This window comes from Leptonychotes weddellii, chromosome 4 (assembly GCF_054177405.1).
Source record: "Leptonychotes weddellii isolate Sample4059 chromosome 4, ASM5417740v2, whole genome shotgun sequence".
Lineage (NCBI taxonomy): Eukaryota > Metazoa > Chordata > Mammalia > Carnivora > Phocidae > Leptonychotes > Leptonychotes weddellii.
The window spans coordinates 84595401-84663763 of NC_138372.1; the positions used below are offsets into that span (position 1 = coordinate 84595401).

Genomic DNA, 68363 nt, shown 5'->3' on the forward strand with positions numbered 1-68363 from the left:
TTATGTTATTTTTTTAACATAACTAATACTGCATTTTGTGATGCTGTGTGTCATGATTTGGACTATGATACATCAAAATGGGGTGATATCTGTATAACTAACAACACCTTGGGGAAATGAAGGAGATGGAACTTTGAATTATGGCTTCTTCCCCTGGAGAATGTCATAAAACATAAATGTAGTTTTGGATGTGCTATTTTTATTTGGCATGGTCTGTGGGAGATCCTCAAAGGTGTTTCAAGTGCCAAAAAGTCCAGACAGGAAAAAGGGGGGGGGATGAGTTCTTTTAAAAGAAACTGGGCCTCTGAAGCCACCTTTGGCCTAGAGCACTAACTCTGTCTTTGTGCCCCCCAGTGCAATTTCAGTGACAGTGAATGATTTATGATCCATCATTCCTGGCTAGGCATACATTTCTTAGGGGTGTAGACTGAACCGAGCCCCGGCTACATTTAATCCCAGGGATTAGCCTAAAGCCTGAAACACAGTCATTGCTTCAAATGTGTTTCTGGAATGAATGAAATAAAGATAATGATAATGAATCAACTCAGATCTCCTCCTGTGAAGCTTTTCCTGACACCATCACTGTTCCCTTCAACCCAACCTGGACTCTGGGAGTCCACTGAGTCCTTTGATTTAACCGCTGACTTCCCCACTTCTCCTTTTATGCATCCCTCTTCCCCGTAACAGTGTGAACTCTTGAGACACATGAACTGTCTTAATCAATCTTATGGCCCTAGCACTAGTAAACACTCAATAAATGTTTGTGGAGTGAATGAGTGAAGGAATGAATGGTCTGTAGACAGACTGTTAGAAAAGGTCTGAATGTTGCTAAGGGCTAGCTGGTGTCTCTAGTCTTCATGTCCAGAAAGGGGATTATCTTTCCAGAGGAGAAAATATGGTCAAGCGGGAAGAATATAGGCTTTGGACAGAGAACATCTGAGTTCTGATTCCAGCTCTGCCACTTCCTTTGGACAAGTCCACTTCTCTTTTCTGAGCTTTAGGGTCTTGTACTGTAGAGTAGATATAATGAGGATTGGAGATGAGGTTTGCCAAGCCCCCCCCCACCCCACCCAGGGCATGGCATGTTCTAGGCCCTCTCTAACAGCCGTGCTGTTGCTGCTGTTATAATTATTATTTACCACTATGGTTATTTAGAGGTGTGGAGGAAGTATGGAGGAAGCTGTTACCTGTACATTTTGGGGACAGGATGGAGTGTGGGGAGACCTTCGATAATTGCAATGGTGATAATGACCAGCAGATACTGAGCACCGAGTCTGTCAGGCATTCCACACACACCCTTTCGTTAAATCCTCACCACAACCCTTAACGTTGGTGGTATCACCCCACTTGTCGAAACGAGGAAGCTGAACCTCAAAGCACTTCTCTGAGATTCAAGGTCATAGAGGTAGTAGATGGTTGAGCTGGGTTCAACCCAAATCCATTTTGAAAGCTTTGCGTTAGGTTTGAACTCCTACTCTATCTTGAGTAACCCAGGAGCTAAGAATATTCTGGGAATGAAACCTAGGTTAGAGACCTGCCAAGAACCTAGATATTGAGTTAACTTATGTAGAATTACAAGAACATACACCCCCAACTTTTTTCATGAACCCATGCTTATCCCTCCTGCTGTCATTAATGATGTCTTAGTATTTAAACAACTGGGCTTGCCTAGACCAAATGGACTGTACCAGGTGTGGGGAAGTAGACTTGGGTGAACAAAAATCTTCACCTGCACCTATTCCTTCAGCAGGGGCAAAGTACCAGTGGTTTTAGGACAGCTGTCTTTTAGGAAACTGCCCTGGGCCTGGCTCATCCCCTAATGGGAAATGTCATTGGTTTGCATTTCCCCAGCACGCATCAGATGTTGGCCTTAGCATACCATACATTCTCCAAGCATGGGGGACAGGAAGACTCACCCCAGGCATGACTGTCACAAAGCTTCCTCTGGCTGTAGCCTCTTTAACCCCTTCTCTAGTGCACGAGCTCATCCTGGTGAGACTTCCCTTGGGCATCATAGAGTTTAGAACTGGATTCTGAATTCCCAGGCACTGGAGCCATCATTGTGTTGGCCTTCTCTCCATCAGCCAGATGGTCTTAAATGTGCTCTGACTCCCCCCCCCAGCACCCCCAATAAGTTGCACCTTGTAGGTCCTCAATAAATATGCCCTGAAAGGAGAGGTTAGCTGAGCAAGAGGAGTTGAGCAATACCACCTCTTGGCATCGGTTTTATGTGGCATTAGTATTCAGGAACGGTTGAGGGGATGCAGAGCAAGATTGATTTGTTTAAAACCTCTTCGTTTGTATATATGTCTCTCCCACAGAGAGGCCCGCTGAAAATAAACATAGCCTGCCCTGTGTGTCTCCACCACAGGAGGGGTATACGGCATGGATTAGAACTGTCTTCTCTGGGGGAGCTTTTCCAAAGGACACTATCTATTTACTCAGCAAATATTTACCAAGCAAGAGGGAGGAGGAAGGGCATTCCAGGGAGAGAGAACAGTTTGAACAAAGTTAAAGAGAGGGGAAACCGGGGATATGCTTGGGGTCCAGTGAGTAGTGAAATTCAGGAAGGAACATTTGAAAGGTAGGAAGGAACAGATCAAGAGCTTTGAATATTTGGCACGGGAATTTGGGCTTATTTCAACAGGTAGGAGGGAGTCAAAGATTCTGAGCAAGATGGATGTAATCAAAACTGCTCATTAGGAAAATTAATTTGACAGTAGTGCCTAAAATGGACTGAGATGAAGAATAATTATACAGAGCAGCCAGCAATGACTGGGTACTTACTCTGCACCCAGCACCATGCCAAGTCGTTCATACACATTGTCTCATTCAATAAAATTAATAGATACTGCATTTAAGACTCAGTGCCTTGCTCCTCGTCTTTTCTAATCTTCACAATGAACCTGTGAGTTGAATATTATTCTTACCTCAATTTTACAGATGATGCCTGAGGTGCAAACAGGTTAAATACATTATACCCAAGGTCAGAAGTGTTAAGTGGCAGGGGCGCCCGGGGGGGCGCAGTCGGTTGAGCGCCCAACTCTTGGTTTTAGCTCGGATCGTGATCTCAGGCTCATGAGATGGAGCCCCACCTCCAGCCCTGCGCTCAGCGCGGAGTCTGCTTGGGATTCTCTTTCCTTCTGCTTCTGTCCCTCCCCTCCCCCCAATGCTCGCTCACTCTCTCTGAAATAAATAAATAAAGCTTTTTTTAAAAAAGTATTAAAAGCAGAGCCAGGGTTTAAACTCAGATCGGTCTGACTCTAAAGCGAACTCTTAAGGGAAGACATGTTAGGAAGTAATTGCAAAATCCTGACCAGTTTGATGAACTGGAAGAGGGGCAGGAGGGAAGGAAAAGAGAAAAGGGATGCACAACTGAACTGTGGATACATGACAGACATGATGTAGCAACTGGGGGACTATTGGAGAGACAGAGTGGTCAGAGATGGCCCAAGGTTTAGAGGATGGGTGACCAACAGAAAGGAGGCACTCTAATGAAAATGAAGAACATAGGCAGTAAAGCAAGTTAAAGGAATTCCAACCATGTTGAGTTTGATGTGTTGATGGCATTATCATGTAGACATATCTTGCAAGCATTTGGAAAACCCACCTTATTCCTTTTTTTTTTTTTTTAAGATTTTATTTATTTATTTGAGCGAGAGAGCACATGAGAGGGGGGAGGGTCAGAGGGAGAAGCAGACTCCCTGCTGGACTCCAGGATCATGACCTGAGCCAAAGGCAGTCGCTTAACCAACTGAGCCACCCAGGTGCCCTGGAAAACCCACCTTATTCCTTACACCTTGTTCCTCATTTATAATGTCTCATTCTTAAGTGTCTCATTCTTTTCTTTTTTTTTAAAAGATTTTTTTATTTATTTGACAGAGAGAGCACAAGCAGAAGGAGAGAGAGGGAGAAGCAGGCTCCCCGCTGAGCAAGGAGCCTGATGTGGGACTCGATTCCAGGACCCTGGGATCATGACCCGGGCCGAAGGCAGCCGCTTAACCGACTGAGCCACCCAGGCGTCCCTAGATGTTATTTTTTATTTTATTGTGATAAAATATGCCTAATATAAAATTTACCTTTTAACCATTTTAAGAGTCTTATTTTTTTAAACTAATATGAAATTGACTTCTGGTTACTGCTCCAGCATGGAAGGAGCTTGGAAGTCATCAGTCCATCCACCCAACAAGTAAAAAGCTGAACAAACTGAAAAAATCAACTCTTCTTAGATCTATCAGAACACTGAGGTTGCAGAACACATTGCTGCCCCCCAGAACGGAGAGAGACAGGTACATACAAAGTATCGCAACTTTGCGTAGCAGAAACCTCCGTGGGAGTCAGTCCTGGGGGAGGAGAACCTAAACTGTAGCTGACAAGTTGCTGGAGGCTCAGTGTGGACAAGTCTGAGAGTGAAAAACTCCAGGGGGCAATCATGGGGATGTATCAGGCTCTCGCTGAGCATATCAGAGAAAAATCCCCTTGTACTTCCTTCCAGCACAGGAAGGAAAAAGTGACCATTTTGAAATATGCCAGAGCATTCCATTCTTCTTAACGAAGGCCTGCTCCCAAGAGAAACTATTTTACCACAGCCTAACCTATCGGGGTTTTCCCAGAGCTTAATCCTTAACTGAGGGAAGGGAAATACCCAACTTGAGCCCCTATTCCACCTCAGGGGAGAGAGAATGGAGAAGCCTATGTGAAGTTCACAGCCCAGGAACACAGCCTCACTAAAAGCCTGAGACCTAATCATCAGACTACAGAATGCTTCCCCTCCCCGCATACCTGACCACCTCACCACTAAAGGCCTATTTCCCAGAGTTCCTTTTACCCAGTACATCATGGCAGGCTTTCAATAACCAAAACACACACAAAAAAAACACAAAACAAACAAACAAACAAAAACTCTGCAAGGCATACTAAAAGGCGAAAACCACAGTTTGAAGAGGCAGAGCAAGCATCAGAACCAGATTCAGATATGGCAGGGGTGTCCTATTATCAGCCTGGGAATTAAAAACAACTACGATTAATACGCTAACGGCTCCAATGGAAAAAGTACACAACATGCAAGAACAGATGGGTAATGTAAACAGAGAGATGGAGAGTCTTAGAAAGAATCAAAAAGACATGCTAGAGATAAAACAACAACACCACCACCACAGTAACAGAAATAAAGAATGCCTTTGATGGGCTCATTAATAGACTGAGACAGCTGAGGAAAGAATCTCTGAGCTAGAGGATACGTCAATGGAAATTTCCAAGACTAAAAATCAAAGAGGAGGGGCACCTGGGTGGCTCAGCCGTTAAGCGTCTGCCTTTGGCTCAGGTCATGATCCCAGGGCCCTGGGATCGAGTCCCACATCGGGCTCCCTGCGCCGCGGGGAGCGTGCTTCTCCCTCTCCCGCTCCCCCTGCTTGTGTTCCCTCTCTCGCTGTGTCTCTCTCTGTCAAATAAATAAATAAAATCTTTAAAAAAAATAAATAAATATAATATAGATCATATATATAAATAAATATGATTACAAGTAAAGGAATGGGGAAAGATACACAATGCCAATCCTAACCAAAAAAGAGTGAGTGTAGCTTCTTTCACTCAGCATAATATCTTTGGCAGTCATCAAAGTTGTTTTATATATTAATAGTTTATTCCTTTTTAATCCATTGTATAGATGAACCACAGTTTTTTTTTCTCCATTAACTTATTGAAGGATATTTGGATGATTTCAGGTTTTGGCAATTATGAATAGAGCTGCTATAAATATTCCTGTGCAGGTTTTTGTGTAAACATAAACTTTCATTTCTCTAGGATAACTGCGCATGTGCGCAACTACTGGGTCGTAAGGTAATTTGGGTTTCATTTTATAAGAATTTATCCAATTGTTTCCCAGTGTGGCTGTACCCTTTTTCATTCCTACCAGCAATGTATTGGAACCATGTTCCAATGCATGACAGCATCTCATCAGCACTTGGTATTGTCAGGGGTTTTATTTTAGCCATTCTAACATGTGTACTGCTATCTCATTACGTTTTTTTTTTTTTCTCAGATTTTATTTATTTATTTGAGAGAGAGAGAGAGCGCGCATGTGCATGAGCAGGGGATGGGGCAGAGGGAGAGGGAGAAGCAGACTCCCCGCTGAGCAGGGAGCCAGCCTAACGAAGGGGCTAAGGAGGCTCAGGGCTCTGGGCTCCATCCCAGGACCCTGGGATCATGACCTGAGCTGAAGGCAGGCGCTTAACTGATGGAGCCACCCAGGCGCCCCTCAAAGTTTTTAATAATGAAGTCCATTATATTTGTATTTTTCTTTTATGGATCACTGTTTTCTTGTCAAGTCTCAGAATTCTTTGCCTAACCCCCAGGTCATGAAGATTCTCCTGTTTTCTTCTGAAAGTTTTTTGTTTTGTTTTTTTAAGATTTTATTTATTTATTTATTTGACAGAGAGCGAGAGAGAGAACACAAGCAGGGGGAGCGGGAGAAGGAGAAGCAGGCTTCCTGCTGAGCAAGGAACCTGATATAGGGCTTCATCCCAGGACCCTGGGATCACGACCTGAGCCAAGGCAGATGTTTAACTGACTGAGCCACCCAGGCACCCCAAGGAGTTTTTAATGATAGCATAATACATATTAACGACAGAAAATGTAAACAATATAGACAGGCAAAAATGAAGCAACATCCTCTTTCTTTTTCCCAGCCCAAATCCTGCTCCCTTAAAATAGCCAGAAGAAGAGTTTTACTTATTCTTCCAATACACTTCACTTCTCTATAGATATACATCAGCTCAAAAAAACCTCATAGGATCATCTCGCAGCCACTTTTAGGCATTGCTCTCTTAACCTAACAATACAGATTCACCTCAGTCTTTTTAGAGGCATTGTCGTTGTAGAACTCCAGCACCATGCAGTCCACAGCACAGTTTAAGGAATTTCATCAGCCGCTCAGATGCATGGACAGCAGATTATATTTTGTGAATTGCAGTAGTTTATGCATCTTACAGATGCAGAGTATTTTAGGGTCTATTATCCTAAGGGGGATTTGAAAACAAAATTAAGAACAACTGTAGCACAAGCTCCATTGTATGAGGCCCTCTTCCCTGGAGAATATTTAACCCCACGCCAGCGCTTCAGAGTTCTCTGGTCTTAGTCCCAGGGGTGCTGTGGCTTCTGAATTCTCAAAGTAGAATGCTTGATTTCTATTGCTGTTGCAAATTCTTTTCTTTCTTCTTTCCTCTTCTGAAAGTTTTATAGTTTGATGTTTTACATTGAAAATTACATGGATTAAACATCCATTCTGAGTTAATTTTTGTACATGGCATGAGGTTTGTTTTTCTGCTTATGGATCTCCAACTGTTTCAGCACAATTTGTTGGTAAAAAAAAAAAAACTGTCCTTTTCTGCGCTGGATTGCCTTTGTGCCTTTGTGAGATATCAATTAGCCATATTTGTGTGTATCTGTTTCTAGATTCTCTATTTTGTTTCACTGACGTATGTGTCTCTCCTGTTTTGATTAATATAGCTTTGTAGCAAGTCTTAAAATCAGGTGATGTGATTCTCCCAGCTTTGTTCTTCTTTTGCAAAATGTTTTAGTTCCTTTGCCTTTCTGTATAAATTTTAGAAACTGCTTGTCTATATCTACCAAAAATCTGCTGAGGTTTTGATAGGAACTGAGTTAAATTTATTGATCAAGTTGGAGAGAATCAAATCTATACCCTATTGAGTCTTCCAGTCCCTGAACATGGCATGATTTTCTATTTTATTAGGTCCTCTTTGATTTCTTTCATTAGTCTTTTATACTTTTAAGCATATAGATCCTGTATATGTTTTAGGAGATTTGTATCTAAATTTTTGATTTTCTTAGCTATTGAAAGTGATACTGGTTTTTTGAATTTTGGTTTCCAATTTTTATTGCTAGTATATAGATATAGGATGTGTGGACCTTACCTTTTGCAATATTGCTAAACTCAGTGCTAGGTGATGTTTTGTGTGTGTCTATGAATTCTTTGGGGTTATCTGTGAACAGAGACAGTTTTATTTCTTTCTTCCAATCCATATGACTTTTATTTCTTTTTTCTAAAATCATAAATAGGTGTGAATTTTGTCAGGTGCTTTTTATGCATCAATTGCTGTAATCATGTTTTGTTTTTTTTTAAATGCTAAATGTGGGAATTACACTGCTTGGCTTTCAGATAATTTCAGATAATGAGTAATCCCTGCACTCCTTGGATAAAGCCTATTTGGGCATGGTGTGTTATTCCCTTTTTATATAGTGATGGATCTGATTTTCTAATAATCTGTTGAGGATTTGTATCTATGTTCATGAGAATTATTTGTTTTTAATTTTCTTTTCTTGTGATGTGTTTTTTTGGTTTGGGTATAATGCTATTCTATTTTTTTTTTTTAAAGATTTTATTTATTTATTTGAGAGAGAGAATGAGACAGAGAGAGAGAGAGCATGAGAGGGGGGGAGGATCAGAGGGAGAAGCAGACTCCCTGCTGAGTAGGGAGTCCGATGCGGGACTCGATCCCGGGACTCCAGGATCATGACCTGAGCCGAAGGCAGTCGCTTAACCAACTGAGCCACCCAGGCGCCCTAATGCTATTCTATTAATGGATCAATCCTTTATTTTAAGGAGGATTGAACCTAGGAAATGACAAGGATTCTGCAAACATCCCATAGAACACAATTCCTGGATTCCAAACCAGTGCCATTTGCTGTGCTGTGAATTATATATAATTTCTTGTGTGTTTTGCTCCTGGATCTACTGTTGGCTACAGTGATAACTGACTTCTGTAATCTCAATATCTCATTGCCAATTATTAAAACTGTCTTCTTCCCTGCTGACACATTTTCAGTATTTGATATAACAAATGTTTCCATTTTCCTACAGCTGCACTGTCGACCTGATCTCTTTTTCCCTTCCTTTTTGCAGTTACCCCTGGAACTGCATAAAATCTACCAGCCAGGTAAGCCCAGGCTTCTGTGCGATTCAGAGCTACACGTAGTCCCTGACTTATGTATGGTTCGACTTAAGACCTTTCGGCTTTACGATGGTGCGAAAGCAATATATTCAATAGAAACTGTACTACGAATTTTGAGTTTTGATCTTTTCCATGGCTATCTAGACACCTTCCGATCTTCTCTCAGGATGCTGGGCCCTGGGAGCCAGCCGCAGCTCCCGGTCAGCCAGATGAGCAGGAAGGGTAAACAACCCCTATGTGTACAACCATACAGCTATTCTGTTTCTCACTTTTAGTACAGTATTCAATAAATTACATGTGATCTTTGACACTGTACGATGAAATAGGCTTATGTTAGATGATTCTGCCCAACTCTAGGCTAATGTAAGTGTTCTGAGCATGTTTAAGGTAGGCTCCACTAAGCTATGATATTCAGTGGTTTAGGTGTCTTAAATGCATTTTCAACCTAAAGATATTTTTGACTTATTATGGGTTTATTGAGATAACCCCATCATAAGTGGAAGAAGATCTGTATATTGATTTCCAGAGGGCTTAGGGAATTTCTGCTTCTTTCTCTCCAGAAAGGGACAAATAGTTCAGATAACCCCGGGCCTCTAGGTAGCATGCATTTGGCTGAATAGATTGCCTGTCTGGGGCTCATGATCATTCAGGTGAAGGCCAGCCAGGTCATCAGTGTGAAAGTAGATAAGGGGGGAACTTTCCACCAGGCAGCCCCTCTCCAAGTGATGAAAGGAATAGATGAGAAGTCAGCTACTCATTTGTTTTGTTTAATTTAATTTAATTTTTAAAATTTTATTTATTTATTTATTTGAGAGAAAGAGACAGAGAGGAGCAAGAGCATGAGCTGTCGGGGGTGAGGGGGAGGCAAAGGCAGAGGGAGAAGCAGACTCCCCACTGAGCAGGGAGCCCAACACAGGGCTCCATCCTAGGACACCGGGATCATGACCTGAGCCAAAGGCAGACACTTAACCGGCTGAGCCACCCAGGTGCCCACATTTCGTTTAATTTTTAAAAAACACAATTTTAAATGTTTTCCTAAGTATTAAGTTGATATAGTCTTAATGTGGGGCGATGTCTATAAAATAGAGTGGGAAATTAAATAATAAATACATTATTTATGTATTATACCATTCAGGTAGTGCTTTTATATGCCAGGCACGGCTCTAAGCCTTTTACATATATGAACTCATTTAATTGTGACAAAACCCCCAACAAGGTAGGTATCATTGTAATCTCAATTTTACCAGGTAACTGTCACAAGAGGGGTTGTAGAATAATATGAATAGCCTTATTTATGCAGTAAAAAATCCCATCTATGAAAATACAAAAAATATTATGTGGAGGTGAGGTTCCCCACTCTAAGCCTGGTGTGTGTGCTTCACTTTTGTTGCACATACATTTGTTTGCTTAGATTTCTTTTTACAAGGATACATTACTTTTATATTGAAAATTACATTTTTATTCAAATTGCTCACCAAAAGTAATATGCACTGACTGTCAAATTTTTAGAAAATGAAAACACACACAAATGAGAAAATAGAAATGACCTGTGATCTCACCTCGGAGAGGAAATAAGCATTTTGGTGTTTATCTTTTTAGTTCTTTTTTCTTTGTATAAATAAGTGATTTTACATTTACCAAAAAGTTGGTTCACACTTGAGAGATAACAGAAAATATATATTGGCCTCTGTCGCCCATTCCTGGCTCCTAAAGAGCTCCTAAAACCCTTGTAATTTCCCATATGATCAGAGCCCCAGGAGTATCTCTTGTTCTAGCGAGGTGACTATTGGTGGGCTTCTGAGTGGGGGCTAGTCAATGGAAAGAGCAAACCATGACTTGAAGCTCGGAATCTTCAGGCTCTTCAAGAAGGAATGGCTGAAAATGGAGTTAATGATTGATCATACCTCTGTGAGACTAAGTCCATCAATGCCCACAGGTAAAGGCTCAGAAAGCTTTCAGGTTGACGACCATGTGGAGGTACGGGGAGAGGGGTCACTCCATGTCTCTTCTCACATACCTCACCCTGGGCATCTCTCCCATCTAGGTGTTCATCCTTTATCATATCCTTTATATAAGAAACTGGCAAATATAAGTCAGTGTTTCCCTGACTTCCGTGAGCAGCTCTGGCGAAGTAATCAAACCCAAGGTGGGGTCACTGGAATCTCTGATCTACAGCTGGCTGGTCAGAAACACGAGTGACAGCCTGAGCACGCGACTGGACTGGCGCCTGAAGTGGGGCTGGCGGGGAGGTGTCTGTGTTGTGGGACTGAGCCCTTTACCTGTGGCATCTGATGCTGTCTCCTGATTAGATGGTGTTGGAATGGGGTCGAATTACGGGAACCCCAGCTGGTGTCACAGAGAATTGCTTGCTCTGGGGAAAAACCTCTACACATTTGGAGACCAGAAGTGAGGTGCTCTGTCTAAAAGTAGAGAAGATACACAGGAGAGACACACATTGGGCAGGAGCTGGGTTTTCCCCATTCATAGGTGGAAAACGGAGTCTTTCCATACACAGTGCTGTAATGCTGTTTGAAAATCTGACTTTTTTGGCTAGCCATTTTACGATGAGCATCTGTCCGGGTCATTAAGCCTTCTTGCATGGTATGGCCTTGACCATAGTTTTGGTTGCCTGCAGCTACACTTTTCTTTTGCTATTGGAAATGGGAGAGGGTGATTAATTGAACATTTAAAGTGGTGGGATAATGTGATTGAGAAATCAGCTATATGTGGTTTTCTTGGCTGTGGACTCTTCAGGAAAGAATGTGAAGTATTTTCCCCACATCCTCCCAGGAGGGTAGCCAGACCTTCCAGTCCTGGAGGTCAAAGGGGAATTGGAGCTGGTTTTCCAAGCTGGAGAAGCGAGAGCCTTACCTTCGGGGCCGTTAGTTCTAGTACCTGAGAAGAAGGCATGAGATCACAAGTGTCCACAAGTGGCAGATGTTGAGATCCAGCTGGAACACACCTCCCCTGACCCCGCGCCAACCCCCCCGGCCCCCCGGGTGGTGGAATCTGGTTTGGGATGGCTATGTGGAGGAACCAATAGTCACAGACAGAAAGGACCAGCGTTCAGCATGTAGTACAAGGAGCAGATGTTACTGTGGTCATTTCCCCTGAATAAGGACCAGCTGCCCCAGTTTTACAAGATCAAACCTTTGTTTGTTTGGGCATTTTTGGGTTTCTGTGGGTTTTGTTTTGTTTTGTTTTGTTTTTTGTTAAATCCAATGGGCCAGGGGATGAGGACCTAATAATGATTTTAAACTCACCAACTGTGGATGGGGCTTGTGATCAGATTTAAATAAACCTGGCAAAATGAAAAATACTGGCATTTCTTCTCCATCAAGTGTCATGGAACTATTCGTTTCCTCATTTATGCACGATGATATGAGGCACATTCATGTGACTAAATCTGTGTTCATCCTTGATCGCTGGCTGTTCATTTCAAACATCTCTTGGCCTGGAAAGCGGGGCAAGGTCAGCTGGGCCAGTCAGCTCCATGGATTAAGAGACCAAACTGGGCAAAGACGGACAAGAGTAGGGGAACCTGGTTCCAGTCCTCACTCTGTCGCTACTGTGCTTTATAACGCTGAACAAGTCTCTTTAGCTCTCTGTGCCTCCGTTTTCCGGTCTGGGAAGTTCTGTGGGCCCATAAGTCCTTGCTTCTTGGAGCCCTCAGTCTGTAGGAAGTTAAGACAACTTGCCAGTAAATTAAATGACATATTCATGGAAACCATAAGCAGCTCAGTATCCTCCCATGTACTCTGGTCAAACTAGATTGTGGGCCATGTTCCAGAACATACGCTGAGGTTTACACGTCCGTGGTTTTGCTCTTGCTGTTCTCCTAGAACAAGTGGCCCTCGCTCCTGCCTGTGGAAATCCCACTAGGCCTTTGAAACTCAACCAAAACGACTCTCCACAAGGCCACCCCCCTTGGGAGCCCCCTTCTTTTCTTTTTTCTTTCTTTTTCTTTCTTTCTTTCTTTCTTTCCTTCTCTTTCTATCTTTTCTTTCTTTCTTTCTTTCTTTCTTTCCTTCCTTCCTTCCTTCCTTCCTTCCTTCCTTCCTTCCTTCCTTCCTTCCTTCCTTCTTTCTTTCTTTCTTTCTTTCTTTCTTCCTCTCGCATCTTATGCCTGAGACTACAGTCATCAGGGTACATTTTTCGAGCTCCCTGAGGGCAGGGGCTGGGCCTCACTCCTCTCTGTGGCCCCCACAGGACCCAGCCCAGGATGCTACATGTTATGGTGCAGCCAAATGTTTGTGGAACTAAAATTGGGACCTGGGCCTAGGCTTGGCTCAAGTTTCAGGCTATTTCAGGCCCAGGAATGGGTGGGGCGATGAGGAGAATGCTGGGACTGCGAGATAAAAGGCCTGAGCAGGAATGTGGCCTAGGCTTCACAGCCTGGAAGGGCCTCTCTACCTCCTTCCTCTCCCCGCCACCCAGGCTGGTGCAGGGAAACACTGTGTACTAGGGACTCTTCCATCAGACCCCTGGGGGCCCCTTAGGATCCTAGCCCTGCCCACCCCTTCCCTGGGTCCCTGGGGCGGGGGAGGGGTGGGCCAAGGCCCAAGCAGGTCTGCAGGAAATGGTTGGAGGGGCTGTGGGGAGAGGTTAAGGTCCAAGCTCCTGGTCTCCGCTTGGGCCCCACTGTTGCTTTTGGTCTAAAACGTTGTGTTGACCCTTTGTCCGGGCTCTGTTTGGAGTGTGGAAGTGGCATGAGCTCATGCAAGAGGCCGAGGAGCCTTTCCTCACTGCTGCAGAATGGGACAAATGCTGAGGGTGGGGATGAGGGAGTTTAACTCTTTTCCTGGGGAAGAGTCCAGGCTTGCCATGCCTAAGGTGGAGGCTTCAACCCTCAGATGGCCGCCCACGCAGAACTCCTGCACATGACAGAGCAGAACGGAGGTTTGCGAGATCCAGACAGACGGGTGTGAGGGGCAGCGCTGGGAATCTAAGTCAGCTATAGGAAGGCCCGGGAGGGTGAAATGGTTAAAGGTTTGTTGAAAAACAGGGAGAGTCCCTCCTCCAGGGGCCCAGCTGGCTGCAAAGCCAGGAGCAGAGGCTCCAAGGGTGATGCAATGGGGCCCGCCCTGCACACCAGAGAGGGTGAGAAAGGCGGGCTCCCACCCAGCAGCAGCCTCCACACTGACAGCTGACCATACTCCTCCAGCTCCAACAAGCTAACCTTGGAGCAGGGCCTTTGGGGCAAAGGGGGCAGGATCCCAGCCACCAGAGACTTAGAGGGTTGAAGCTTCTGGCTGTCCCATTGCATCCAGCCCCAGTGTCCTTCCCGTCAAGGCAAATCCCTCTCTGAGCCCCCAACAGCAGATCTAATCAACCTGGCCAACCTCTTGTCTCTCCCAAATCCAAGACCATTTCCAGCCCTAGGGGCAGGTGGCCAGCGGCAGGTGGGAAGCCAAGGCTGATGAGAGGCGGAGACAGGCTATGCAGTCCCTGATCCCGGCAAACTGGTACCTCCGCCTCACCAGCCCACTCTCCATTGTCTTGGGACAGGGTATCTGCCAGGGAGACAGTATTCCAGGAACTTCTAAAACTCCAAGACAGAGCCAGGGGTTGGTAAGTCGATGCAAACTCTGGAAATGGACGGCCGTCCTCCTCCCCACCCTGAGGTCTGGCATGGCAAATGCAGTTTACTTCTCAGAAGGACTTTTCAGGGTGGGGCACATAGAGAGAGGAAGGAAGAGGGCCCTACTCTGAAAAGGTATGGCGGGGGACAGATTTTGTGACCAAGTCCCGCTATTGACTCTAAGCCCCATGAGGACAGGAACAGTGTCTGTCTTGTTGACTGCAGGCGCCCTGGCATCCAGCTCATCCCCTGACAAAAAGCCTGTGCTTAATAAATAACTGACTGGAAGAGACCTGGCCACAGTCTGGTGCCCAAGGCCAGTTTCACAATTTCTGGAGTCTGCTTTTTTGGTAAACTCCTTACCACTAACACACAGTGCGCGTGCGTGTGTGTGTGCGCGCGCACGCACACACACACATACACTCACAGGCACAAGAAAGTACACAAAGTAGCACAAAGAACCATCAAAACAGATTCCTTGAACATTGTTTACAATGACTGGATGCTTGCTCAGCCTTAACTTTTCCGGGCTGCAGCTTTGGAAAACGCAAACTAAAGAAAGATACATCAGGCTCTCTGGTCCAACCCAGGAGAAAGCATTTGAGGAAGTCTGCAGGGGCTCCTGGATACACAGTAGCCAGAGCCCCGGCCAGGCTGCACCAGGGAGATGGCAGCTCCTCATGACTGGGACGGTTCCAGCTGCAATTCTCAAGGAAGTACAGTCCCAGTGTAAGCAAGGACTCAGCACCAGCACTGACAAGCAAGTAGCTACTGCTCTTCATTCTGGGAAGCGGGGCACCGAGAGAATTCCAAATTCTCCACGATAACACCTTCCCATCTCGACTTTTAGCTGGAGCCACATTTTGGTAACTTACATTTGCACAATACTTGTAACTTGTTCAAAGCTCTTTGATACTTATTATTTTATGAGATTGGATCATCACAAGCCCCAGATGGAGAGCTATCCCCCTGTTTTGCATGAAGAATCGGAGGCCCGGAAAGGCCCAGGATTCCAGCAGCCAAGTTGGTGTAGCAGAGTCAAGACTTGAGAGGTCACATCGCCGTCTGTCCAGATGCCCGGCTTCCCTCCACGCCATGCAGCACCCGCCGGCCCCCCGTGAGTTAGCCACCACGAATTCCAAGCCCTGGGCCTCACATCCCCTATGGCCGAAAGGTGCCTTCTCCCCCAGTTTCTATTTATAGCCAGGACAATTGGCCCCACTCTTTACATTTTTGCTCCTTCTCTCTGGCAGGACCTGGGGGCTGTGACCCAACCTTGTCTATTTTGTTTGAAAGCCTATCCCACTCTGACTCCTACTCTGACCCACACTTTATTCAGATGGCACTAAGTTGGAAACAAGGGCCCAGCACGGGGAGCACGACCTAGCTAACTTTTATGGCAAGATGATGGAGTGCTTGGGAAATGCTGACAAGGACAAGCATGTAAGCAATCTCTGTATGTGGTAATGTGTTTTCGAAATATTGTAATCTGATCAAAGCAGAGCACAAAGCGACATGCACCTACTAATCACAGGTATGTAAATGCCAGCTTCTGCAAATGGCCAAGAACCAGAAGTGAACTTAGAGAGATGTGAAGAGATTTTTATCTTCGCAGGTTTTTCTTTCCTATAGTGTTCCAAACAATAATAAATTATAAATATGATTGTCAGAAGCAGAGGAGGAGGCAGAGAAGGAGAAGGCCCCTGGGGGACTGTCCATCTTCTCAAAAGGGCTAGAGTTACAAAGGGAGGGGGAGGACTGGACATGGGGAGTGAAGGAGCTGGGTGGGAGGCGGGAGCTAGGCATGCTTGCAGAGCCAGTCCCCCCGTGCCCCCCTCCCCCGGCCCCGAGATGCAGAGGTGCATCTGGGAGCCTCGCCTCTGGGGGTCCCTCAGGACCAGGAGGGCAGATTAGCAATCTGGAGTCCTGCTTCAGGGATCCCCTACATGTCAATGTTCATGGTGCCTCCCAGAGTTGTGCAACATGGAGGCCCTGGGACAGAAAGAAGATGGGAGGCGATCTGCCGAACGTAGAGCCACTGAGCCTTGCTCCCTTGCTTCTGAGGTCATCCAAGATCTCTTGCAATTTTTCTGCACCTTTCATTTCAGAGGGCTAAAGGGAGGCCTGGCCTACAGACGGTGAAATGCCTCCAGGGCAAGGCCAGCCTTGCTCTGTGGGGTGCCAGCCTGGCAGGGAGCCAGCAGGTATGAAAGGCACCAACCTAGGCTCCCCTGGGACTTGGGAACAGTGCTCTCCACGGACATATCAAACTCGACATGTCTGAAGCTGACTCCTTATCTCAGCAGCCCCTCCACCCAGACTTGCTTCTCCTCCCATGTTCCCTATCCTGGTGGACGTCACCACCACCCGCCCTCAGCTTGTGAGGATCTGCAGGATCTGGCTCCACCTTCAGCTCTCACTCTGCTCCATTTTGCACCCTAGGCCCCACCTGCACTGAAATATTTACAGTGACTATGATACACCAAGTTATTTCATTGCCCTGACTTTTCTCATGCTATCCCTTCCCTACCTTGTCCAGCTGCTTATATGTCAAGAGTCAGCTCAAGGAGCATCTGTCTCTACAAAGCCTATCCTGCTCATCCCCACCCCCCACCCCCCCAGACCCCCCCATCTGTCCCCCAGTAGAGATCAGTACTTCTTTTGTCTCTGTGGCCCCACTATCTAGCGCTGCTCCTGGCACATCTTCAGCATTCGATGTATATTTTATGAATTTATTTATTTATTATATATATATTTTTAAAGATTTTATTTATTTATTTGAGAGAGAGAGAATGAGAGACAGAGAGCACGAGAGGGGGGAGGGTCAGAGGGAGAAGCAGACTTCCTGCCGAGCAGGGAGCCCGATGCGGGACTCGATCCCGGGACTCCAGGATCATGACCTGAGCCGAAGGCAGTGGCTTAACCAACTGAGCCACCCAGGCGCCCCTATTTTATGAATTTAAAAAAATGAATGAATGCGGAGGGTACGTTTTGGGGTAGACAGAAGGGTCAATTTGATTAACCAGACCAAGCCCAGGTGTGATGTGTGATACCCCAGGGCCCGCACATTTCTGGTGAGGGCATCTCCCAATTCATCTCTACCCTCAGGCTACTTCTTTCTAGAGCAGGGTCACTTCTGGCCCCAAGGCTCGTTGGCACCTTCCCTCCGCCACACACAACAGAGGCACCTGTCCTTGGGGCTCTGCTCTTCTCAAACGTGGGCCCCTGGTCATTGTTCTCCTCTGTGTGTGGACTGTGCTGTTCACGGGAGTGAGCCCTGACTCATCCACCTGACTTTACCTCAGAGGTGCCGAGTCAGATAGGTGATAGGTGGGTGGGTGGGCTGAGGACAGGTCATTTCTTGTCATCCATGAGAAGCGACCCCCTTAGCTGGGCCAAGTGGGACTGTCTAGGAGGGAGAGGGGCGGCGTGCAACAGTTCTCACCCATATTATGTCATCACACTCTCTGGTTGGGTGAGTTCTTGGGGCTCTAGCCCACAAAGGTGGGGGCAATAGCATCTACCCTTGTCCTCTGTGGCAGGCTGGTTTCCGGAAAGGCCCTGGGCCCTGGTCCAATGTGAACCACATAGCCCTGCTGCCTTTTCCAGGGCAGGGAGGGAGGACTGTCCCTCCTGCCTTCCAGTCTAAGCACCCAGTTCCCCTAGCTCGGCCTCCCCAGCCTGCCAGTCTCCTTCCTGGCTCAAACTGCAAAGGTACTGCTCTGTCAGGGCCTGGCTCTATTTTCAGCATCCTCAGCAGCAGCAGCGGCCAGTTCTATGAGCGAGGTGTTAGGGAAAACCTGTTACTTTGATCCAGGAGGAGTCAGAGAAAAGGGATCTTCCATCTCCAGGAGTCTCAGTCTGATTGCTAACACGCATGGCAGAACTTGGGCTTGGAGAGACAAAGCTCTCAGACAATGGGAGTTTTAAAGATCAAATCCAAAGGACAGACACATCTACTTTTTTGGTGTTTTTTGTTTTTGTTTCTTTTTTCTTTTTTCTTTTTTTTTGGTTTTTGTTGTTGTTGTTTTTAATAAGCTATCCTAAGTCACATGTTTTCCTATTCTAGGGATGTGGAGTTTTCACCTCTGTTCCAACTGGCTCTGCCTCTGTTCTCTGAGCAGGCACCTCTGATCCCTGGACTCTGACAACAGTTTGGGCAAACCCACAGGATACGAGCTACTTTAGGCTATAGGTCCAAAGACTCCTGGGTGGGCAAGTATGGCTCGTGGCCCCAGCTGAGAGATAAAGAGGAAGGTACCAGTCTGGCACCCTTGTGGATGAATCTGGTATTCTGGTCCTCCTGCTCTCTGTCCCTTGTGGGACAGGAATACAGCTGAGAAGGAAGTTGGGGGCTTGAAAGAGGGGTCAGAGGAGAGAATTCTAACAGTTAGGATGAGGATCTGCAGAAGTATGCTTCCTTTCGGGCACTTTCGAAGCCTGATTTAAACAGATGGCCCCCTGGGGTGGGGTGGTTGGAACATGAGCTTCTCTGACTAAGACTCTAGGGCCCCAGGGGCATGTATTTCACACTCTCCCCAGTCTTGAACACAAAGCAGTGAAAAAGATGTCATTTCAAACCACAGCTTCTTTCTTGAAAGAGTTGAGCCTGTCAAAGACCTGGTGGGCTTCTGGATATAAGGCAGTGGGCTTGGTGAGGCAGGGGGAATTTGAGAAAAGGGCACTGGGAAGACCTGAATTACTCATCACAGTAGAGAGGAATCTGGCTTCCCAGAGTCATTCAAGGAGGAGAGGGGGAGGTGGAAGAATGGGAAGGGAGTAACGGATGGGGTAACTGGGTGACTGGGCATTAAGGAGGACACATATTATAATGAGCCCTGGGTGTTATATACAATTGATGAATCACTGAACTCTACCTCTGAAACGAATAATATACTATATGTTAATTAATTCAATTTAAATAAAATAATATAGGAAGGGAGTAACAGGAGGAAGCACAATAGACAGCAGTGGGCTAGAGGAGCTTTGTGGGGTGGTGTGGCCAGTGAGAAACCCCAGGTGACAGGACAGCCAAAATAACTTTTCAGAACATTTCAGAAATGTGATTTTAAATTGTTTGCTGTGTGATGTAATCTCTCCCCTGTGGCCCACAAACCTTCATTAAAAGTTCTGCTACATGTTACAGCATTATTTTTGCAATTGTTTTGGAATAGGGGTGGGGGCTGTGTTCCATATTTGAATTGACAGCAGGAACTGAAGAAACAGCCAACACCGCTAGAATAGTGAATACAACTTCAGATGTGGCAGAAAACTAGAGCCAGAGGTAACCATGAAAATCTAAGTCCCCCCCCACCCCCCCCAGTAATTCACAGAAATCCTGGGGAGGGCACTGGACTTTCCACAGGACATGGGCATTCAGCCAGTGTCATTTAAATCTCAAAGGACATGCTACCTCAGCTGACATTAGGTTCCAAATAGGCTTTGCCTTTGCAGCTGGACTAAGCCTTGCAAAACAAAATGTATCACACACACCTTTACCATCCAGGGCCTTAGCATAGAGCACATATTGGGGCCAGTAAAAGAATGCCCTGGGTGCCACGGGAGTTGGCAGAGTCTATGCTGGGGATGGGGGTGGGGGAGCAAGAAAACCATTTGGGGCAGGACTTGTCTCTCCCACCCCCAAATCCCTCTCCTTCTCTCCACTCTCTATCCATTAGCCCTATCCCAATGGCCAGATAATATTAGCTCTGCGGCCTGAAGGTCTTGTAAACAAGCAAGACCCAGCGGAGACGGTGGTGGAGGAGGTCACAAAAGGTTGTGCGGAAGCCAAACTGCTCTGAGTCTGTTCTGCTCACCCCATAAGTGTGAGCAGAAGGGGAAGAGGCTCCTGGTCCAAAGGGTCTGGGGCAGTGAATGGGTTGTCTGGGTCCCCGACTATTTCCTGGTACTGACTGTAGAATATGTCGTGTGGGGCTCTGGTCTTTGCTTCCAAACATCCCCCATACGCCCTTCTGAGGCCTTGCGGGGAACCCCACAGCCCAAAGAAACCCTCCCCTCTTCCCGCCAAGTTCCGAGGAGTCCTTGCGGAAACCACGCGCCGCTCACAGGGCTGATGCCGCCACCTGGCGGCGGAAAGTGTCCGGCTCACTCTGGGACCCAGAGAGGCAGGAAGAAGAAGGCGTGGCTTTCGAAGCCCGGTCCAGCGTGGTGACGTCATGACAGGGCGCCCTTTCTCCCCGCCTCTTCCCCTTACCCCGCCCCGCTCGGAGCTGCCAGTACTTGACGTGGCGTCACCGCCCTCTACCCTTACTTTGCGTGCGTGTTTGCGTGCGGCGGAGGTGGCGGCGCGGGCCGGTCGGAGCTCGGCGTTGCTGCTCTTGGTGCTCCTGTCGCCGCCGTCGCTGTCCGGCTGGTCTAGACTGCCGAGCGGACGAGACGCTGGCCACAGCACCTTAGCACCGGACGCAGCTCCGCGCGGGCCCGGCGGGAGGGTGGGCGAACGCGTGTCGGAGGGTGCCGCGCGGGCGGGCGGGCGGGCGCCGGTGAGGGAAAGAGGCGGGGGCGGCGGGTCAGCCGCGGGCCGGGCCGGCCGGGGGATGTCGATGCCTGACGCGATGCCGCTGCCCGGGGTCGGGGAGGAGCTGAAGCAGGCCAAGGAGATTGAGGACGCTGAAAAGTATTCCTTCATGGCCACCGTCACCAAGGCGCCCAAGAAGGTGCGGGGGCTCTGGGTGGCGGCGGGGGCCTGGGATGGGGCCTCGCGGAAGGGGCGCGAGCGAGCCCAGGGCCCGGGCTCCAGCTAGTTCGGGACTTAAGGGGCCAGGTTTGAGGTGGTCCGGGACGACTGAAGTGTGAGGGGTGGCGGGTGAGTGACCCCAGGCCTATCCCGAGCTGGAAAGGCCGCCCCTGACCTCACTTTCCTTTGTCCCTCGGCCCTAGTCCTCCGGGATCTTTCTGAAATCCGAAAGGGCCGGGCCTTTAATTTGCGGCGGAGTTTTCCTGGATGAAGGGCCTTTCGAAGACGGGAGGGGGGGTGGTGAGCCAACTCAGTCGACCCTTGTGACCAGCCCCCGGGGATGGCGCTGTACAGAAAATCTCCCCTCAGGTGAGTGGGTAAATCCGGCAGAGCTGCTTTGGGCAAATCCTTGGGAGCAGTGGCTGGTTTATCCAACAACTGCGTGCTAGCTTGGAGGCCAGAGGAAAAAATACGTGGAGCTAGCTCTTTTATGCAGGTGAAAGCAGCGAGGGCAGTGTGAGATTGAAAAGGAAAGTAAGATTCTCACCTTCTGTGGTCATCCAGTTGCTTCGAGATATGTAAGATATTAACGTTTGGAGGTTGGTGACAGACACTGTCATGGATACAGGTTGATCGTAGTCATGTGAGTAGATCACTTAGCATCCCTTGAGAAAGGAACTTGGGTGGGTTGGAGGGGTGGGTGGTAAGGAAGGATTGCTCATTCTTTACCGCACTTAACTGAGGCAGAACAGTTTAGTCTATTGTGCTGCAGGTTGAGCTCAAAGGACACCCTTCTAATTCTCTTGTCCTGAAAGATTAAATAGCAGCCTTTGGAGATTTTAGTCTAACTAGCTCTCTGAACGATGGAATTGGGATCCCAAGTGCTTTGTGACCATTTGCTGCCAACCACATCTTGACTTTCCACATACCTGGCACCCAGTTAACAGTAGACGGGAGAACCTTTGCAGAGAGGTGACCTTTCTGAAACTGATGAGAAGCTGGGTAAATATTTTCTCCTGTAAAGACAGAGTTTCAAGGCTGTCTCTGCCTGCAGTGTTTGATGGGATGCAGTGCTTGTATAAGCTGAATACATGGTTTGCAGGAATACAGTCCTTGAGGCTTCTACACCTGAATTAGTTATGCTGTCATAGTGGGAGGGATGACTTTGTTTTTAAATGAGATTAATCTACCACTCCAGAAATCAAATGCAGGATTGAAAAGACGGGTTGTCATGGTGCGCTGTAGCTCCCTTTTCCCACAAAATTAAGGAACTTACCGATAGAATGCCTTAAAAAGGTAGTAGAAGATCCTTTGATTCTGTGGAGTCTGATTAACCTTATTATTAGTGCTCTCAGTTCAGTTGACTGCTTTGTTGGGGCAGTAACTGTAATCTGCAGTATTTGGAGACACAGTCACAGTCTTTCTAAGAATGCTTAAGGGTAATACCTACGATGAGTTAGGGGAAAAGCTCTGGTACCCTAATTCCCTGAACTCTTCCTCTCCCCATTAGCCTATCCTCTTTTGTCTAGTTGCTTCAGGGATTAAGCGTCTTTATTCTTACGTGCCTTAATTTTAGTAAGCCCGTATTCTTGCCAAGTGCCACTAATTAGTAATGCAAAGTTTGTATTGTAGATTGTAAACTCCATAAAGGCAGGGACTCTTATTCACCGGTGTATGTATTGTGTCTAGCTCTATACCTAGCATATAGTAGATATTCAAAACTTAATTGCCCACCTGGCTAACTAGTAATTGAGATGTCTGTAGGACCACCTACCAGGAATAAATATTCCTTTTCCTCTTTTCTTCCCAGGAGGAATATTGTTAATGTGTATTATTGTCAAGCCAAATGCTAATGATTTTAAAGAGTCATTCCATTAGCTGAAATGAGGAGTCTCTGCCAGGAATGTGGGAAGACCCTATTATAAGTTTCCATTTGTTGGTAAATGTCCCTCGTGTTTCTTATTAATCTTGCTCTTTCTGAGGTTTGTTGTTTAGCATTTACACAGCACTTTGTATTAGAGTGATTTATGATGACTAATTACCCTTTCCCTAGTGATGATTAAAGGCATTTATTTAGTTAATGAGTTGACTGAGGACTAGTCAAGGTCACATAGCAAGTTCTAGGTGATCCGTTTTTTCAGAACAACTGAATTGGACATTGTGTCTTAAGTCACTTTTGTACCTCTGCCATGTGTGGATAATGTGAGAAAGCATGAGAAAAGAGAAAAAATGTAGCTGGTGTGTACTGAATGATGTAAGAAAAAGGCCTCTTCAAAAGGTGCTGGCCTTACCCTGTGAGGATTCCAGTGTGGCTCTAGACCAAGTAATCCTTAGATCATTCCAAGCCCCTCAGGAAGTGAGGTGCCAGTCAATCTATAGATTACTTTAGGGTGACCTTGATGGTCCTTAGATCGGATTCCAGTGTAACTGGTGAAATCTTACTCATTTTGGGGGAAGAGTAGATGTCCATCAATTAAAAGCATAGATTGAGATTCTTCAACTATAATCCTAACTTAGTTTTGTATGCCTGAGGGTCTACCACAGTACTGTGAAGTTAATAGGACTTGTCGGTTTGATTCAAGGTTTGATCTGGGTGTCAAGAAGTCAACTAAATGGGTACCACCTTAAGCAAGTGAGGTTCCGTGCCTCAGTTTCCTCATCTACCAAAAAGTACTTTTTATTTGGAATAGGTAGAGACAGGTGCATGTTAGGAGCTAAGATTGCATAAGTGGTTTTAAGGAAGTCTATTAGTATACTTACACTCCCGCTTTTTAGTGAGCATTTGAGATGGCTTATAACACAAGACACATACAGTATAAATAGAAAGTCAAAACTAGGGGTGCCTGGGTGGCTCAGTCAGTTAAGTGTCTGCCTTCAGCTCAGGTCATAATCCCAGGGTCCTGAGATCGAGTCCCGCATAGGGCTCCCTGCTCATTGGGGAGCTTGCTTCTCCCTCTCCCCTCTGTTCGTGCGTTCGCTAACTCTCTCAAATAAATAAATAAATCTTAAAAAAAAAAGAAAAAGTCAAAACTATAGAAGGAAGGGAAAAAATACTAACCGTAAGGGCTAAGACAGGTGATGAGGCTGATCGTCACATGCAGCTCCACACTTCTAGAAGTCAGATGATAAAGGGAATCACATTAGCAGACACGGGAAATAATACATATACCATTTTCTTGGGAAGACAGCTTTGGCTGACACAGATTTCTAAAGGAGATGTTCATGGGACAGTATTAACAAACTATAGTATGAGTCAACATGGTAAGGCTTGTTCACAACTCTTACTGTTTATTTCAGATTGTATTGCCAGGAAAATTTGGGTGAGAAAAGGGGTCCCTTACTTGTAAGGGTAGTATATATTATGCCACAACTAAAGAGGATCCTTGTTTAATGTTGGCAGTTATCAGTCGACCCAAATAAACCGGCTAGTTACTCCTAATCACTGGTTATTTATCCCTCTTCCTGCTACTTTGTATTGTGGGAGTGAGAGCTGTCCTTGGGCCTTTGGAAATTGACATTGTATCAAGTTAATTTTTTTTTTTTTTAAGATTTTATTTATTTATTTGAGAGAGAGAGACTGAGAGAGAGAGCACATGAGAGGGAGGAGGGTTGGGAGGGTCAGAGGGAGAAGCAGACTCCCTGCTGAGCAGGGAGCCCGATGCGGGACTCGATCCCAGGACTCCAGGATCATGACCTGAGCCGAAGGCAGTGGCTTAACCAACTGAGCCACCCAGGCGCCCAAGTTAATTTTTTTTTTCTAAGAGTAAACCCAAGTCTCCAGCTTTATGAAACTTCCTAAGACAAGCTTCTCTGGAAGGCCTATCAGAGCATTTGCTATTCTCTGCACTTCTGAACATTTATGGGGGGTGGGGGCTGTCTGTACATCTGAATATTTATTGGGGGGTACTCTCCAGAGTGATATATTAGGCATTGAACCTAAGATGTATGCAGACAGACTTTTACCACCAGCACAGTAGAGGGAAAGAGAAGACATAAAAGAACTGCTTTTGCTTGTAGGATATTCTTTATTTGAATAAGGCATATATAGCAGCCTCAGTTTATCAAAAGGGTCGGCTAGGACTTCGGAAGCACACTAAGTAGAGCCCTAGTGAGTACTACTTAGCTGTTAACCTGTTGGGTGAGATGCAGGATGCTCCTCTTCTCATCAGGGCTGTATTATGACTAATTCTTGGTGCAGTTTTATAGAATTTGCACGGATACTTCTTAGATTCACCGAGAAGAGGTTTGACAGGTGGATATTTCCTATTTTCTCTACATCATCAGTATCTCTTGATCTCTTCAGGGCAGCTACTGTTTTAGTGACAGTCTTCAAACAGAAGTCAGGGGTGTAAGAAGATCTTGTTTGGATTTCTCCACAGATACTGATTATCTGTTTTTCTTATTTGAGTTGTTAATAGTGTCCAAATTACTTTGTTCTAAGTTCCTTTAGACTTTTATCTTGTAACAGAGAGAAATCTGTACATTGTCTAGATCCCTTGCTGACCAAGATGACAATTGTGTTATCTTTTATTTTATCAGAGGGTTATCATTTGGATCCAGTGTTACCCAATGTATTCTTGTAAAGTTATTTATGAAGGATATTTTGATACATAGAATCATGTAGATTTCTAGTTGCCTGTGACTCTTCATAAATTTACTCTGCCACCTCAAGTAGTTATGATCTGTAAACAAGATTCTTACCACAATTGTCTTTCCCACCCTTGTCAACGGTGTCAGCATCTTGCATATGATAAGCAGTTAAAACTTCACATAGAAGTATTGTCACCTTTTCTCTTACGATTCCATATTTCCCTTTGACTCATTCAGGTAGTTCTCTTGCTCTCCCACTCTTGGCTTGGCTGTTACATAAGATCTCTTTAACTTCCCCTTTTTGGTCCTAAAACTGAGGAGTACGATGTACATCAAGCACTTGATTTTTGGAGTCAGGTTTACCTCCAGTCCCCACCATCCAAAAACCATGTGACTTTGGGCAAGTGACTTAACCTGTGGAGCCTCCATTTTCTTGTCTGTAAAATGAGAAATGATAGTACTACAGGATTGTTCAGGGGATTAGCATTTAGTAAATATTCTTAGTGCTTTTGTTCTTTATAACTGGACTGACCATATTTCTCGTTTGCCTGGTGCAGTTCTGGTTTAGACCTGTTATCCCATCATGCTGTTCAATGACTGCCTCTGTAAACTCTGAAAAGTACCCTGGTTTATATGGAATTTTGAAATAGTGTTAAAGAGCCAAAACAAAGATGTTTCTATTGGAATATCTTTTAAACAGGAAAAAAATTTTCCCTGAGAAAAATGTTATTTTATGTACGGCTTAAACCTTTTGAACACTAAAATTTTGGATTTCTTTTTTTTTTTTTAAGATTTTATTTATTTATTTGATAGAGATACAGCGAGAGAGGGAACACAAACATGGGGAGTGGGAGAGGGAGAAGCAGGCTGCCCGCTGAGCAGGGAGCCCGATGTGGGGCTCGATCCCAGGACCCTGGGATCATGACCTGAGACGAAGGCAGCCGCTTAACGACTGAGGCACCCAGTCGCCCCTAAAATTTTGGATTTCTAAGAGGTACGCAGACAACGGGAGAACTTAGAGCTTGTGATAGAACTGGGATGTGCTCTACCTGACCCCTCCTCCCCCACCCCCCGCAGTACACAGTGCCTCTGTAGAAGGTGGGCGCCTTTCAGACAGTGGGCTAGCTGAGTCCAGGAGTTTATTTCCTCAAACTGCAATCATCTGGGAGCCTTTCCAAACTGGAATCCTTGAATTACATGAAACAATTCCAAAGACCCTTTTGAGGTGTGACTTTATCTTTTTATATAATCACCTTCAGATCACATCCCTGTGTACTCCCAACTCCCTCCCTCAGGTACTGTTTCTCTTTGCTCTAAACAGCCTGCTTCTAATTACATTTAACTTATTTTCTCCTGCAGAAGTGTGTGGCCTTTGCCCCAAAGCAATTACAGAGCTAGGGTGGAACACCCATGCTTTTGTTGACACTCAGACTGGTTTCATTTTTTTCCTTTCTCTGTTCAGTCTCTCTAAAGGATTCAGTCCGGTGCCTTAATCTCAGAATGAGTGTAATGATTGGTGCTACTCAGCAATATACAACGGGGCTTAATTATTTACTACCCAAACAGGCCACAAAGTGAAAAAGTATAATGAACCACCGGTAAAAGGTGGTATTTGGAATCCTGTGGCCGAGACGAGGAAAAGACTTTGAAGAAACACAAATGGAGGACTGGCCCAGCATGCTCCTGCTTTCTTGCCACAGAAGTCCCAGTGCCTCAGCTGACATGCCTCTGTACTTAACCGGTAGAGCTTAATGGGCTGAAAATGTTCTCCTTCACCAGCCCAAACCAGTTCACTGCTAAAATGGACACACCGTACTCAGTTGTGTGCTCGAATGAGGCGTGAGCAGGAGAGTCTTGGGACTGCTCACTGTTCCATGCTGTTCATCTTGGACCTGCCTCAGGCTTAGTTCTTTACAATCTGAAGAACTGCCCAGCTAGAACAGGCCCTCTTGTCTATTTTTCTCGAAGAGCGTGTGTGTGTTCAGTGCCATCAGCGGAATCCCACTGAGCATGCTGTGTGCTCCAGGTGCCAAGGGAAACACTAGCGTGCTGATCCGCTGATCCGCAGTGGTGCACAGCTCTGTGAGCTGGATGATGAACTGGTGAGTGACCGAGTGAGGGGTTAAAGGCCCGAGGAGATGAGTGTAACCATGTTTCATTTCCGTCTCCTGAATGAAGCTGTCCATTTCACTGTGTTTGAATAATGTCAGGATTTTGGAAGTTCTGTTTTTAATAGTAAATGTTTCTAGCTCTTATGGTACTTATTAAAGTGAACCTTTGGGGCACAGGTTTCCATGGGCATAATGGGAATTACTTTATTCCTTTCCCCCAGGACTGGCTTGACCTCAAGTCAGAGTTTTTGGGCTATGACTTGTCTTCATTATGATCTTAGGATCCTGAAATCAAAAAAGGGACCTATCAGAAAAGTAAGTAGGACAGTGGTTCTGCTCTGCCCTTTTTGACCACCTCCTTCCTCAAAGGTCTTATGAAAGATTTGTTTGGGCTCTCAGGATGGCTAGCTTTATTTTGGAGATGTAGAGACGATCTCTTCGCCTTGAATTTTTAAAGTGCACACTCTCATCTCTGTTTCTGCTTTTAGGAGACAGGTCAGTAAGTAGGTAAGTCTGTGTGGAAGGTAGAGAACTGGAATAGGTTTCTCTTTTGCCAGTTTGAGGGATGCCCCTGAGATAGTCACTGGATTAGAAACTCTAGAATGATGGTTCGTAATCTTTTGAGTCACAGATCCCTTTAAGAATCTTATGAAATTTATAGTTCTTTGGGAAAATTCAGGAACACAAAAACTTGCATATATGTTTCAAAGGACTTGTGGTACTTCCTGAAACTCATCCATGGATCCTGGGTTTAAAAACCCTGTTAGAAGAGGAGGTCTCTAAGCCATAGTATCTCTTTTCTTTACAGATCCAGAAACTGCTGAGACTGTTTTCAGCTTGCAGTTTGTCCTTGAAACAAAGCTGAGGTTGTTGGTGTTCTTTGTCATCTCCCTCTTTGGGATATTCCTCAGCTTCCCAAGAGACTCATTATCAGTGCCTTGAGGGTTCAGCTCAGGAACTTAGGCATACTGAAACCAACATTTCAGCAGCTTCTGGGGGTTCTTGTACTATCTCATACCCTCTGCCCTTCATATGAACTGTGGTGCCTCTAAAGCTTCAGAGCTGATTCTCAGGAGTGCTTAGGGAACTCACGTGCTATACTATCAAAACCAAACAAAATAACTTGTTCCTCTGTATCAAAAATAGGACTGTTTTCAGGACTGACTTGATATCTGAATCTTAATTTTCATTTGATTTCTGTAAACCAGGCATATTGAGGGCAAGGACCATATCTCACACTTAATGTATAGTATGCAGTGCTTGGCATGTAAGTACTGTCAGTATTTGTTTATTGAGTAAAATACTGTGAGATGATTATCACTAGGAGAAAGTGAGTTGGACTCACTGGGTTGTTTTGGCTCCCTGTCCCTTTCAGTTGGCAAAACGTTGTTTTTCTAACTCAGATCCCTCTCATTTGGGTGATAATGGAAATACCAAGAACTGCAGGTGAGAAATTGATAAGAATTTCCAACAGCTTAGTAGATCCTTTTATAATGCCAGAAATAGGAGGTAAGGGAGGAGACTGTTGAGATACAAGGCCTCCAGCTTCTTCGCCCAGTAGCTGAGAACCACAGGGCAGTAGGCTAGAAGCTTAGGGATATCCTTACATGTAATGGGAAGGTAATTTGATGTCCCACCAAGTTTTAAACCCTTATCATTAGGGACACTGCCCTAAGTTGAAAGTGGTGTTCTGGTTTACACATGCTCTTGATTTAAGGAACAGAGGGTTACTCTTAGGCTGTTTGAGATTTGAGGGCCAGTAGTGAGTTGAACAGTTTCATTTTGGAATTTGTGTTGGAAAGTAATAAACAACAGCGCTGCCCGGCAATGCTGGGCAAACTTCTGATTCTTATTCTGCAACCCTAGCTGCCCCTTCTGAACCAACGGCTGAGCTCCATGTTCAAAAGCTTTATATGCCCTTGTCTTTGAAATACACCTTCTTTAGAGTTACAGTCTTCTGGGAACTGGGCCAATGCTTGTCCTAACCAGGAATCAGACTCTAGTTGGCATTGAGGATTTTGTGTGTTTTTGTTTCCCTAAGTATGTGACGTAAGCAGGATTCAGGGGAAAGGGAGATCTTCAGAATTTTGTAGTTTTGGAAGTAGAAATAGGCACTTCGTAAAGATGGCAGATGTGTTCGATTGTTCTGGTAACTAATTCAGTTTCCTGTGGGTGGCCAGGTAGTATCCTACTTCTAAATGAGTACTTGAGTTTTTAGTGCCCAGCTTCAGAGCACCAGACTTCTTAGCACGCAAGACATGAAGATTCCCAATGTTCAATTCTTATGGAGAGTAGCCCAGCTGGCTTGTCATGCTGGACTAGATGAATTGTGAATGTTAATTATACTGATCAATACAGTGGCCTTGGTAACAGACTTGTAGCTGCTGTAGAATCTGTTTACTTCAGGTTTATAACAGAAAAGAGACCAAGCTGGTTGGGAACATGATGTTCTAAATGTAATAAGCTGTATTGTAAGTCCAGGGAAAATGCATGCTGGAGGCACTGACCCTATTGCACCCTTCCCCAGAATTTCCCAGAGGAAAGCATTACTCTGGGGGTGGTTTCTGTTCTTATTTGCCAGTTGAAAATGAATTAAGGTTGGCAGAGGCATGGCTTTTGTGAGATGGGGTAAAGGATATTTACAAATCCTAAAGGTTAGATGGAGAGCACCCATGTTGGGAGGCATCTCATTCCTCTACCTAGTGTGTAATTAGGAGTGGAGAGTTGATGAGATTAGTTGCAACCCTTGCATTCAGAAGAAGGAACCCCTCCTATTTGAGGAATAGAGGGTTCAGAATTCTGCACATTCTTTTCTGACTCCACAGGGAGGGGATTAGCTGAACACTGGGCATGGTTGGAATGAGAGCACCTTGCCAATTCTTACTGGTTTTGGACCAAGCCATTGTAAAAATACAGTCTCTCTTCCTGTAACAAGCTCTTTGTCATGTTCTCCTAAACCCTGTAGATCTATTTGATGGATTGCCTGTACCTGACAGATGGAGTTGGTATTAAAGAGGCAGATTTTCTGCTTTCTTTGCCTTATTTGTTTTATCTCTGAACAAGGTATGTCTAGCCTGTTTGTTCCCTGTGTGCCTTCAGTTGCTTTATCAAGAGCCTGGTAAACTCAGTGTGCTTGTGTTTGCTTTTTCGGATCCTGCTTAGACTGTCTCCGATGAGTACTTCTCATGGAGTGGAAGGAATGGAAGGAATCAGTCACCTAGAGAGCTTTTCAAAACATTCATTTCAGGGCCCTAACCTAGATCTACTTAATCAGAATGGGAAGGGTTGAGGGATAAGGGGCAAGTAGAGAATAGGATAGTATGTGCTTTTTGAAACAGCTTAAACTTGAAAGATCCCGTATTTAGAACCAGTCTTTTAGATTATCTAGCAAGACTGGCCAAAATTGTTATGAAATCTGATACTGGGATGGTAATGTAGCTCCCACCTACCTCGAATGACTTTGGCCATGAGGAAAAATCGTGTGCCCCATGTGAGAGGTCCTGAAAATAGCCTATGGTTACTCTTCTTTTCCAGAGTATTCAGAGTAAGCCGTGGCCAGAAATTATGCAGCTCTATCAGCTCAGGGTTGAGCACCTACTACTATATCTGAGGACCTGTACTGGGCACTTAGGATTCATCAGTGAACAAGACAAAGATCCATATCCTTTGGAGTTTACATTCTTGTGAGGTTATTATTCAGGTCACATAAGTCTAGTATAGTGGTTCTTAACCATTTGGGGCTTGGAGCCCTATCAGAGCTGTGTTCATCTTCCAGAAAAATAAACACACATTTTTATATAAGTACATATGTGTATATATATGACATATAAGGGGAGTTGGCAGCCTGAAGCCCATCCATGAACCCAGGCTAAAAACCTAGAATGCTTGCCTAGAATTGAGAACCTGGTGATTGGGATCAGGCCAGGCCATGAGTTGGGTGTTTGGGTCTATTATCTGCTAGCCACACTGGTTTGTAGTTTTTTCTTCTGTATAGCCAAGGCCATTTGCAAAGAACTTGAGGGTGTCTCTAAAAAAAAGCAAGTGCAAGGAATTACTAGGCCTCCACTACACCAATGGCATCTCTTGAGTCTGTGCTCTCTTTGAATGATTTTGACTCTGTTCCCATTCCCACCTCTTGATTTCTGGTTGGCTGAGCTTCTTGGACTCAGTAGATTAAAAATCAGGTCAGAAGATGAGAATTTCCTTAACACGATAATTTATACTATCAATTCCTGGACTAAGAGTGGTAGTAAAATTATAAAGATCATGAGAGGACATTTTAGCGAAATTCTGGCTTCAGAACACAACCTCACAGAAGGAGCTGATTGATGAGGGGCTGAGGAAATAGCCAAGGAGTAAAGACTGGAGAGAGATGAGAGGAAATAAAGGAGGGCAGAACTCAGGCAGTTGAGGAGCCGGCAAGCCAGGTAGCCTTAAGCCAAAAGGAGTGGATTTGAGACCCAGACCAAAAAAAAAAAAAAAGATTCCTTTTTAGTCCTGAAGGGTCTGTCACTATTCCTTTATTATCAAACAGAACTCAGGATAAAAAGGGGAGGGCAGATAAGGTCTTGCTTTATGTATACCAGTATCAGTATGTCTCTATCCTTGGAAAAGTTGGTGTTTGAGTTGAATGAGTGGCTGAACCCTGCCTCAGGGTTAGTACCATGTATAACATATACTGCAGAAGTATGAATGAAATTTCATTTGGGACACTGGGAGAAAGAATTATTTAGAATGATGTGGCCAGATTTAGAGGTTTGGAGCACAGGGAGCACACAGAATCTTGTGCCAATTCTACCTTTACCTCCCTGGAATCTGATCTTTAGTGTAACTGCAGATCAAGACCTCTTGAAGGGTGGTCTTTCCAGGGAATTCTTGTTTCTCTGCCTGAGATCTAATGGGAACTTTCCAGACCCACACTGAGGGATTGCTGAAAAAGTGCCATATTCAAGACCTTCTAGGCCAAACTGCTATACCCTCAGAGCCTATTAAAGAACAGAGCCCACAGTTCTCCCCACAGGAGTCTGGAGGCTCTAGATGATTCCAGTTGTAACTGCTCTAGTTTGTCCAGCATATGGAAAAGCTGTTCTATGAAACTTTCCAACCTGTTAGTATATGGACATCTCATTGTTTGCTCAATGATGCATTAAAACCAAAGCTCCCTAATCTAGGGGAATAGAATCACACCACTAATTTATTTTCTATTTTTAAAGAAGCCCTTTGAATGATCAAAGGAATTTCAGACCTCACTTCCTGGGACTGTTTAAGGTTCTATTCAGTGTAAGCTATGTAGTTAAAACCTGCTACTCGGCTTTTGGAAAGAGTCTCCTAAAAACCATATAGCCAGAATGTTTTTTTCATTCATTAAGTGAGTAGTTTAAATAAATATCTACTGTGGATATGAAATCAAAATTCAATAATCATATTGCTTAAATCCAGAATACCTCAATAAAATTAATAACGTTATAAGAACTTTTTTTTAGTCGTAGTAAAGTCAGAATTTGTTTTGTATTTGAAAAATCTGACTTTGCAAGATCTTTCCGACGTGTTATAAGATGCAGGGTGACTTGGAGTAGATACTGTTTGAGTACCACACCACAGATGAGAAAGGGACCTGGTGGAGTTCTCAGTTTAAGGGCATGAACTCTGATTGTGCTGTGTGTGAGAGAAAAGTGCCCAGATTCCCATTGTGCACAACGTAAATAAGTTGCCTTAAAAAGCACATTTAAAATATATTGTCTGTTGCATATTTTAAAGTATGGTCATTTCTTATGAAAATAGTAGGTTTCCCAGATGATGGGGGAAAAAAAAATCATTGGTTGGTTTTAACCATACCTAATTTGAAAATCTCCTTGTGTAAGTAATCACAGGTGGAATTTCTACATTGCTCTTGATGCCTACAAGACATTCTCAGGTCATTTCTCTCATCCTAATGGTCAGGATTAGGTTGTCCATGCATTCTCCTCCTCCCCATCCCACCCCCAGAAGACAGTGGACGTATATGCTAGAACAGAGCTTTTTGCTTCCACGATGTTTGGGCTCTTACTCTCTTCTCAGCCTTTCCACCCTGAGGAACCATACCCCTCAAGGCAATTCATTGGCAACATTAATATATTACATTTCTTTGCATCATTGCACTTCTCCCAAAATCAGTGTAGATTTTGGAACAGAAAGAATTCTTTTCCTTCTCTAGAGTTCACAGGTGTTCATCTGGAAGCTCAGAAAGTTTCAGTGCAATAGTAGACTATTCTGTAGCTGACCTCTTGAAAATAAAGGGGAAAGCTGCTGTTTTCCCCAGCCTATTCCAAAAGAAGGATAATAACAGGGCCGGTAGGGATTTTTTTTTCTCCCTTGCTTTTTTCCTTTTTTTTTTTTTTTTTTAATCTCAGTATTGTTAGCAAATTTGCCTTCAGCAAGTCACTTAATCCCCACCCCTGTTCTGTTTTTTTCATCTGTGAAGAGTAAATCGGGTACTCAAAAGATTCTAAAATTTTTTGAAAATACAAATCCTCTATAAGGAAATCATATCTGCAGGCCACTGATGTTGAAGCAGAGTGCTTAAACTAGAATGTCACAGAAATCTAGGCATTCAGGGGATGCCTGGGTGGATCCGTCGGTTAAGTGTCTGCCTTTGGCTCAGGTCATGATCTCAGGGTGCTGGGAGTAGATTTGGGCTCCTTGCTCAGCAGGGATCCTGCTTCTCCCTCTACCTGCTGCTCCCCCTGCTTGTGCGTCTTCACTCTCTCTCTCGACAAATAAAATAAAAATTAAAAAAAAAAAAAAAAATCTACGCTTTCAGGACCTTTGTTTTTACGATACTGGTAAGTGTGGATTTCGAATTTATAATCAACTTTAAGTAAAATCCTGATGTAATGGTCGAAGGTGGTTTTACTTGTTCTTTGTATGCCAAAATTTAAACAAAAATGGTTTGAAAAATATTGAGATCAGTGATGTTCTGACATTGTTATTTATTGATAAAATTTGCTGAGTAACTCTTCTATACCAAACTTGATTTCGACTTTTAGTTTGCAATATAGCCTAAAGCAAGAGATCTTTATCCTTGTGCGTCTGTCCACTTTAGTCATTAGAAAATGACTGTTTAGGAAGTCATGGGTCAGGAAAACTCCACTTTGGTATTTTGGTCTGGGAAATATAGAGTGAGGGGATTGTACTGTATTCATTCTGGAGCAACAGGTAGTTTGTTTTTTGGGGTTTTTGTGTTTGGTATTTTGTTTTTGTTTTTTTTGTTTGTTTTGGTTTTTTTTGAGAGCGCATGAGTGAGCGCATGGGGCTGGGGGTGGGGGGATGGGAGGGGGAGAGGAAGCGAATCTTAAGCAGGCTCCCCACCCAGTGCAGAGCCAATGCAGGGCTTGCCCTCAAGACCCTGAAATCATGAGAGCCAAAATCAAGAGTCGGATGCTTAACCAACTGAGCTGCCCAGGTAGTTCTTATTTTTAAATAGCCCCAAAGACATTACAGCCAACAATTCCTTTCAGTTTCTTTCTTACAGGCGATCTAAGGTCGTGATTTCATACTGAGACTTTTATCTAAAATTGAACATATACACCTTGAGTTTAGAAAGCCAGGAAGAGATGGCAAATATTACCTCTCTAAAATGAAAAATATAGTTATGTTTTTGATGTGACCGATTGTCAGATTCTTGTCCTTGTGTTATATCTCTAGTCTCCTTCTAGAAGTTTAATATTTTGTGTTTTGTTAAGAGCTGTGGAAACTAAAGCCACCTGCAGCTGATCTTTAAAGTGATTTTACCTTGTTTTTTTGAAATTGAAACTATTCTACCTCTCTACAGAGTGGATTCCGAAAGATCCCGTGGACCCATACTACATAGTTACTGTTTAGTATTAGGTCTTTAAAGTAAGATTTTTTTATTTAATGTTTTGATGGCTTTTTCCTCCCCTCAGCCAGTACTTTATGGGAAGTGGTGGATGGTAACTAAAAAACTGATGTGGTTTCTGTCTTATTAACCTTTGTTGGGCGTTAGCCTGGGGTTTAGAAAGCACACCTACGTAAACTGAGCTGCCACTTTTTTGGAGCTACTTGTAGTTCTTCTGCCATAAACTATTTGGCAAGGATTTGCATGTCTTGCACCTCTCAATGGATATAGCCTTCCCAAAAGCTGCTCTGACTTACAGGTGGGATTCATTCACTCAAGCAAATGTGTGTAGAGGGTTTGAATTTGTAAGATGTAATTGGCTTTCAACTTCATTTAAGCTAAACTTCTAGATCAAGGAAGGAAGAATTGTTTTTGTACATCTCCAATCTTGTTCCTTCTTGGCAGGCTAAGATATTATACAGATGGCATTTACTCAGTCTGTGTGGCCACCTTCCAAAATGTCAGAAACTCCATCTTCCTTCTAGACCTGTCCATTGATCGATTGCTTGCTTTCACTGTTAACTTTTCTTCTCATAAAAATTCGTTTGACGAATACATATTTACCTATTTATAAGCATTTGACAAATTTTCATCTTAACGAACATTCCAGCATACCTGGCAGTGGGATTTGCCTGTTTAATTTCTTGTGAGCTTTATTTAAAGTCAAGATTGGCTTTAGGCTATTGACTTTTTATTACAAACATATAAGGTGAACAGTAGTAACCTGGCTCAGTCCTTCCCAGCATTTAAGAATTACTGATTCTTATACTCTGAGCCAATACAAAGTGATTCCTAAGTAAAAAAAAAAAAAACGTGCAGAATATTTTAGCATTCTATTTTTTGAGTAAGAAAAGAAAAGAAGTATAAATATATACTTGCTTTTTTTCTACCTCCAGAAATGAACATAAACCAGAAACCAACGAAAATGGTGATTGGGGGGGGGGGGGGCGGTTAGAAATGGCAGTGAGACTTCTCTGAATATACCTTTAAAACTTTTTGAGACGTGTGTTTCATATGTAAAAAAAAGAGAAAAAAGGAAACCTTAAAATTGCTGTTAACAGACACAAATGAATCTAACTACATATCAAATTGATTATATAATCACCCAGAAAACCATACTTGAACTATACATCATTTGTGAGATATTTCCTAAAGACAAAAAGGACTTCAGTGAAATATTGGCACTTCACTATGTAGAATATTGTTAGTAATATTACCCTTACAATTTTGAAATTGTTTTAGATGTATTATAGAATAAAACAAGTAAGTGTATCATTGGTAATAGAGACCAAGATTGTCAACATATAAGGGGAAAGAAATACAAATAGGAAAATTAAAAGTTTTTAAAAAGGTAATGTTAAATTTGAAATGGATATATCAATACAAACTCATGAATAAAAAGATTTCTCTGTCCCCTGAAAGAACTTATTAGCACTGACACCTCTAATAACAATTAGCCCACTTTATACTCAGGTATTATTTTCTAAATAACATTCCCCACTGAAAGATATCAGTGCTCTTTGGAGAAATGGCTGATTCCAGGTCTGAAGCAGAGAAAGAACAAGGTGAGCCTGGTGTATCTTCTTATGCCAGAAAGGAAGGAAGCACTTAAACAGAAGAGTCAGCTTGAAGGAGACTCCCACTGGCTCAGTTTGGGACAATTGGAGCATTCAGTGTACTCATTGTATAATTTAGTGTAACAGATTGAATAAATAAAAATATGAATGACAAGTAAAGAAACAAGTGAAAGAGGGAGAAGAAAAGCCTTTCTTTACAAAATAATGCCAGCTAATACATGTGGAAAGAATGATAGGGAAAAAACCATGATTCTGAAACACTCCCCCCAATATAATTGGTTCAGGCAAGGATTATGAACAGATGGTAAAGTCACTAGGGAACAGGATATTCACAGGCTGAAAAATATCACCCCACAGTTTAACCTTTACTTGCAAAGGAGAAAATACACCTTTCAGAGACTGATGGTCTCACTTTAACTAGGGTTCAGCTTGGTGTCACTAATCATGGAACAACCTGACGTTATGTGCTGCCTGATATGATGCAAAGTAAAGTATACAACATTATCTATAAAATATTCTTTTTTAATTTTTATTTATTTTTTTAAAGATTATTTGACAGAGAGAGAGAGCACAAGTAAGCAGAGTGGCAGGCAGAGGGAGAGGGAGAAGCAAATTCCCCACTGAGCAGGGAGCCCGATGTGGGGCTTGATCCCAGACCCTGGGATCATGACCTGAGCTGAAGGCAGCTGCTTAACCGACTGAGCCACCTAGGTGCCCCTATGAAATATTCTTGCCAAAATTTTAATCTTTCAAATCAGACCTCAAAACTGAACTTCCAGTTTACAGGAAAGAACTAATCTAAAAAATTCAGAATATAGGAGATTCCATAAGGCAACTGGCCTGGACTCTTCCAGGAAAAAATATCACAGGGGAAAAAAAATAAAAGCAAGAGAACTGTTCTAGATTACCAGACTAGCTAAAGGAACCTAACAACCAAATGCATTTAGTGAACCTTGATTCCATCCTGGGTTGGAAGAGTTGGGGAGGCATTTGGGTCTGTATGAAAGATTCTTTTTTTAAATTGCTCAAGTATGATTAACACAGTGTTACATTAGTTTTAGGTGTACAATATAATGATACAGCAATTCTGTACATTACTCAGTGCTCATCAAGATAAGTCTTAATCTCCTTTATTTCAACCCCACTGCCCCCAACCACTTCTCTGTCAACCACCAATTTGTTCTCTGTACTTAAAGAGTTTTTTGTTTGTCTCTTTTTTTTGTTTGCTTTTTTAAATTCCACATACGAGTGAAATTTATGTGGTATTTGTCTTTCTCTGATTGACTTATTTCTCTTAGCATAATACCCTCTGGTTGCTGCAGATGGCAAGATTTCATACTTTGTTATGGCCACATAATATTCCATTGTGCACATACCACATCTTCATGAAAGGTATTCCTGAGATAATTGGAGAAGTTTGAATACAGCCTGGATGAGATAGGGTTATTAATATTCATAAAAGTATGAGAATGTTATTGTGGTTCTGTAAGAGAATATCCTTATTCTTAGGAGATTCATTCTTAAGAATTTATTGGTGAGTTTTCATGTTTGCAATTTTTTTTTGGCAGGATCACTTGAAAGTGTGCATATGTACATGTGTGTATATATACAGAGGAAGAAACCTAATGTGGAAAATGGGAGGATTCAGTGTAGATGGAGGGTATACAGGTGTTCATTATACTATTTTAAAGTGTTTACATGTAGAAAATGATAATAAAGTTGGGAAAATGGGACAGTGGGGGTGGAGAGTGAGTTGGAAGGGAACTTTGGTGTATCACTGAAGTCATGGGTATGTTCCAGGAATCTAGATATCTTTAGTCACCTGTACAAAAATAGATAAATATAAATATATATTTATATGTATAAATATATAAATATATATATATGTAAATAACCTAGAGTGATGATAATTGAATGTCAGGGGAAAAGGAAGAATGACCAGCATATTTTCATATAATACTGGTAGCAGATTGAGGATGAGGAAAGTATGGACAGGCCAGGCAGTTGGACAGGCAGATAGCTAAATAGACATTGAAATATAGTGGAGAATGTGTTGTAAATTACGGTTTTCAAAAGATTAGGAAGCCCCTCCCTGTCCTACTTGTTGCCACTTTTTAACCTCTTAATTTTACCTCTGGTTGGCAGTTGGAGGCCCAGATCATTCACTTTCATTAGACCATTTTAGGAGCTAATAGAAAGCCACTGAGGTACGTTGTCTCATATGAAGGGTGGAGGATGGGGGAGTGGCTGGTAAGGGTAAAACCACTCCTTGGCAGAGGTTTTCAAGCTTTATGTTACTTCCTCGCCAGTTAAGTGACTTGGCAGTGAGCCCTGGTGTTGCCTCACCCCTTCCTCCCACCGACATTGATGAAAGATCAAGTTAAGTCCCATTTTTGAAAGGAGTGTTTCTTCTGGAAGTGGATTCTAGCAGTATGTGTGTGCACGCACACGCTCATATTATATCCTGTTACCCTTGCAACAGAGATGGGTGGAGTGGAAGGAGATGTGTGCTGTGATTAGTCAGCTTGCTGTCTCCCTGCCCACCCCCCTCCCTGCCGAAGCTCAAGCCCCATCTGGGGAAACTGAGAACTTAAGAAACTTGAGACAGGGAAGGAGAACAGGGAGCAGCCAAAACCTGCTGAGTCTCAGAAGACTGGTTTCTGCACTAGGGAATGGAAGAAGTGACTGAAGGAGGCTGTGGATTCAACTCTGTGGCCTGAGATTGATTCCCTTGAGATAAATTATTTTCTGGTGGTGTACTTGAGAGCAACGTGTTGGGAAGAGGATACCCTTCTTTGGGAAATTTCTTTTACCTAATTGAAGGTCTGAAAGATGTGCAGACTTACATAGTTCTTGTACCAAAAAATTGGTGTTTATTGATAACTATTTCTTTGGATTCATCTGAAATGGAATCAGACTGATCACTGGTATCAAGGAAAGGTCAGGCACCTATTTAGTTTAGGCTGACAGCCATACCCTCTTCCTTCCCTCTGAAAAGAGAGCAGATGAGAGTAGATTCTGTAGAAGAAGAAGGAATCTATTAGCCAGAAGATGTGTGAAAGATGGATTAGAAAAGACGTAGGAATCCTGGGAGGTGTTATGACACGTTGCTTAGTAATTGACCTTGTTAAAATTTTTAGCTTCTGATAGTCTTTTTGCTCAGTTGCTAAGTATTAGCTAAGAAATATGCTGACCATCATTTCAAAACAGAGAATTCTGCACACAGTATGCTAGAGGAGACAGGATGACAGATTATATAAATTTGGGAATGCCTCAGGAAATCAGCAGTGTACCAGAAGGAGAGATACTGGCCTCTCACATACTCCTCAGCAGTTAAGACAGACCAGTCCCTCTATGCACTTCTAAGCTATGCTTGCTTAATGGTTAGTTTTCCTAATAATTGCTCTTTACCTTTGAGTCTAGTCCTTCACCCTTAGGAGGAGACCTTTCTGAGGAAATTAAAAGCTGCTAGATAGGCATGTGAAATCACAGGTTTTGTGAGATGTCTAGCCTAACCTCTGATTTTTGGAGGCCTAAGCTGAACAATATCCAGATAAGCCTGTTAAGACTGCAATATCTATGGGGTGCCTGGGTGGCTTAGTCAGTTAAGCCTCTACCTTCGGCTCGGGTCATGATCCCGGGGTCCTGGGATCGAGTCCCGTGTCGGGCTCTCTGCTTTGCGGGGAGCCTGCTTCTCCCTGTCCCCCTGCTCTTTCTCTCTCTCTCTCTCTCTCTGTCAAATAAATAAAATCTTAAAAAAAAAAAAAAAGACTGCAATATCTAGGATCTTCCTTAAGAAGCAGTAAAAATTCGGGTGCCTGGGTGGCTCAGTTGGTTAAGCGACTGCCTTCGGCTCAGGTCATGATCCCGGAGTCCTGGGATCGAGTCCCACATCTGGCTCCCGGCTCAGCGGGGAGCCTGCTTCTCCCTCTGACCCTCTCCCCTCTCATGCTGTTTCTCTCTCTCTCTCAAATAAATAAATAAATAAAAATCTTTAAAAAAAAAACAGTAAAAATTCTATAACAGCCATTTGTGTTATCGTTACCCTCTTGGTCAAACCAAATCTACAGATTGTAAGGGCCCATATTTGCTTTCATAGATCTTTCCTGGGATAACGCTGGTTGCTTAGTTGGTGCCTCCCAAATGTGTCAACTAAAAGAATATAATCCATGAATATTATCCTGATCACCATCCTTTGGCTATAGTGTCATAGTGCAATTCTGATGGCTTTCAGTTCTCTGGGATTCAGCAGCTAGACAGCAAAATTGGGTGGGACCTGGGAAGGAAGTGTGGCTAAGCTATTATTTAACATCTGGGGAGATAGAACATGTGTTTGTGGAAGTAAACTTCAGCTTCTAATGGTAAAAAATATCAGTTGGGATAAATTGAACCAGTAGTATACGACAGTTTTTCTTCCCTGGAGGGTTATAACTGTTTTGGGTTGCCTGTGATCCCTTTTTTTTGATAAATTATATACAGCAATTCTTTCAGATCACTTTGTCACCAGACTTAACCACGAGGTGGTGGGTGCACTGTATCTCAAATTGTTTCTTTGGAAAGCTTCTTTTCATCATTTTCAATGTCAAATGGAAGAAAGTTTATACCCACTGAGCCCTTTGAAGAGGTGCTTTAAAATAGCACATTGAGGGGCGCCTGGGTGGCTCAGTCGTTAAGCGTCTGCCTTCAGCTCAGGTCATGATTCCAGGGTGCTGGGATCTAGTCCCACATCGGGCTCCCAGGGGGAAGCCTGCGTCTCCCTCTCCCACTCCCGCTGCTTGTGTTCCTGCTCTCGCTATCTCTGTCTCTGTCAAATAAATAAATAAAATCTAAAAAAAAAAAAAGAAAAGAAAATAGCACATTGAATTGGCCTGGTATTTAATTGAGTTTTTAAGGCACAGCAAATAGACTTCTGTATTTGGATGTGCTATTTGGAGAATGGGTCAATCTGACCTTCTAACCTTTCTCAGATGTAATATTAGTTCAAGAATGAAACACTGGCATGCTTGTTGTGGGTAAGGCTGTTTATGGAGTGGCGGGTATTCAAAGTCATTCTTTAACATAGGACTTTTTGATTTTCAGATACTTTTTTTTTTTAAGATTTTATTTATTTATTTGACAGAGACACAGCGAGAGAGGGAACACAAGCAGGAGGAGCGGCAGGCAGAGGGAGAAGCAGGCTTCCCGCCGAGCAGGGAGCCCGATGCGGGGCTCGATCCCAGGACCCTGGGATCATGACCTGAGCCGAATGCAGACGCTTAATGACTGAGCCACCCAGGCGCCCCTGATTTTCAGATACTTTTTGAAGTTCCAACTACCTTATCTCTTTTTCCTTCCCCCTCTTTCCCATTCTGCATCATATTTAGAACTAGCCTTCCTTACAGATACAGCTTTGAAGAAACACTGAAGTACACCAGTTGAGACTTAATTATGATTGGAAGAAATGATGACAATAGGAAGTAATGTAAACAGAACAGTTTTGCAGCCATCCTTGGATTTCATTTTTACCTAAATGATCATATTGTGTAAATGTGGTGAATCCATCCCAATTTAGAGGGCTGTTACTGAGATCTGGTTTCACTAGAGGGAAAACCTGTGATACTCAAAAACTGCTTTTGACAACAGTGTCTTGCTTTACAATGTGAAGGTGAATAGCATTCCAGGAGGTACTTCCAAAGGAGGACAGAGCTACAGGCTGTAAGGCGGCCATGGAGCGAGCAGGCCTGGTGGAAACTGGCAGAGCAGCAGTTGTGATCTAGGTTCTCTTCAGCATGCAGTTTGGTGGTGGGAGGGGAGACAGGTTATCATGCATCTTCGTATAGCCGGACCACCTTATTTGTAAGAAGTGAAAATATCAAAGAGCTCTGAGAATAGACAGCCACCTGGGCGCCTGGGTGGCTCAGTTGGTTAAGCGACTGCCTTCGGCTCAGGTCATGATCCTGGAGTCCCTGGATCGAGTCCCGCATCGGGCTCCTTGCTCGGCAGGGAGTTTGCTTCTCCCTCTGACCCTCCCCCCTCTCATGTGCGCTCTCTCATTCTCTCTCTCAAATAAATAAAATCTTAAAAAAAAAAAAAAAAAAAAGAATAGCCACCCATCCGTGTCACGGCTTGAGTTAACAGTCTGCCCACTTCAAATATGGACCATATTCATTATTTGAGACATGAGGCACTGCACTATCAGTAAGCTGCTTGCAACACAGTCTAATATTTTTAGATGGGAAAGATTTTGCTAAGCTTTAGGCTACTGTTGAGCTGCATTAATACAAGGTAGGATTATGACTATTAAATTAGTTCTTGGGTTGCTGAAGAAACACGTTTCTATCTTGCCACAGCCACCTCTCTTTTTATTTAAGAAACGGCAAATGTTACTGCATTTCCCTCCCCCACCCCCGCCACCACCAGGTAGGTGGTGTCTGGGAATATGCCCGGAGCCTTTTGAAAAAAGATGAACAGGGGAGGGAATCGTAACAGCTAAGAGAGAAGACTAGCTTCCGACTAGACTGCCCATGCCAGGAACAAGGAGGCTGACGGAGGAAGGGCTGCCTCTGGAGAGTGTTAAAAGGCATGCCGGTCTCTTGGCTGTATATTTTCTGCCACCAAAAGAACTGCATATTGGGTTGAAAGTCATTACGTTGGTCCTGGATTAATCTCTTCACTAAAACTAGCTTTGCTGACTGCAGAAGTCATGTGAACATGCGATGGGAAATCCTATCTAGAAGGGCAGACGCTGACCTGAGACCACTTCAGCGAGTGGGTTTTTTGTTTGTTTTGTTTTTAGATTTATCTATCTGAGAGTGAGAAAGAGAGAGCACATGGGGGGAGGGGCAGAGGCAGAGGGAGAGAAATTTAAGCAGACTCCATGCTGAGCACAGAGCCAGGGCTCGATCTCATGACCCCGAGATCCCGACCCGAGCTGAAACCAAGGGTGGGTCGCTTAACCAAACGTGCCACCCAGGTGCCCCTCAAGAGTGGGGTTGGTTGGTTTGTTGGTTTGTTTTTCTGAAAGGCACTGTGCTTTTAGCATTTTAAACTACTTAAGTTTTAGTACCTAAACTAAACAAGCTGCTTAGGATGTATAAAGGTATTTGTTAATCAGGTTCTGGTGCCATGTATGTTGTTTAGGCTGAGTCCCTTGTACTTACTTTTTCTGTGTTGCACATTTAAGCCTGATTCTCACATGCTAGCTGATGCTACCCTAGCAGGAGGGCACGTGTGTCAGAGGAGGGGGATGTTTTGCAGCTGTAACAGATGGGCAGTTTACTGTTCTGGCTTCAAAGTGGGTATAACCACGTTGCTAGCATTTTTTTTTTTTTTAAGATTTTATTTATTTATTTTACAGATAGCGAGAGCAGGAACACAAGCAGTGGGAGTGGGAGAGGGAGAAGCAGGCTTCCCCCCGAGCAGGAAGCCTGATGCAGGGCTCGATCCCAGGACCCTGGGATCATGACCTGAGCTGAAGGCAGACACTTAATGACTGAGCCACCCAGGCACCGCCCCCCCCACATTGCTAGCATTATGGGGAGAAGACTTTTAATCTGTAATAGCTTTTATATTTCCAGAGATCCCTGCTAAAGACTTAGCTTAATGGAGTCTCCATGGGAACCTTTTCAGATTTAGTCAGATTGTGAGGAGAATCTCAATTCATAGTCTCAAACCGTTTTGTTTTTCAGGAAGCTGAAGCTTATTTTATATCTTAAAGGGTTTATCAGAGCTTAAATAAAGAGTTCAGGAGGAAGGTTTAAACCATTTAATAGAAAAAAATGTTTTCATACACCTTAGAAGCATCCATTAATTTGACTGTAAATTGTATTGTAAGGTATTTGCCATTTGTTAAAGCCAATTTTCCAAGTATCCTTCAAACAATTACTTAGTTCTGGTGTATTTCATTTAAAGAAGTTTTTAATACAGAATTTACCAAGTCATTTATTTTCTCCTTCAAATTAGTCCTATAATTAGTTGGATTTTACTGTGGAGTGCACAGATTTTTTTTTTTAATTTTGCTTTCTTTACTGTATGCAAGTATTTTACTGGATGTAGAAAGTTCTGGGCATACTACATTGCCTTTGTGAAGTATAGGTATGATTGGACTCTGACTTGGCACCCCAGTGCCCATTACCATTTCAAGGCAGCTCCATAATTTTTCAAACAGCAAGACCATTGCTGATTTTAGGATAAGAATGTGCTACAAGAGAATCTTCTGGGGAAAAAACAAAAACAAAAAAAAACAAGCAGAAGCACTAGGAGATTGTGCTATTTTTTGGTAGAGTTGGGAGGAAGGGTAAAGAGCTTAATGTGTGTCAAGGTTGTAAGAGGAAAGAAAACTTTATGGAATGTGAGAAGAAAGATTTGTGAAATTTGGACAGAATGCTAAAAGAAGTTGTGTTTAAGCTCTCCCCGCCCCCCCCAACAAAAAAATTCTACAATTGGAAAGAGGCAGTAATTGGCATTTGGGGAGGAGTCAGCAAGTCGCCTCTGCCCACCCTCGTTCTGGTGGGAGAGTTGCTGGCTTAGTAGGAGCTATATAATAACATTAGGTTTTAGGGAAGGAAATGTATGGCCTTAAAAAATGGAACATTTCATAGAATGCTTGTTTTAAGTTTTCAACTGTTTGTCTTCCTCTTACAGCAAATCCAGTTTGCTGATGACATGCAGGAGTTCACCAAATTCCCCACCAAGACAGGCCGGCGATCTTTGTCTCGCTCCATCTCCCAGTCCTCCACTGACAGCTACAGTTCAGGTAGGTATGAACTTCGTGTCCACTCTGATCTCTCTTCCCAGTTCTAGAGCCGTAAGCTAGTTCTCTACCCACTGCTCTGTTTATCTAGAATCTAAAAGTATCTCATATCAGAACTTCCCATCTTTCTGCTGAAAGCTGATAATTAGCGCTTGGGCAATGGGAATGTCCCCACCCAGGCTTGTAGCTGGGGAGGCTTTTGTCATCTGGAGATTTCTCTTCCCCTGGCTGTCTCTGTGTGTGGTCTGTGGCCAGTGCCTGTTTGGTAGTACTGGGCTGGATCCCATTCCCACGATTCTCCGCCCACGTCACAAAGGGAGAAAATCAATTCTATTTTGGCTGACGGAACGGGCCTTGAAAAAGAGGTGTACTTTGGAAGCATGATTTCCAACTTTGTTGTTTAAGATATACCCCGCCACCTGTCTTTTTCTTTCTTGGCTCCAAGACTGCCTGAATGGTGACAAGAAGAATGAGTATTTGGGCTCCTTTTATTTGCTAGGTTACCCTTTATGTTGAAGTGTCCTCCCCTGTTCACCTCTGGAGTAGGAAAAGTTCAACTACGGTAATGTGGCTCCAGCTCTGTTTCTTTTTAGTCCTCCTGTCCTCTATTTTAACCCTATATAAGTCGGCTTTTTTTTTTTTTTAATTGTGTCCTTCTCAACTTTAGAGGGAGTACTGGAAAGTTAATGTGGAAAAGGATGTAGAATTTAGGATTTGAGTACTAGCGGAATAGACACTGAAAGATCCACAGGGGCATCTTATCTAACCCCGGCCCTCTCATTGTTCAACTGAGGAAACATTTAAGAGTTTAAGAGGCTTGCCCAAGGTCATAGATTGCTGTTAGTTTTAGCATAGAGATTTGCTGTCTCCATAAATGACTTTACCAGAATACTGTTTGTACAGTGTTATTAACATTAAGGACCAGGCTTGAGCAAGTGAATGGATTGTAAAAAAAACAACAACAACAAGTAAATGCATTTTAAAAAAACGTGTCCTCTGCTCTGTGCCATTGATAACCCAGCGTAGGTGAGATAGGCAGATAGGAGCAATTTTGTGGTCTACAGGGTGAAGTACTGAAATAAATGAATATTCAGAGTCACTGTGGCATGTGTGCAAGAAAAGTTTCCAAATATAATGGCTGTCATAAATAAAAGGTGTCTTGGAGTGACAGATACCAAAGAGTGGGAGTGATAAGCAGACCGATTCCAGCTAAGAGAGAATTAATTGTGAAAAACTGGGCTATAAGAGGAAGAAGGAAGGAGTGAGTGAAGAAAGCTTTGGCAAAGTTCTCAAAGATCTTGATGTCCATGTATTAACAGGAGCCTATCAGAGCATTTTTAAAAGCTTTATGAGCCAGGGGCGCCTGGGTGGCTCGGTCGTTGGGTGTCTGGCTTCGGCTCAGGTCATGATCCCAGGGTCCTGGGATCGAGCCCCGCATTGGGCCTCCTGCTCAGCGGGAAGTCTACTTCTCCCTCTCCCTCTGCCTCTCCCCCTGCTTGTGTTCCCTCTTTCACTGTGTCTCTCTCTGTCAAATAAATAAAATCTTAAAAAAAAAAAAAAAGCTTTATGATCTAGTTAAATTGTCCCAGTGGGACAGATACCTTTGGGAGTATTTGTGTTAGCTAGCAGTGTGTAGAAGACAGCGAGAGAGACCTGATGCACTGGCAGAGACAGAGACCAAGAAATACTCGTCGATTCACAGAGGAAAGAAGTGAATTGAGAGTGGGGGAGTGATTATTGTATGTCCCCCTGCATATCGTCTGAAAGGACATTTTTATATGAAGCTGCTTTTTTTCCTTAAAGTTGAACATATTGAGTGATCTCAGGGCTGACAGTAGAACCAGAACTACTTACTCACCTTTTGAGTTTCTTTCCATTTCTGTATTCCTTGAGCACAACCTAGTGTAAAATCCCTTGTAAGATTCTCTTATCACTGTCATCCGTTTTAGTGGTTCTCAGAGTGTGGTCTTCTGAATGGTGGCAGCAGCAACACCTGGGGACTTGTTAGAAATGCTAATTCTTGGGCCCCACCTGAGACCTACTGGGTGGGAATCTCTGGAGGTGGGGCCTAGCCATTTGTATTTTAACAAACCTTCCACATGATTCTGATGAATGCTGTAGATGCTTGAGTTTGAGAAGCAGTGTTCTACAGAAATGGTGTTCCTTACATGCCCTAAAGTATTCTTCCATTTTTGCCATGTCTGGTTCCAGTCCACATTGGGACCAAGTGCCTCTGTTAGCTGGGATCCCTAGAGCTGGTGCAAAAGTGGGATCCGTAGCTTCTATTACAGGGACTACTCGCAGAGTATCATCAGGGTGGATGAAGGGGCCACAACACTGAAAGAGCCACAACACTTTCATTCATCTGTTAGACTCTGAAGGAGTAGAGCTGAGAGTGATGTAAAAGGTGACTCCAGTTCCGAGGTTGCTTATCTTAAATGAGAGTCCTTTGGGGAGTGCATTTTGTGGAGTTGGGACCGTTGCGGTTTTTCTATCCTTGTTTCTTTCTCTCCTGGCTCTAGCTGCATCCTACACCGATAGCTCTGATGATGAGGTTTCCCCCCGAGAGAAACAGCAAACCAACTCCAAGGGCAGCAGCAATTTCTGTGTGAAGAACATCAAGCAGGCAGAATTTGGACGCCGGGAGATTGAGATTGCAGAGCAAGGTAAAGAAAGGGAGTGGGTAGGGGACCAGAAGCAACCCACTTGCTGGTCATGAGGATCCACAGACAACTTCACACTTGAAAGCTAACTTGAAAGTCGCCTCAAAATTCAGCACTGTGGTCTCTTGTATTAGCAGATCTCTCTGTGTGCAGCTTGAGCCTCAGGGTTCTTGTTCTCCTTGCTTCCTGTTCTCAGCACATAGTAATTACACAGAGTAGTTTCTGTTTTCCTCCCCCATGACACCATATTTGGAGATCTCTTTTTGGAGTCAGCAAGTCCCGGATCACTACATGGTGGTTAGGTCTGCGGGATTCTACCAGAGCTGCCAATCTCAGAGACCCACATTTCCCAGAAGCAGCAGATGTGGGAGGGTTTTCAGCTAGGGATGTGGTGACCAGGGTCTCTTTGGTCTTTGGTCCTTAGCACCCCCTGCTGGAGCAAGAGTGGAAGTGACTGACAGTCCGTTAGATCTTGGTTTCCCCACCCACCCCACTCCTGATAAGGTCTTTTTACTCATTACTTTCACACTGAAGACGTGCTCTCTACTGGGGGGAAGTATGGAAACCAAACAGACTGACAGAATGGGGTTAGGTAGAATAGAAAAAGCAGGAAGTGCTCTTCTGCTGAGGGTGAAGTCTTCCTTCCTGGTTTGATGGTTATATATAGGAGTCCATTAGCCAATGCCATAACCACTTCCCTCTCCTCCGCAGTGAATAATAAGACTCCCCCTCCATTTTGACCAGATGTGAGAATTTACTTCATTCTCCATTCAGTCCTCTGCATAGAAGGCTGAAATGGTGGAGGAAGAGAGACATTTCCAAGTCGTTGGATGACAACTCCCCAACTGTCTTTCTGCTGTTGAAGCCGCCAGTCATCATGGAAATTTGCTTAGAGTGTTTCTACCCTATCTTGTAGTATCTCAGCAGATCCAGACCACCCCTAGATGTTGCTGGGGCAGAAATTGATAATACTGCTAGTGCAGACCTAGCTCAAATCCTCTGTTCTTTCACAGACATGTCTGCTCTGATTTCACTCAGGAAACGTGCTCAGGGGGAGAAGCCCTTGGCTGGTGCTAAAATAGTGGGCTGCACACACATCACAGCCCAGACAGCGGTGAGTTTGTTGGGAGACACAAGAGGGACTTCAGATGAGGGGAAAAAAGAAAGTTTTTTTTACTTGCTCTTCCTTCCCTATCTATCCAGTCTCCAAATGCTAATGACTATTAGGTGGGACCTCCTGTTGCACAGGAATGGGGTTTTCTACTCTGTGTGGATAGCTATAACCTATGTTTAACAGACCTGACTCAGGGAGATCTAGATCTGCAAAAATCTGACTGTTAACGAAAATGTTAAGACTTTCAGGAACACGTCTTCTGGGTGAAGTTAGATACCAGTAGGCTCCCTCGCAGGACCATAGCCTCTTGCAACTTCCCAGTGTAGCACCAGTTGCCGCAGAGTTACTGGGTACTGCCCTCTTGTGTGCCGCCCCTACCTGGCCCTCCTCTCTCTCACCCTGTCTTCCCGAATGTCTATGTAGGTGTTGATCGAGACACTCTGTGCCCTGGGGGCTCAGTGCCGCTGGTCCGCTTGCAACATCTACTCCACTCAGAATGAAGTGGCTGCAGCCCTGGCTGAGGCCGGTAAGTTTAGCTTTTTTCACCAACTTTACCTTGAAATAATTACCTAAATAGAATATTTTCAGATCAAAATTGTCTTTACAGTTACACGTATGTCTAGGGGCTGTAAAACATGGAGGGTAATAAGAATAGCCACAGGAAGAAAGTGGGTAATAAAATGAAGGTCCATATCCCTGATGAAATATCATATGGTCATTAAGAATGACCTTTGAAAGGAATCATAAATACATGGGGAGATGCATAATTCTAATGGTAAGTGAACAAGGAGGAATATTAAACTGTATGAGGTATATGAGTTCAGCTGGTCTCTTTTCACCAAAGGCTCATCACTTTTGAGGGAACACAAGTAAGAAGTGCCTTCTAGATTAGTAGCTCATTAGATATTGCATTGAAAATACATGGACTACTTATAAGTTCAGTTTAGGTTGAAACAGTTTTTATTGTAAAAATATTCGAAGAAAATCACCATGAAGTTTCTTGAAGGACTTACCATGTCCCTGGGATCCTCAGAGAGCAACTTTATAATACTTTTGTTTTTCTTGTTCTTTTCTGGTGTTTATTGCAGAAAATTTAGGAGTTTCCAGAATGATAATAACAATCCTACTTCACAGGGATAATATTTGACACATTTTTCCTTTTTTCTATTCACTTTTTACAGAGATAAATAAATCTCAATATACAATTGATAACCTAAAACATAACATTTTCAGAAGTAGTTTTCCATGTCACTGAAAACTTCTTGAAAGCATCATTTGTAATAATCATATGGCCACGTGATTTTACTTCACTGTTTTACTCACATTGAACATTTTGGTTGTTTCAAGATTCTTGCTAATACAAATAATGTTCTAGTGAACAACTTTATTTTGATTCCCATTTCATTATCTCCTGAGGTTGGAGTTCCAAGTATAAAATTGGCCAAAGAGAATAACATTTTAAAATTCTAAAATATTTTTATAAACAAAAATCTCTTAAATTTGTTACCGATTTCTGAACTACAGGTGCCATTTTGACTTTTTGCCCTTTCGAAGTTGTTTCCTTTCCATCATAGTTTCTGTAGCCTTTTTCTCTTCACATGGATCTCAGGAAGTGGTATTGGTATAGCAAACTCCCAGAAGGAGGAATCAGCTGATCTGTTCCCATCCTACAGGAGTTGCAGTGTTTGCTTGGAAGGGCGAGTCGGAAGATGACTTCTGGTGGTGTATTGACCGCTGTGTGAACATGGATGGTTGGCAAGCTAACATGGTAATGATGTATATTCATCCTACACTTTGACCATAGATTTGTTTCCCTTTTTTCCCCTCAAAGCATGGTTCCCTAAATATGTTTTGGATGTATGTTCTGATATACTTACTCTGTTGCCAAAGTGTTTAGCTGATACCTGTTCAGAATGGGTCTGAGTACTGAATGGAAAGGTGGGGGAAGGGTAAGACTAAAGTGAACACATGTGGCTCAAACACAGCAGAGTGAAATAGAAAGAAATAATGTGGTTCCTCTTTGGAGTAGAATTCTGGTTTCTTTCCTTCCTGCCCCAGCTCTCCTTTTGCATCCCACGGAGCTATATATTTCAAGACTCTAGACTAAAAACGAGTCTATGATTAGCCTAATACTCTTCACTATAGCCAAGAACAAACTTAGGAATCCTTTTAACCATTCTACACCAACAGATTTGACTGTGTTTCCACTGTCTAAACCTGCTCTAAGGAGCCCTGAGGAGTGCTCTTCCAAAACATACAGGGCTCTCTTACTAGTACAGAAAGTGGGTTCAAAGTTCCCCCCAGCTCTAGCAGCCTGAATGCCCATAGAAGTCTTCTGGCTGTTCTATAGATCCTGGATGATGGGGGAGACTTAACCCACTGGGTTTATAAGAAGTATCCAAACGTGTTTAAGAAGATCCGAGGCATTGTGGAAGAGAGCGTGACTGGTGTTCACAGGTAACAGATTCTGGAGTAGCTGCCCCTTGTGTCCTTGCCTCAGCAAACTCTCCTGGTCTCCGTTAGGCTCGAGGGCTGTGTTTCAGACTTGTAACTAAATGGGAATACCTTCATTAGATAAAACTACTCCGTTTTTACCTCTAAAGAATCCAGGAGATCCTAAAAGGAAGTTATCTCAGGTTCTAGTTCACACATTTTTCTTTCCCACTTATTCCACTGTGAGTCTCAACCAGTATTGGGAGGTGTAGGAATGAATATATCTGGAAAAACTGTATTCAATATTGTATTATAATTTTATATTTGAAATATGAAAAAAAATCTTATTGTAAAACTATAAATTATACACACTACAAAAAGTAAAACTGGGCAAAATATTCTTGGCTTGTCGAAAACCCTGAAAGATCTCTCTCTGAAAGAGTGTTTCTCAGTTGGGGGCACACTGCACATGCTCACACATGCACACATAGGGAACTGAAGCAGAGTTATTGATAATCTTTGTTTATCAGAAGTAGGCATGTTCAGTTTTTTTAATTGAGAAAATGCTGGTCTAAGGAAATACATCCCCTTTTATGGAAGAGAAGTCCATTTCTTCTGTTGAAAGGGTTTTTTTTTTTTTTTCCCTTTCCAAGAAAAGGGCGGGGGCCCAGGGGGAGAGAAAATGAAAAGAGGTGAGGAGGGATGACAAGGAAGTGATCTTGTTTACTAATATGCTTGGGCAGTAAATACAGCTGGGGTGGGCAGCATGGAGCTCGCAGAGAATTAGGCAGATTTCGCCACATAGTATGTTTTACCAGCTAACTTTGGTTTTGTTTGTTTTTGTGGCTTCTTCTCCCTTTAGGCTGTATCAGCTCTCCAAAGCTGGGAAGCTCTGTGTTCCGGCCATGAATGTCAATGACTCTGTTACCAAACAGAAGTTTGATAACTTGTACTGCTGCCGAGAGTCTATTTTGGATGGGTAGGTTGAAATGTATAGATACTTAAACTTCTAAGGGGACAGGTTTGGGTTGGGTCGCAGTGTTAGTCTGATACCACTCCAGTCTTGTCCCGTGGTCTTCCTTTGCCGTTAAAGTTTCGTTAGAGGGGTTCATGTCATACTGAGCCCAGCCAGCTTCCAGCTGGAGTTCTCGTGGGGCATTGCCTCACACTTTTGCTTTTGTGCAGAGGGACTGTGTTTGGGCTAATAATGTTTAAGTTGAGCCCTTATCTGTTTTCCACAGCCTGAAGAGGACCACAGATGTGATGTTTGGTGGGAAACAAGTGGTGGTGTGTGGCTATGGTGAGGTAAATAGCTGGGCCTCAGTGTGTCTTTTCATAGACTTACTAGAAATGTTGAGTGAAGGAGATGTGTGCTGTCAGTGTGGTCACTGATGTGGGGTTAAAATATGCTTTGAGATGATCTCAATAACAAAAGTGCTTTATTCAGATTTATGAATAGAGAAATACAAAATCAATTGAGTTCTCAGATCTCACCACACTATCTTGTGGAATGGCATGTTGGCATCATCCGCCCCTCCCCCCACCATAACAGTTACCTCTTATGAGACTTACTTCAAGTGAATATGTAGCATTTTAGTCACATAAGTGACCTGGTATTAGAGTGAAGGGTGGGATCCGAAGTGGTATGTAGTTATCTCTGAACTAGACTAGGTGTAGGAGATTGTGTTGTCATCAGTGACCCATGGTGGTTCCTGAACTGCTGGGCTGGGCTATCCTTGAGTTAGATGCATCTCAAATGGGAGTTAATCAGGTTTTTCTGGAATAAGCTATTAGAAGTTACAATTACTCTTCCTTGGTCTTGTTTTCCTAATGGTAATGTTTATTTGATCTCCGCATTCCTTTTATCATCCCAAGCCCCAGCCCTTGCTATGAAATATGAATGTCTGCTCAGTCACCTCTCTGACTGAGGGTCACAGCATAATCTGGATCTGTTTAAGCTCTGCTTGGCTTGGAGCATCCCTGCAAGGGCTCACTAGAGGATTGGTGATTTCAGGGAGGTTAATTCTCATCTCCCGAAGAGCCTACCTGCCCTAGTACCCGTGCCTTAGTGGACCTGACACCCCTACTTCTTTCTTCTGCTCTGTAGGTGGGAAAGGGCTGCTGTGCTGCTCTCAAGGCCCTTGGAGCAATTGTCTACATCACAGAAATCGACCCCATCTGTGCTCTGCAGGCCTGGTAAGATTGTGTTTCTGAGAGTTTATGATTAAACCATTCCTTGCAGAAATCTCTCAAAGGAAGAGAAAGTTATGAGGATGGCTCTGTTCCCTCCGTTGTAACCCCAGGGCACTCCTAGAGCTTCTTGGCATTTTCCCTTCCTGAATGGAATCTCGGGGAGTCCAAAGAGTCCAGTGTGTAGTGTAGCACAGCTTGTCACTTACCTCTGTGAGGTAGCACTGGACCTGACTTCAGAAGGGAATTTAGCAGTCTCGTTTTGTGACCAGCTTCTGTCCCACTGCCTCCTTGCTTTGCTCATCGTGTTCCTTCCTTTTCTTCCAGCATGGATGGGTTCAGGGTGGTAAAGCTCAATGAAGTCATCCGGCAAGTTGATGTCGTAATAACTTGCACGGGTAAGTATCAGTGCTTTGGTGTACGTGGAGGACTGGTAACTCTGAGGCCAAACCTTGAAAGTGGTCTGACTTTCAGATAAAGTAGGTGAGACCTGTGCTTGGTGTAAAAGTCTCAGAACCAGAATAAGCTATCAGAACCTTAACATGTTTTCCAGAACCAAGAGCCTTTTCCCCTGATGGTTGTTTATACTGTTGAATCTTAAAACCGGACCACTGAGCCTAAAGAGCTGTTACGCAGTGTACTCGTTTCTCACGAAGGATGCATGCCCTTTCATGCAGCAGACCTCCTCTTTCCCATGTTCTCACTGGAAGCCAGTCGATACCTTTGTTCCCCAGCATCTTTCTTCAGCTACTCTCGTTTACCTTTAGGAAATAAGAATGTAGTGACACGGGAGCATTTGGACCGCATGAAAAACAGCTGTATCGTATGCAATATGGGCCACTCCAACACGGAAATTGATGTGGTAAGTTTTCCCTCATTGATTTGCTGCAGGGCCTTTTTCCCCTCCCTTCCATTATAGCCACCGTCAACTGTGCCGTCTTCCTTTCAGACCAGCCTGCGCACTCCAGAGCTGACATGGGAGCGCGTGCGTTCTCAGGTGGACCATGTCATCTGGCCAGATGGCAAACGTGTCGTCCTCCTGGCAGAGGTACACACACGGGAGGGCAGTGTCGTTAGATCCATGGCAGAGGGGGGAGGCAGGGAAAAAGCATTAGGCTCACGTTTCCCTGAACTCCATCTTTGGATAGACGTATAGTTCTTAAACTTTCTGGTCCCTAAAATAGAACCACTCAAAAAAAAAAAAAAAAAATCTACCTTTTACCAAGTAACACAGTATTTCTTGACCCCAGTGGCTGCTTTAGCTTGTCATACTCACACGGGCTTACAGGAAATAAGATACAATCTAGAGTCATGATCTGGAACTGTGATTATTTTTCTACCAACTGAGTCCTGTCCTGCATTTGCTTTGCTTGTATGACACTGGAATCAGACGGAGGGGGAGAGCACAGCTCATCCCAGGGCTCTCTTACCTTTTCAGGGTCGTCTGCTCAACCTGAGCTGCTCCACAGTTCCCACCTTTGTTCTGTCCATCACAGCTACAACACAGGTATGTGACCAAATGCCTGCTTCTCCTGCCCTGAGATTAGTGGAACCGGGCCTCGGTCAGAGTTCAATGAGACTGTGCCCTGCTATGTTTTTTTCAACTGGTTTCAGGTCACGGGTGGTCAAGATGGGCTTTCTTGAGTGTAGAAAAGAGTCATCAGTCAAGCAGAGTCAGTGTTTGTGTCCCTTTGAGTTGGCTGTGTTAGTTGAGAATGTAGGGTTCCAGCTTAGTTGTATTTAGTCTGCTCTTATATTAGGAACTAAACGATAGCAGCAGCAAATTCTCTTACGATGTGTGGTGGTGTTTATTGCAGGCCAAGTTCTGGGTGCTGTCACTATGATAGATCACTGTAGTACCTTCCCCGAGACCCTGTTAGATCTAATTTTATTTTTATGTCCCTGTCTAAGAAGTTTTGTTGTGTTTTCTGATCCTCTTTTCCCAACCTAGGCTTTGGCACTGATAGAACTCTATAATGCACCCGAGGGACGATACAAACAAGACGTATACCTGCTTCCTAAGAAAATGGGTGAGCAAGAAACAGTAGGAACCTGTATTGATCCCCAGACTTTTGCATGATTTGGTAAAATGATGATCATTGAAATGAAAGTATTGGATTTAGAGTCAAGAGTTCTAATCCGCATCCTAGCATTTTGTGGTTTCTGGACCTCAGGACAAATTCTAATCTCCATGAGCCTCAGTATCTTTATCAATAATGTGAGAGTAATATTTACATACATTGCAGAATTGTAGTAAGAATTAGAGCTAATGAGTAAACGTGCTTAGCACAATGGTTTAGGGTAGATACTCTTATTCGTAGTAGCCATATGGAGTTCAGTAAACTTCCCACCACCAGTGACTACAGCCTGGGACCGAGACGAGAGAAACCGAAATCTAGGTTTTATCATCCATCCTCTGTGTAAATATGCAGCCTTCTGATATTCTGGGGGACAGCTGTGTTTTGTTCCTGTGGCATAATACATCATCTCTGGTTCTTTCCCTTCTTGAATAGTGGCACCCACCTCCCGTCTATAATTGGTCAGCCCCTGACCCCTTAATTAAAGCTGAAAGACTTCTCACTCTCATCTCCTCCAACAGCTTACCTCAGATTGTTGGTGTTTTTTTCTTTAATCCATATTCATAAAAGTAAAGCCCAGGAAGTGTCTATGAAAGAGTAATAAATTTGTACCAGCTGCCTTAGAAATCCATGATCCTAAGATTTGAGGCCTTTATGGATATTATTCTAAATAAATCTTAATGACACAAAGCTCTTTCTGGCTATTGGTGTCTACTTTGTTTCATAGTTTGACTGTAATTCAGTTAAGGAAGTTGCTGCAGGAAGGTGAGAGTCATACATAGCATGTTGGCCACTGGGGTAAAGCCAAAAGCTTGGCCGGAGAATGATGGGGAGGTACAAGTCCACCTCATTTTGTCACCCTGGCAAATGGCTTTCTACATGCATTCTGGATGTACAGAGAGAAGTACCCTGCCAGAGGGGCAACTTTGAGTGTTCTTTAAGCAGTTATTTCGAGTTATAGATGCTTTCACAGTTACTCCATTCCTTGTCCTCTTTCTCGAAAAGCTTCGGATGAAAATAGGGGAGGTTATGCCCTGAGAGGCAGATTGAAATGGAGTCTGCTCCCCTGCCACTGTGTTCTTCCTAGATGAGTACGTGGCCAGCTTGCACCTGCCATCATTTGATGCCCACCTGACAGAGCTGACAGATGACCAAGCAAAATATCTGGGACTCAACAAAAATGGGCCATTCAAACCCAATTATTACAGGTAACTTGGGGGAAAACAAGTGAGAAGCTCCTTTACCCAATATTAAACAAGTATGCTAGCCAGCTTTCTTAAATAAAGTGGTGTGCCTGATTTTGAAGAGTACAAGAACTCTGCTCCAGACTAACAAGGTAGGCAGAGAAATTATATATCTAGTAGTAGATGTAAAGGAGTAAGGGTTTTCTAGAATTTTGAAGCTTGGGCCTCACACCCAGAGATTCTGATATAATTGGTCTGGCATGGGCCCAGACTTATTTTATAAAAGCTCCCTAGATTAATGTTTAGACAGGGTTGAAAACCACTGGCTTATATTATTAGGGAGCAGGAAATGGAACCAGAGATGGCATTGCCAGAAACCCTGTGGAAGCACAGGGAAGAATGATCCATGGGGAATGGCTGTAGGGAACCCTAGCTGGGGCCAGGGAGGGACCCTGGGGAGTGTCCTCTGTTTTTGATTTTTCTCTGGGATCTCTCATGTGGAAGACCCATGTGCTAACCAACCAGTCTCTTTCTTTACAGATACTAATGGACCATATTACCAAGGACCAGTCCACATGAACCACACAACTCTAAAAGAAATCTTTTTTAAGATAACTTTTATTTTCTTCTTATTCCTTTCCTGTTGATTTTTTTTTCTATAATTTTTTTCTTCTTTTTTTTTTTTTTTCCATCTCATCGTCCAAGTTCTGCAGACCACACAGGAACTTGCTTCATGGCTCTTTAGATGAAACTGAGGTTCAAGGTTCCTCACCCTAGTCACTAAAGAAGGATTTTACTCTCCCAGCCCAGAAAGGTGATTCTTTCTTTCCCATTTCTGGGGACTTTAGTCTTAATTGGGTACCTTATTAACAGGAAATGCTAAGGTACCTTCTTTGTTGAACAATCTGCAATGTCTAAATTGCCTTAAAAGAGCCCATTTCTTAGCTGCTGAAATCAGTGCTCTTCACTTTGTCAGAGGAGCAGGGATGGTACCCACTAGCCAGGTAGGTTAGACGTTAGGTGGCGCATGCTCATTTCTCCAGGTGTTCCAAGCCCTGTTTCCTGTGTGAAGGTGGTGTGTCCGGTTCAGAGATGTGTACTGTTAAGATCCAGTTGGTCCACTTGGATTTAGTACAGCCCTTCCTCCATTCCCACCAGACCTTCTCATTTTTCAAGTTTTTAACCAGACTGCACTCTACTAAGTTTAATTTTGTCCCCTAGCATTGATTTCCGTTGTACAAAAAAGGAAAAAAAAAGAGTAAGAAAAATGTTTAGTGTTAACACTGAGGAACTGCTTGGGTGATTAGTTGTTACCAGTTTCTCTTTTGAACCTTTGGAGCTGAGAGTGCAGAATAGAGTCTGGAGAAATGCTGGCCTCAAACTCATCGTAAGTCCTTCTGTTACTAGCCCATAGTTTATAGCATCAGTGAACTGGGGCCATAACGGCAAGTTCTGTCAGCTCTGCCCCATACAGCTTGTGCTGAAGGCGAATTTCTTGAGCCATTATTCAGTCTAAAACACTGAGCTCTATCTTTAGGATTTATCCTTTAAGAGCAAATTTCTGGTCAGCTGTGCTTCTGCAACCTAAAATATTTAAAGGGAGATAGATGTGGATGGGAGGAGAGGGATAAATTGGGCCAGGGTGAGGGAAATGTAGTTCCGTATAACTGGTCTGGGACTTTAGGCCCCATGTATAACGTTAGTTTTACAGAAGTGGTACCTCTTTTAATTGACATGTGTCACAAAAAGTTTATGAACCAAGATCTTAAAGGGCAGTTTGTGCACAGAGAAGGTAATCAGTGTGTCCTGGCTCACGCTCGGAAAGAATCCCTAGAAAGGCCCTCAAAGATTGGAGAGGTGTATCCCCATGCCATGCACCCTGCTTACCAGCATTTCTGCATGGTCTGATGAGCTTTATGCTCATGAGCTTTAAGTATGTAATTATGCAGGATTCTAAGTCCTCAACTTGTTCTAGCTGGCGATCCTTCAAAATTGGGTCAGGCATTAGTGCTAGGTACTAGCAATGTTCAATTCTCTGTTGCCATTGATCAGAGAGACAGACGTTAAAAACAGTAATATAAGAAAGGAAAGCTTTCACTCTGCAGCCTTCTAGCAGAGTCTTGCCAAAACATTTTTCCTTTTCCTCTCCTGGTTCTCCCCCACCCAGCCCCTTCCCGCTCCTTTTCAGTGTGACCATGCTCTCTTCTCTGTAGATGCTAACAGTTCAGGCCCTTTTTCCCAGGGCACTGAACCAGCCAATCAGAACACCCCATCCTTGAGGGGCGGTAACCTGGCCAACAGTGGTATCCATCGTGTCAGCTCTGCTGGAGGCGAGGGGCCCAGGTCCCGCTGCCCTCTGGCCTGCCCCTTGCTCCCAATCTATTACTGTGTCCATAGGAATAATAGGTAAGGGCTCCATCTCTGTCAAGCCATGTAACAAAGGACACTGTGGGAAAATGTCTGGCATCAGAGGGAGCATGTGGAGAGCAACTCGGGAAGAACAAGTTTATTTTGTATTGAATGATTTTTAATGAATGCAATATTAATCCTTGCAGATGAGCAATAATCATTAAAGTCAATTAAAACGATAAGACCTTATTGGGATTCTGTGTCATTCTTGCCTGAACAGCAGAACGTCATTAGAACTTGTTTTCTAGGGCAGGATAAGTCACAGGTCAGGCAGCAGTCTCTAACAGATTTGCTGAGGACCTGATATGGAGAGGAGCAGGCTGGATGCAGAGTTCTTCAGGACTATCTTAAGGTGTGTTCCCCTGCTCTGTGCCAAAGCACTTGCACTCAAAACTCCTTCAAGAAGCCGATCTGCGAGGTGCCTGGCTGGCTCATTCGGCGGAATGTGCAGGTCTTGTCCTCGGGGTTGTGAGTTCGAGCCCTCTGTTGGGTGTGGAGATTACTTAAAATCTAAAAAAACAAATCTGCTTAAACTTCAGGGCCCCTCACTTGCATAGTCCCCCTTCAATACCCTATACCTAATTCTTACCCTTGAAGAATGTCTCCGGGGTGCCTGGGCAGCTCAGTCAGTTAAGCGGCTGACTCTTGGTTTCAGCTCAGGTCATGGTCTCAGTCATGAGATCGAGCCCCGTGTTGGGCTTATTATGGCGTCTTATTACGGAGTCTTCTTGAGACTCTCTTCCTCTGTCCCTTCCCCCTGCTCGCTCGCTTGCTCTCTCTCAAATAAATAAATCTTAAAAAAAAAGAATGTCTCCAAAATTAGGAAAGCTTCAGCCCCTCCCACACCTGTATCCAACTCTGGAGTTGTCTCTGTGTCTTCTGATGTAACAATGTATCTATTAATAATATTCAAAAGTAATACCTTTTCTTTTTTGTTAAATTGGTCCCAAACAATGATGATTTCTATGCAGACTGGTAAAATGAGTGTTTTTAATGCTGGGAGGCTTTATCCATGCACATAAATCCAAATTTAAGATAAACTTCACATTGCCTAAATAGAGATTTAAACTTTCAACTGTCTCATAAGTCTCTTTTATAACTTTTGAGATTATAAAAAGTTGCCCATTATGGTGGGAAAATATCTTAAAATATTTGAATATAAAGAATTTAAATGAACTGTTGACCTTATAGTTTCATAAAATTGATTCTTCGGAATGTATTTTTTTTTTTATTGCCTATTATGTGCCAAGGTCTGTCTTAGATGCTTGAGACATACATCAGTGAGAATCCAATTTCTTCCTTTGTGGAGTTTACATAAAATTCCAACAAGTCTCAGATTCCTCTTCCCCTTTTTCCTTCACCCACAATTCTGCAATTCAGTAGGGCAGAGCAAGCTAGGCATCCGCATGGATTTGTAGCCTGGTATGTGGATGTGGGAGCTGGGGGCGAGGCCCAGTGCAGGGAGTCATCCTAAGTGGGATGAGGAGGGCAATGGGATTGGATAAGAACAGGGACTTGATCAAATAAGCAAAAATATTAAGGATAACGGAAGTCAGCTTTCTCATTTTCAGAGAAGGTGTTCCAAACTGGAAAGAGAAAAAGACTAGAATGAACTCTGGTGTTGTGTTTGAACAGGAGGTATTGCTGTGAATTCATGAATTTCAACGTAAATACGGGAATGTGTGTGCGCGAGTGTGCGTGCACAAACATTCTCTAGCTCTAAGAGCCTTGCAGCAGTCTCCTTCCCCCGATGCAGTGCACACATCTAGCAACCAGATTCAGGCATTATATTCTCCACTTAAAGGAGCCAGGACCATTTGGAGAAAGGCTGATTTCCATGGATGGACAGGAAAAGCACAAGATGAACCAGAAATGAAGTCAAAAAGTGATGGGGGCATGTCAAAAGGACACACAAGCCAGCTTTGAAGGGACTTAGGCTGGGCAAATCTGAGACAATCTGACATCAAAATAATGGCTTACAAACCATTAAATAAAATAGGAAACTATGAGTCTACACTGATATGAATGAATGAATGGAGAAATAAGGAATTGGATATGTACATAGTTTTAAAGTACCTCCCCATAAAATATTAAGTACAATGGGAGAAAGTTTTAAAGTGGGGAAGCTGGCAGACCACCTTCACTGAACAAAATGAAAATAACGGGATTCTAAATCCTCCACCACTGGGATGCATTGAGAAGGACACAGCATCCCTTCTGTGATATTTCTGCCAAAGATGCAAAACCCAAATGTAATCACGAGGAACCATCAGACAAATCCAAATTGTTTTACCAAATTACTTGCCTATAGTCAGTCTTCAAAAGTGCCAAGGTCACCAAAGTCAAAGAATGACCAAAGAACTGCAGAGACTAATACAAAAACTAAATAAACTGAACTGGATCATTTTACTGTAAACATTACTGGGACAACCGGTGAAACCTGAAAGGAGGCCAAGAACTAGGTGGTGGGAACATCGGTGTTGATTTCCTGATGTGAATGGCTGAACTGTTGTTCTATAGAGTGTCCTTGCTTGGAGGAAATAAGCACTCAAATATTAGGGGTTGATGTGTCATCAGGTCAATGATTCACTCTCGGATGGGCTAGGGAAAGATGATTTGTAATGTACTTGCTACTATTTTGTAAGTTTTATTGCAAAGTTAAAGAATTTTACTGAGAGTTCAAAGACCAAAAAAAAAAAAAATCAGACTTTAGTTTCATCAATTGAGAAAAATTTTTTAAATCTATTGGCTCTATTTAGGAACATCTTAGACCAGATAATAAAGGTTAAGCCTCCTGGGTTAGCAAAGGAAAAGAAATCAACAGAAAAACAGTATTTTACCTGCCTACACAAAACCATATTTCACTGACAATTCCCAATGAAAGTAATACACAGACCTGGACAGATCAACAGAAAGGTGGACATTCCTGTGTGGGCGCACTGTGGTATCACCACTCAAGAGTGCTCCCTGGGGCGCCTGGGTGGCTCGGTTAAGCGACTGCCTTCGGCTCAGGTCATGATCCTGGACTCCCGGGATTGAGTCCCACATTGGGCTCCCTGCTCAGCGGGGAGTCTGCTTCTCCCTCTCATGCTCTCTCTATCTCATTCTCTCTCTCAAATAAAAAAAAAAAAATTAAAAAAAAAAATGCTCCCTGAACAAAGTCTTAGCTGCCAAATAACTTCTGAATGTGGGAAATTTCAGATAAATCTGCGAATTCTGAGAGAACTTAGAACAAGAATTGACATCAGTACTTACCTGCTAACTGGGTGCAAAACTCTGGGTTAGAGCTGGGGTCAGTGAGCGATAGCCTTCCCATGAGCCCAGTCTGGCCCATTGCCTGTGTTAGTACAGCTCACAAGCTAAAGAATGGTTTTCACCTTTTTAAATGTTTTTTTTAAATCGTGACTGAGGGGTGCCTGGGTGGCCCAGTCAGTTAAGCATCTGCCTTCGGCTCAGGTCATGATCCCAGGGTCCTGGAATCGAGTCCCACATTGGGCTCCCTGCTCAGCGGGGAGCCTGCTTCTCCCTCTGCCTGCCACTCCCCTGCTTGTGCTCTCTCTCTGACAAAATCTTTAAAATAAATTGTGACTGATACTTTGTGACACATGAAAATTACATAAAATTCAAATTTCAGTGTCCATGAATGAAATTTTATACAAGCCACACTTATTTATGTAATGTCTATGACTCCTTTCATGCCACGATGGCAGAGAGTTAAGTAGGTGCAACCAAATGGCTCACAAAGTGCAAAATATTTACTGGCCTTTTATGGAAAAAGTTTGCTGACTGCAGGCATAAAGGTTGTATTAGGTATAAAGGGAAAGATGTGTTGAAAGGCGTTTCATTTGCATTCTATTAGGTAAGAGAGGGAGTCTGAGAGCAGAAGCTGAGAGAATGAAAGCATTGGAAAGTAAAGGTTATTGAACAGAGTATTCTAGTCCAGGTAGCAGATGCTCAATCCATCTGCATCCTGGCCAGGAGTCCCTCTGGTACTAGGAAATCTCAGCAAACGGATAAAGCAACTTAAAAATTACTTGGGGAAGATAATTTGTGATTCCAGTCTAGAGTGCGTGACTGAGTAATCAATTTAGACTTCTTAATCAGTTTTAAATTGCAACCATTTCTCTATATATGGTATTGGAAACTATACTACCGGAACTTTTTTTTTTTTTAAAGATTTTATTTATTTATTTGAGAGAGAATGAGATAGAGAGTGTGAGAGGGGAGAGGGTCAGAGGGAGAAGCAGACTCCCCGCCGAGCAGGGAGCCTGATGCGGGACTCGATCCCGGGACTCCAGGATCATGACCTGAGCCGAAGGCAGTCACTTAACCAACTGAGCCACCCAGGCGCTCCACTACCGGAATTTTTAATAGTATTATTTTGTTTGTGTTTGGTTTGCCAGATAATTAAAGTACTCCAAAAAGGAAATTGAATATATTAAATACATAAATGCAATAGGAAATGTTTAAAGGTGTTTAAGTTTATAAATTGGATATTCAAATTTCCCTTAATTAAAAGTAATTAACATTAGCCAGATTTATAAATAGAAGATCGAGAAGCCAAACTTTAAAAAGCTTATGTAATGTTTTTGTCACTCTAGTAAATTGAATATTAATTTTTTTTGACTGAAGTGATGTCTTCTCTGCCCATACAGCAGCCCTTGAAGATATTTTAAAATGTCCTCTAAAAAGAATTTTTCTTCTGAACTGCGGGCCAGAGGATACAAGTCTCTGATGGTGGGGCTTTTCCCCCTCATCTGGTCCTCCTGTGGCGTGGTTCTCCACTGCAACCACCAGAGGGCGAGTTTTCTCACATTGTCTGGTTATCACACATGGTCTCTGGCCGGCAAATGATAATGAGATGTAGCTCCACAATCCCTTCTCTGAAACCCCTGTGTTTTGAAGTTGAGAGTATTTCAGATTTTTAGGAAATACACAAATACACAGTATATCATGTAATACCTATTGGGGGTGTGGGGCAGCATTCCATAAGCAAATGTGTTGATATTTCTTCAATTAAATTTTAATATTCACGGAATAAGGGATAAGGACTATCAGTAGCCTCCCATCAGTACAGATCGGGTTTTGCTGCCAAATTGATTTGTGCCAAACTTCAGGGAAAAACTTTTAAAAGATTTATTTGTCAGAGAGAGAGAGAACAAGCAGGGGGAGCGGCAGGCAGAGGGAGAAGCAGGCTCCCCGCTGAGCAGGGAGCCTGATGCGGGACTCAATCCCAGGACCCTGGGATCATGACCTGAGCTGAAGGCAGACGCTTAACCGACTGAGCACCCAGGCGTCCCAGGGAAAAACTTTTTGATTTTTAGAATTTTTTTAAAATTTTGGAGTTGTGGATAATGGTCTGTGGCTCTGGAATATTAAGAGTAGCACAGTGTTGTAACTGGGTCCATTCTAAACGCTTTCCACAATTAGCATACTTGATCTTCACAATAACCCCATAAAACAGGTACTACTCATCTCCCCATTGTACCGATGGGGAAGTTGAGCCAGGGGGGCTAAGTAACTTGCCCAAGGGTACACAACTCCTAAATTGGTGGAGCTGGGATTAACCCAGACATTCTGGCTCCAGGGTCCACGCTTAACAAACACTAGGCAATATGGCTTGTAGGAAAGAGCCTCAAACCAGGTTTCTAGTATGAGTCACATATGGAGCTGGTTAAAAATATAAATTCTCAATCCTGTCCCAGACCCACTGAAACAAACTCAGGGCCAAGAGGAAATCAAATACCTCGAGTCCTAGTGCACTTGATAGGTAGACCGAGGATTTAACCTCCAGTCTTTCTGGCTCCCTGTGGCCTTTCTTCTGAGTTCCCTTGAAGCTCCCCAAGGGTACTTTGAGGCAGTTTCTCCATGGTTCTCATTTCTTAGCAAAGATCCTTTCAGCAGAAGAAATGGCATGGGCATGAAGCCCCACACTGCAGATGCTATGACTTGGCAGATGCTTCCTGAATAGCAAGCCCTGACCGCCTAGGGAACCTGCTGCCTCCGGGTGCACAGAACTCTTGCTTCCCAGAGCCAGAGCCAAACTGGGTCAAAGTCACCAACTCTCCGGGCCTCCCAGATCCCCTGATGACCCGTTGGGCCCTTGTGCTCTGCATTGGGTTGTTCAATCACAAAAGTTCACACACATATTCATTACCAACCCCACTATTTTCATGCACAAACACCAAACGAAAGGTGCTTTCTCTTCAATGATTCTCTTGCCTTTGTATTTCTATCTGGGCAAAGTACTTCTGAAGGGCCACTTAGAGGTGTCTTCCCGTCAGGGAAAGCGTAATGAGGGGCTTGAACTGGATAAATATGAGCACAATGCTCTCCTGAAGGTCAACTGAGCACAGCCTTTTCTGAGGGGCACTAGCTCTTACCGCTTGCTTTCAGGCAAATCTGTCGACAGAGGGGAGAGCTGTGTGTGAATTTTCTTTCAAGCAAAGATGGTTTTACCTCAAATTTAATGGTAAGGTAGAGGAAGAAGGGAAGTGTCTTTCTCTGTCACGCGTACAATGGGGAACAACCCATCACCGGTGGCTTTTTCCTATCTATGCTGTGGGCTTACTAATGTGTGTGCTTTGGTTGTTGGATAGAGTGTTCTGTGTGTCTGTCAGCTCTGGTTGGTTTATTATGTTAAGTCCTCTGTTTCCTTGCTTGTCTTCTGTCTGGTTGTTCTATCCATTATCATGAGTGGGGTATTGAAGTCTCCAACTATTATCGTACAACTATCCATTTCTCCCTTCAATTCTATCAGTTTTTGCTTCATACATTTTGACGGTCTTCATTAGATGCATAAATGTTTATAATTATTATAGTTTTGTGCTGTCTCGAGCCTTTTCTTACTACATAATGTCCTCCTTTGGGGCGCCTGGATGGCTCAGTCAATTGGGCATCCGACTCTTGGTTTCCGTTCGGGTTGTGCTCTCAGCGTCGTGATCTCAGGGTCGTGAAATTGAGCCCCGCCTTTTGGCTCCCGGCTCAGCACAGAGCCTGCTTGAGATTCTCCCTCCCCCTCCTTCCGACCCTCTCCCCGCTCGCATGCACTCTCTCTCTCAAATAAATAAAAACCTTTTTTAAAAATACATAATGTCCTTCTTTGTCTCTTCTAAATTTTTGATTTAAAATTGATTCTGTCTGGGGCGCCTGGGTGGCATAGTCAGTTAAGCGACCAACTCTTGGTTTCAGTTCAGGCTGTGATCTCGGGGTCATGATCTCAGGGTGGTGAGATGGAGCGCTGTGTCGGGCTCCGCATTCAGCATGGAATCTGCTTAAGATTCTCTCTTCCTCTCCCTCTGCCCCTACCCTCATGCTTGCGCTTGCATGCGCTCTCTCTATAAATACATAAATAAATAAAACCAATTGTCTGATATGAATATGGCCACCCCTGCTCTCTTCTGGTGGCTATTTGCATGGAACATCTTTTTCCATCCTCCCCTTTCAACTTGATAGTGTCTTTGGATCTCAGGTGAGTCTCTTATAGACAGCATATAGTTAGGTCGTGTGTTTGTCCGTTCTGCCAATCTCTGTCTTTCGATTGCTGAGTTAAATCTATTTACACTTAGTTACTTATAAAGAGGGACTTACTTCTGTCATTGCACTATTTGTATTCTATATGCCCTATAGCTTTTTTTGGTCCCTCATTTCCTGCATTACTGTCTTTTGTGTTTAGCTGATTTTTTGTAGTGAATTGTTTAAATTCCTTTCTCATTTCCTTTTGTGTATATTATACAGCTATTTTCTTTGTGGTTACCATGGGATTACATTTAAGAGTCTAACTTTATAATGCTCTCATTTGAATTTATACTTTCAGTAACATACAAAAACTCTGCTCCTTTATAGCTCTGTCCTTACCCCTTTTGGTTACTGATATTACAGAATATCATCTTTACACATTGTGTGCCCCAAAACAAACAATTCTTTTAAATTCACTATTCTAAATTATGTAGAAAACAAAGTGTGGAGTCACAAACCAAAGATACAGTAATACTAGTTTTCACACTAATAATTTTTTCTTTAAATGTATCGGTCTCATGTAGAAAACAAAAGGTACAGTTACAAGCCATTGGGGGATGGGGAGTTGCTACTGTGCTAGCAGCTGAAATTGATCAAAGTGAAGGTAATTTATTCCCTGGGTCT

General features: G+C 43.5%; 1 protein-coding gene and 1 long non-coding RNA gene across 4 annotated transcripts; both read left to right on the forward strand.

Annotated features, from left to right (window-relative positions):
* Nucleotides 1–15061: 15061 nt before the first annotated feature.
* On the forward strand, nucleotides 15062–19698 carry LOC145721124 (uncharacterized). Its single transcript, XR_014144589.1, has 3 exons — nucleotides 15062–15667; nucleotides 15804–16084; nucleotides 18620–19698. It is a non-coding gene; the product is annotated as an uncharacterized LOC145721124 (long non-coding RNA).
* A 1151-nt stretch (nucleotides 19699–20849) lies between these two features.
* AHCYL1 (adenosylhomocysteinase like 1) lies at nucleotides 20850–60410 on the forward strand. 3 transcript variants are annotated; one of them, XM_081815617.1, is made up of 17 exons: nucleotides 20850–21227; nucleotides 46042–46153; nucleotides 48673–48816; nucleotides 49827–49927; nucleotides 50351–50453; nucleotides 51601–51695; nucleotides 52278–52384; nucleotides 53223–53339; nucleotides 53602–53665; nucleotides 54468–54556; nucleotides 54878–54948; nucleotides 55318–55412; nucleotides 55500–55598; nucleotides 55989–56057; nucleotides 56502–56580; nucleotides 57716–57836; nucleotides 58353–60410. In XM_081815617.1, the coding sequence occupies exons 1-17, from the start codon at nucleotides 21108–21110 to the stop codon at nucleotides 58357–58359; spliced, it is 1593 nt and encodes a 530-aa protein (XP_081671743.1). In that variant the 5' UTR covers nucleotides 20850–21107; the 3' UTR covers nucleotides 58360–60410. The 3 variants fall into 3 exon arrangements, with proteins under 3 accessions (XP_081671743.1, XP_081671745.1, XP_081671744.1); XM_081815618.1 differs by lacking the exon at nucleotides 20850–21227 and adding an exon at nucleotides 21595–21616; XM_081815619.1 differs by lacking the exon at nucleotides 58353–60410 and having other exon boundaries at nucleotides 21031–21227; nucleotides 57716–57840.
* Nucleotides 60411–68363: the final 7953 nt, after the last annotated feature.

Coding starts and splice junctions, on each gene's coding strand:
- AHCYL1 (XM_081815617.1), top strand. CDS start 21,108: ATGTCGATGCCTGACGCGATGCCGCTGCCCGGGGTCGGGGAGGAGCTG. Junction 48,817..49,826: donor GATTGAGATTGCAGAGCAAG/GTAAAGAAAGGG, acceptor GTTCTTTCACAG/ACATGTCTGCTCTGATTTCA. Junction 51,696..52,277: donor ATGGTTGGCAAGCTAACATG/GTAATGATGTAT, acceptor GCTGTTCTATAG/ATCCTGGATGATGGGGGAGA.